Here is a 71,699-nt window from a genome sequence, read left to right on the forward strand (position 1 = left end):
ATTATTGTAGATCGATAAAGGGTAGTTCATCAGATTGGCTATCAGTAGTTATTATTTCCTTTATCATATGTATTTGCTTATTATCACCAGTTACCTAGTTATTTTATTATCATTAGTTTGTTAGAAGCCGTAGTATAAGACGAGGAGTCGAGTAGTTAGGGGATCATTGAGAATTGTAATCAGACACACTTGTCTTGTGGTTTGTCTCCAGCCCTAATTGAAGTTCACTATCAATATAATTTCCATCTATTTCCATTTATCAGTTGTGGGTTCCTATCAACGATGATCATTTCTTTCTCTCCAGGTACACCACATCAAGTAATGGGACTGTCTTTAAAGCTACAACCTTTTTAGAAGAACATTGCACAGCCATGCGAAGAGTTCCACTACCCTTTTAGGCATAACCCACTTTAATCCATAAAGGTCACAAATAAAACTCCATAAGGCATAAGCAGTCTCCCACTGGAGTAGAAGGTGATCTACAAATTCTCTACTCTTTTTGCACATGCAACACCAATTGATCACTATTAATTATGTTTCCTTAAATTGTCCATAATGAGGATTTTTCCTAAAGCAGCCAACCAAGCAAAAACACAACTCTTATTCCACCAAATACTCCTCTAAGGGAAAACGATTGCACATCAAACAACTCTCTCTTGGAAGGGGCCCAACACAACTTGTCTTCACCTTATCTTATTATGATGGAGTACAAAAGATCGAAGAACTGGTGAAGAAATCCACCTCCCAGCCTTGCGCTGTTATGATAAAACTAACGTTCCATTGATTCGAGTCACTAGCAAGCTGTAAATGATCTTACCACATAAGTATCTTTGAAATGAGTTATACTTAATAACTTCTAAAGCTAAGGGTTTTTCTCCCTGCGCCACACCATGTTAAAAACTAAACTTAGAGCCATTTTCCTCCTCGAATCTAGTGTATCTAAAGAACTTCCTGCATCCCTTTATGATAAACTTCTAAAGCCCAACCCCATATGATCAATTAACCTCACAAGAACTCCACCCACCCCATGAGTTGCCATATTCAATCCACTACCGTTCTCCACAAAGCATCTCTCTCATAAGTATGACATCTTAACCACTTTCTCAAGAGAGCTCGATTAAATAGAATTAGCTTTCTTCTCACTCTCAGACCCCCTTCCGAAATCGGAGAACAAACTTTGAACCAACTTACCAATGATGTTCGAACTCTTTGCCCTTCTCAGTCTTATAGATTTTAAATTGATTTATGTTGGGGGTAGAAAAAAGGTTAAGAAATAACCATATCATAATATGGTTAGTTGGGTGTTTAAGTTTTTCATCGAACCCAACTTCGTGCTTCTTACAACTGAAGTTATAAAAAGAGGCCCACTCTTCTTGCCGCAATGGACTTGTGAGGTTGCTGATTGTGAGGTAAGACATAAAACTTACAGTATGATGATTGATTATCATATTAGATAGGAAAAGTGAGCATTTGTTTTTACATAACATATAGTAAGACAATGTAATCTTATCTGCTCCATTGATGATCAGTTTTTTTGTGTCTCCTTTCACTTTTCATCTCTACCTACTTGCATCTTTTGAAACTCCTTTAGGGTCAGGAGCAGTTGTGCTAGTCTTGCAAGCGGAATAGCTTAATGTGAATATTGGTTAAGCTTCTGAGGTTCTTTTGAACAAAACATGGAGACACGTCTTTCCTTTTGAATATTTGCTGACTTATCAGTGTAGTTCCCTTATTGTCATCTCTGCTTCAATTACTTAGTTGAAATAGATGATTCTAAACTAACAAGGCCTTTTTGTGTTTATGTTTGTTACCTTCTTAGAGTTAGTTCAGGTTGTGATAATTGTTAGCCTATCACCTGAGAGGGACAAATGGGTTCGCTAATCTAATTAAAAATACAATTTATGATGAATGTATGAACTATCTGGGCATGCAACTTCAGCAATTTCAACTTGCAATATTTTTAGTATGTTACATGACTGCCTCCAAAATTTGAACATGCTTTTTTCTTTTTCTTTTGTTATTCGAAGTTTTCATATGATGGATAATTTGAAAAATCCTAGGGTCTCCAGTTTGTTGTAATCTTTGGTAATTTTCGTGTAAATTAGTTAGTACGCCAGTTGATAGTGTTCTTTTCTTTGGTTTATATGTTTAAATTTCAATGGGAGGCATCTCGTTACTACCACTATCATGTAGATAAAATGAAATATGTGCTGCTTGGAGCGGATGGATCTTTGAAAACAGCATCTTGTTTGGATTTGGGGTACTCCATAAATTCCTATGGCTTTTACTATATGTTTTGCATAATGTTTTCTTTTTTGTTTCTTTGTTTTATTTCTAATTGATTATTGACATGTGGGTAGAGAGAATCTTGATCCTCTATAGTTCTTAGGGAATTCTACTTTTATAAAATTATTTAAATTTTGTCCATTAAATATGAATTGAATGATCCGGATTTTACCACCCTAGTAATCACATTATATGTTGCAGTTTTAATTTTAAAATGTTCTTAATTTTTCTTTATTCATTGCATATCACAAATGTTGTGGTGGTAAAATTTGAATTATTTAATTTGAGAATGATGATTTCGATTTAAAGAACTCCGGGTAGAATTCTCTTAAGATGAGTGTCAGATGCTTTTCAGGCATGAGGAAAAAAAAAAAAAAAAGAATTGGAAATTCAAGAGGTGGAGCTAAAAAGTGAACAATACAGATATCCCATTCCTTTTATATATATATATATAATCCAGGTAATGGCTACTTATTGTGTCGGCTTGGATTTCTTAACAATTTGAAGATCTTGTGGTAACCATTCACATTTTGTAATATTTGCTCAGCTAAATATTCATATGATGTAGTAGGTAAAACCTTCGACTTGCATTTTGGTGTCTCTAATGATACTTTGATAATGATAAAGGATGTATACATAACTACATAAGCTTTGAAGTGAAGGTTTTTTTTCTTCTTTTTTTTTTTGAAAGATAGCTTTTTTTCCCAGTCCAGCTCATTACCGGTCATGGAAGTGGTAGAATAAGCATGTCTAATTATTTTGATTTGACTTGCTCGTCATTCTTTTGATTGAGAAATGATTTAAAGTCAAGACTCGTCGCTTGTATTTGTATAAATATGTGGAGAAATGCTATGGTTCCTCTGAGTGTTCTTCGTATTTTAGTTGGATATTATTTTACAAAAACAATATTCACAAAGATTGAAAAGAACACTAGGATGAACCGTAACATTTCTCAAATATGTAGGGGGTATAAAATCACAAAAATTGATGATTACTCAAGTTAAAATCTTATAGAGAAACTTCATTTAACTTTTATGAACTTTCATCACTTTTGCAACGTCTTCTTCAAAGTTCAAAACCTCTTAGTTAAGTGTATTGAACTTTCAATTTTTTGCAACGTAATCTCTCAGTTAGGGTTTAGGATTAAATCGGACGGTAAAAAGAGTGAAATAATTTTTATACCCTTGAAATTTTATAAAATTTTAAATTGACCTTTAATTAAAAATTAAATAAAATTATGAACACAAAGTGACCCAATGACCCACAACTAGACCCATGATGGTGAGTCTAGTGTAGGTTGACCCTTGTAACAACTTGACTCAAGACAGTGGGTCACGACTAGACCCACGAGGCAAAAGGTGGGTTTGATGACCTATCAGATCTTTCTTTTGTTTTTTATTTATTTTTTATTTTTAATAAAAAGAGAGAGGGTATTTTAAGAATTTAATACACCTCTGTTAGGATTTAACAGAATCTTAAAATATGGGTGGCATTATAAGAAATTAAAAGTTTAATACATTAAAATTGAGCTTTTCTAAACTGTAAGAAACATTGCATAAGTGATGGAAGTTCTGAAAGGGTTGAGTGAAATTTTTCCAATTTTATATTTTCAAGTGAAGTACATGCTAAAATAAAATGTTCGGTTTAGATTATCCATTCTCTTTGATTGCTGCAGGAAGAATTATTATCCAAAAAGTTTTATGGCAGTAAGTACTGATGGCGTGTTCCAATAAATTTTCAACTTATAAGATGAGCTGCATTTTATCTTAAAATATGGCCATAAAAATTCGAGGTAAAAACCTCAATGGACCTAGATGCGGTGGTGGAAGACTTGAAATTCAAGTATGAAGAAATGGCTTGGAAGGAGTGTGCAAAAACCTGCCTGCCCCTATCCACCCGGATTTAGTGTTTTTTTTGCAAAAAGGGTAGGATTTCTTTTAACCTGTGCGGGGCGAGGCAGGCCGAGTATAAAAAATTTTGGGTTACGGATACCCGCCCCGTTGGAGTATAAATAAATAAATAAAAAAAACCCTAACCCTAATAATTTCTTACCCTCTCTTTTTGCCACAGCTTCTCTCTCTCGTTTGCTCTCTCCCTCTCTCTCTCTCGTCTCCATACGGAATTGGAGCTCTCTCTAGTTTGTTGGGGTGACGCTGCGAAGGTACTCGTTTTTGTCTGTTGGATTTGCTCTCTCTCTCTCTCTCTCTCCCTCCATCTCTCGTTTTGAATCTATAAGAGAGCAAATGATGAAGTTGCTTCTTAACAAATAAAATCACCAAAAAAAGCCCAACTCCTGAATCCTGAGAAACACGAACAACCATGAACCCGCTTCCATAGCCACGACTCTAGGTTTTTCGAACTCATTCTCGACCTCTTTCATTCTCTCTCACAAAACCACCCAAACCTGCATAATTCGCCTCGCCTCGCAACACCTGAGAACCCGCGGGTATGGGTAACTGTAGTTGGCTTTCGGGTGGTTTTTTCAAACCTGCCTTAAGCGGGTCGGGTTGTAGAAATGGTCGATATCTGCCCCACCCCGACCCGTGCCCACCCCTAGGGCAAGAGGAGCGGTCAGTAGTTGATGATCTACTACATAATACAAACTTGTCATTTACCGATCAAGTGATAAGGTTTCCCTTGTCTGAGAAGTTCAATGTTCTGCATATTGAAAGGTATAGCGGAGATGGAGATCCAGCTGATCACATGGAGAACTACCAGGCTCATTTAGTCCTCCATGACACGCCCGATGATATAGTGTGTCGGGCTTTCCCTTTGACTCTAAAAGGAAGTGCCTGAGATTGGTTTAGGAAGCTTCCCCCAAAGTCTATAGATGGGTTTGAATCCTTAGGGCAACGATTTTTGACGTAGTTTTTGGCGGTTCGAAGGCATTAAAGGTCTCTTGCATATCTATTGTCCTTAACCCAAGGAAAGTTTGAATCCCTAAAGGACTATATTTGTTACGCCCCGGCTTTACCAGGCAAGCCGTAAGTGGATTATCTAAATTCTCACGTGACGCTACTACTTTTTCCTTAATAAATAACACAGCGGAAAATTTGTAATAAATTTTTCTTTTTATTTTTATAACCAACACTCACTAATAAATATATACCAGAACTCCTATTATACATCATTATGACATCACAAACATTATTCATAATACAATGAGTCACATGCGTCACAAATACAAGTAAACTAGCCATACTAACTTATGGAAAGATAGCTCTTCAAAAGTAAAAGTCTTCTGCAAGCCTCAAATGTAGAAGTCTAATCAGGCATATGGATCCTCAACGACAATCTTTGCAGTGAAATTTATATAATCATTATGGTTTAATAAGTAGAAGTGTGAGTCTACGACTCTGTAAGTTTAAGCAAATTGACCATTTGTAATGTGAGCCCATCTTTATTTGAAAATCAATCTTATCACCAGTGTTTATTAAAGAGCCATATATGTAAGGTTTTCACAAATGAGTTTTAATAAACGTATGGCTAAATGGTAAACCAGATGATAGGAAAGGTGAATCTACTCAAGGGTCAGTGAAGGATTCGGGAAAGAAAAAAAGGGATTCCCGAGAAGTAGAAGAAAGGAGCCCAAAGAAGGCAATGAAGAAATTTGGCGTCCTAATATATCAGCGGGATTTCAATTTTACCTCGTTGAACACTAGTGTAACTAAGATCTTGTGGAGATCAAGAGGGATCCAAATTTTCGTTGGCCAGCAAAGATGAGGACCACACCTCAGCTACTGGATAACCAAAAGTACTGCAAGTATCTTGTAGATCATGGGCATACGACCGATAAATGTGTATCCTTACGACTTGAAATTGAGAAGTTCATCAAGAGTGGAAGATTGGTAAGGTTCCTAGCCAAGGAAAGGCAGAGGGAGAAGATTCCTCAGGGTCGCGAGCCTCAGCGACTTGAGGCTCATAATGGTGGTCAAAGGAATATCGGAAGAAATGAGCAAAGAAGGGATTGGGATAATGAGGAATGGCAAAAATCCTTGGAACCAGGATATCATTGCAGAAATTCGTACCATCTTGGGAGGATTGGCAGGAGGTGGCGAATCAAATTCTGCCAAGAAAGCTCAGTGGGAGAAGTTCTAACCCTTGAAAGACCACCCAAAATTCGGAAGAAGGAGCCGTTAGTCCTTGCATTTTTAGAGGAGGATGAGTCAAGAATATCCATGCCACATGATGATGTGTTGATAGTAACGATGATTGTGGCAAATCATGCTATTCATTGGATTCTAGTTGATAGCATGAGTTCAACTGATATTCTTTATTGGCCGGCTTTTGAGTAGAGAAGATTGATCGGAACAGAATAAGGCCTTTTCGGTCTCCATTGGTCGGGTTTGCAGACGAGCAGGTGCTACAAATAGGAGTGATACCACTCCTCAATTGATCATGCAATTGATTTGAAGGAAACATTCGAAATGTTGAAACACTACGGCATAAAGCTCAATCCCGCAAAGTGTACATTCGGAGTTTCTTCGGCAAAGTTTCTCGGGTTCATGGCCTGCGACGTCCCACATCGCCTGGGTATAGAGATGGGGATGTGCTTAAATGTATATTACACTCTTAATGACAACAATACGTTTTAAAGCCGTGATGGTCATGATCCCATCAGAACTCCGCAGTTAAGCGTGCTTCTGCTGGAACAGTACCAGGATAGGTGACCTCTTGGGAAGTCTGGTTTGGAGGAGCCAAAAGTGGACAATATTGTGTGTCATTGGGATGGAGTGTTACAAATGATATCAGGGTCATTGCCCAGCCTGAGATGGGGGGAGTGCACACAAGCCGAAGAAGGTCGCTAGCGGGCACTAGCTAGGACGGACGCCAAGAATGGACTAATCCCATGAGGGTCGCTAGCGGGGACGCTGGGTCTTAAGAGGGGGTGATTGTGACGTCCCACATCGCCTGAGTATAGAGATGGGGATGTGCTTAAATGTATACTACACCCTTAATGACAACAACGCATTTTAAAACCGTGATGGTCATGATCTCATCATAACTCCGCAGTTAAGCGTACTTCTGCTAGAGTAGTACCAGGATGGGTGACCTCCTGGGAAGTCTGGTTTGGGGGAGCAAAAAACGGACAATATTGTGTGTCATTGGGGTGTGGTGTTACATGGTCTCTCGGAAAGGAATTGAGGCCAACCTTGAAAAGATAAAACCCGTGTTGGACATGTAGCCCCCAAGAAACATTAAACAGCTACAACAACTTACGAGAAGGATCGCAGTGCTTAATAGGTTCATCTCCCGGTCTACCATGCTCTCCTTTCTTCAAAATTTTGAGAAAGGCAATTGAATGGACCCAGGAATGTGAAGTAGCCTTTGTCCAATTGAATTAGTATTTGACAAGTCCCCCACTCCTCAGTAGGACAGTTAACAGAGAGCCCATGTTCTTGTACTTGGCCGTGTCTCCAACTGCAGTCTGGGAAGAATGAGGAGTTCAAAAAATGGTTTACTTCACTAGTAAGGCCCTAAGGGGTGCCGAGGAAAGGTTCAAATGGAGAACATAGTTGAGACATGATTTTTACTTGCTTAGATATGTCCATATGTATGTGTTCTCCAAAAATTATAGAATGCATGTATATGGCTGTAGCTGGGTTATATGTTATACACATGGATATGACTTAGATGAGTTTGTACGTGTATGCTTCGAAGCAGGAGATTGTGTTGTACATATACACTCACAGCTAAATAATATGTTTTAAATTGTTTACATAACTACAAGGTTTACTTTATCAACTGCGATATGTTTTAAAAGAAAATATATATATATATATCAAGATATGGAAATTGTTGTTGTAAACTCACATAGAAAGTGAAAAGTTGGCTCATTGTGAAAACTTAGTAATTTTTATACTTACCGAGATCATGGGCTCATTAATTTGTTTGAGGGAATGTGGCTAACTCTACAATCACATAGACAATGTTGATGTTGCAGGTGACAATAGTATTGGTGAAGATTCGGTAGCCTTATACCTAGGTTACTATGATTGAGACTGTAGGACACCACATGTTTGTGTCAGACTACAAACTAGTCCATTTTTATATTGTACATATTTTGTTGTGTGCTAGATCTTTATATATATGGCATTGTGTCGTATCTGACACCTTTTGTATAGCAACTTTTTTTGTTATGAAAATGACACGGTATAAGCTTTAACCGGATAGATGTTATGTTAGTTGCTCCCACTTCCACATGAATATATTGCCTATAGGTTGATCGGGTCGCCACACCTAATAACTTCACATCAAGCACTTGTGAAACACGAAGCAAATGTCTACATATGCAAGTTGTGATTTGCATTCTTCAGCTCCAAGAGTCTAGACCACCTCTGATCAGGAGAACTCACACTTTGTCCACTGGCATCTGCAAAGAGAGTAAATTCAGTGAAAGCCTTGCTTGCATTGTTGTCAAAAAGAAAGCAAGATTACATTGCAATGGAGGTTCTGATCTCTCGCATAACTCCGAGCAAGTATCCTACAATATAGATTTTAAGAATTTAGTCTCCAAGAACTTGTATATGCAAGTCATCACCACATAACTTGGTATCCAAGTCATACTTTTACCGAGATGGTGAGACGAATTGTCTCTTGTACTAGTGAATCAAGGTCAGCTTCATATCCGGGTTTAACATAGATCACCTGCTAAGGCAACCATGTTAGATCTCATTTTTAAGAGAGAGAGAGAGAGAGAGAGAGAGAGTTTAGAGACTTAATGATGGATCGTCTCCCCCAATTTCAGGTATTTGATTTGCACTATTCTCTTTGCTTGGTGGCAAAATCCATACATTGAAGTTTGTATCAATCTATCACATCAGGTACAACAAGAAGTTAGCCATGCATGTTTTGCATAATATTTCTTCGCTTATTGTTCCCCTTGGAAACAAGAATCGAGATTCTCTCTATTTCAAAGGAAATTGAGAGGAACGGGTTAGTACAATTTAAGAGGGCAAAATAGTTTTTTCAATTTTTTTTTTTAAAACCATTTTGCTCTCTTGTTTTGCCTAACCGGTTCCTCTCAATTTCAAAGGAAATGGAGAGGATCCATTTGGGGGAAATAGATTGTCCAAATAAATATCATAAAATATTTTTCTTAAAACAATAAATAATTACCTCTCTACAGTATGGTGAGGAGCAGATACTACATTTTCTAGTAAAGGATGTAAGAATCTTTCCATCTACAGAAAGACCAAAGCTGGCGTGCTGGTAAATTAAAAGAGACATTATTAGGTAGATTAATTGCTTCATAATATAGGACAGTGGGTTCTCATTAATGAGCAAACACGAAAACAAGGAAACAACAAAACTCAACAAGGAAATTCTCAATCAACCAACGGCTAGCACATTCATGGAAAGCACAATCAAATCAGCAAATAGCTAGCTACTCCAAGAAGGAATATAGCATTCAATTGATATCATATCTTCTTGTTCTTTCCATTTTTAATCTCAAAACGTTGTATATAAATTAGCTGGAGATCAATGAAAAAAATTGTGCAAACAAACTGTTTGATTGCGCAGTAAAAAATAAAAATTTTCAAGCCAAGGTTGAACTTTAAGAAAAACAGACAAAAAAACTTTGCTATATAAAATTAAACTGGAAAGCAAGAATTACTTACTTGAAGATCACAATCACTCATTGGCTTTTGGGCGAAACTTTTATTTCTTATTAGACCAAGCAGCACGTGTAATCTTAGAGATTATGAGACTTTTAGATCTTCTCACTAATGACTAACAATAACCAAGAGTGTGGGCTTTACTCTTACTCTTCAAAACTTAAACTTATTCTCGAGAATTAACTCAAGAATATTAGTTCTTAGTTGAAACTAAAGAACTATAATGACGGTGTAATTTGCAAGAGCTATAGACTTATCTACTTATGGGATTGGAATACTAGAAGAGATAAGATAACTATTCCAGGGAATTGCTCCCAGGCCCATGCGTCCAACACACTACACTTGGGCTTAGTTTTATCCCAAGCCTTTCTTGCATCTTCTGCACAGTTTCTCCCTAACTCACGTTTTAACAAGTAGCCTAATAAATAAAAACCCTAACTTGGTTAATTTACATTAGCTTGGTGAGGAACCCAAAAAGAAAAATAATAACTAACTTCAAATGGTCTCAATTATCCCAAGTCACTATTTAATTATAATTGATTCTACTAAATAATTGTAACTGCACTATATTTTATATTTTTGATTAAATCAATTAATCCCTTAGAGACACAATCCAATCTTCCACACGCCACCCACTTGACCAAGCTAGAGACACAATCCAATCTCCCACAAAGTCTCCTATCGCTTGGCCAACATAACCGCCTTTCTCAGCCCCTTCCCTAGCACATATTTCCTATTAACATAGTTTCTTCTCCTTGTTCACTGGTTGCACCCGTGTTCTTGGAGCATGACAACTTGGATTGTCCCACACCATAACATGGCATGCAAATCCGATCGAAGAATAACATCTTCAAGCCCAAGGTCCTCCTCAAGGGTCTTGTATGCTATACGTTGCCTAAGGCTCTTCTTATTGCCTTTTGCTCCAATGACATCGAACCTACCTCTTACTCGATAGCTACAAAGCACCTTGCTTGGCGTGATGCCACACTGAATATGATGCCTTACTTTGCAGACACTTGCACCCTTGTTCCCCCTCCAACATGAACATAGTTGGCTGCAAATGGGTTTTTCGCATTAAGCACAAAGTTGATGGCTCCATTGATCGTTACAAGGCTCGACTCATTTCCAAAAGCTTCCACAAACAACCTAGAGTCGATTTTGGCAACACATTCAACCCTGTAGTCAAGCCTACCACCATTCGCCTTGTTCTCTCCCTTCCTATCTCATTTGATTGGTCTATTCGTCATATTGATGTTCAAAATGCCTTATTGCATGGTTGGCTCTTAGAAGATGTATACAAGGATCAACCTTTGTACTTCATTCACCCTCAATTTCCTTATCACGTTTTCAAATTCCGCAAGGCACTCTATGGCATCAAGCAAGCCCCTCGTGCTTGGTATTCTCACTACAGTGACCATATATTTGATGCGAACCTCAATCGACACGCTTTTGAGACCCAACAAACAATATTGGAATACTGACCCAAGAAAGCTAAAATTCAGATTTTTTATAGAAAACCTTGACCCAAAGTTTATAAATGAAACGCGAACCAAAGGTATAAAGTAACAACCATCGACCCAATGATTATAATTGAATCACGAACCGAAGGTATAAAGTTTGAACGCCACAAGGAAGAATCCTTGATAAGTTCACAAGTTCTTTGAAGAATCAAAAGAAGACGCAAGCCTCACATTTTTTTCTAATTTTCATTCATGATGTCCAATACAATGAGTGCATGCTATTTATAAAGCATGACTGAAAATATGACTACTTGCTTGCTATGGAAAGGAAATTAAATTGGTTCCAACATTGGAAACTAAATAAAGTAAAAAAATGACTAACTAATAAAAGCCTAAAATTAAGGTTGATTTGTCTGAAATTAGTAGCTCCTCCATGCCAAAAATAGACTGAAATTGGCAATTAAATCACGCTTAAGAAAGGTCTTGAAATAGGTAAGTCAATCAACCAATTAATTGGCATGTAATTTGGCAAGTCAATCATCCAATTAATTGGTATGTAATTGGAAAGTCAATCAGCCATAATCAACCATTAATCCATGCCATTGCTAAGGAAATTATGCGCAATCAGTTCCATCAATAGCTTTGATCAAATTTATTACGTCTTCATCTCCCTTTGGGCCAAGCTTGGAATGCCCCATTTTAGAATCAGCCCAAATCTCTTGAATCAGCCCATTAAGTGCTTCTTTGATCTTCTTGGATCTTGCTCTAGTAATAGGCCCAACTGGAACATGCAATAGATCCTTTAATGGTGCTTGTTGACTCTCATTAATGTCATTGCTAAGGAAATTATGCTCAATTAAGCAAGATCAGCCCCATCAATAGCTTGGATTAAATTTATTACGCCTTCATCTTCCTTTGGGCTAAGCTTGTAATGCCCCATTTTAGAACCAGCCCAAATCTCTTGAATCAGCCCATTAAGTACTTCTTTGATCTTCTTGGATCTTGCTCTAGTAATAGGCCCAACTGGAACATGCAATGGATCCTTTAATGGTGCTTGTTGATTCTCATCAATATTGGAAGTTGGATTTGGTGGATCGCACTCTGACTCTTCCTTATTCATTCTTCAAACGACTCAGCACACCACCTATGTTCTTATCTATGTTGATGATATCCTCATTACAAGCTCTCATCCTTAAGGAATTACAGATTTTCTCCAATGTCTACTTGCTGATTTTGCCATCAAAGATTTGGGTCCCCTCCACTTCTTTTTGCGTATGGAAGCCATTACTATACGTGATGGCCTCATTCTTTCTCAACATGCTACATGCTCGATCTTCTTAACAAAAGCAACATGATAGAAGTCAAGCCTGTCAAATCCTCCATGTCCTCCACACTCGCTCTTTCCCTCCTCTCCAGAGATTTGCTCATTGATCCATCTTTCTATTGGATTCTTGTGAGCGCTCTCCATTAGTGATTTTGCTATAAAAAACATTATCATAAATTCATAATCTAGCCATTGGTGTAGCATAACATAGCTCTCCTTTGCCCGCTACTGCTGAGTGTTTAGGGAACATGCACGCCCCTCCACGCGCCGTTGAAACCACCTACAACCTTGCCTCACGCGCTGCTACCGGATCTCCTCAGTCGCTGCCGCCAGCCACTTTTGAGAGAAAACCACTGCCAGATACCAGATCGGAGGCTTCCAATCTACCTATCTGTGGATGACACTGGCCAAGAAGTTCTACAATGCACCGCCACACGCTGCCAATAGCTTCTGCGTTTGAGATACACGCACCACCTAGTTTTACTCACCATTCTGCTATTGCACGTTGCACTAGATTCCTACCCGTAGTTGCACCTAGGGATGCATCTCTGGATCGCAACCACAAGGTTCCATAGCTTTGCTCTTGCACACGTCACGCAAGATTACTCTCTATGCAAGTGTACACTGACCCTCCCATACACTCGCATACAACAAATCATGCCCTTTTAGCCAAGCTCATAGGCCTACAGTGAAGCTACCCACACCAAATCCAAATCCGTGAGAAAAAAAAAAGGTGGTCCAAGAGTGGCCACATCACGCGTGCCACACGCCAATCAACTTCGGTGAGCCAATCTGATAATCGCCCAAGTGGGCTCATATTCTTTTAGTTACATGCCCAAGTTGGCCCCCTTTTAAGTTTGGCTCATTTTCAGCCCTAGCCCATAGTCAGCTCTTTTTAATTTTGGCCCAAGTCGGCCCTGGCCCATTATCGGCCCTTTTGAAGTTTGGTTCATTGTCAGCCATGGCCCGTTGTCAGCCCCTTTTTGGATTTTGGCCCGTCATCGGCCATTTTTTAAGTTTGGCTCATTGTCAGCCCTAGCCTATTGTTGGCCTCGTTGTCAGACCATTTGAATCTGCATTCACCAACCGCCACTTGTTGCCATCGCTGGCCGCCCGCCAGCCTCTATCTCCTCCGGCAGTCGCCACCATCTATGGCCCATTTCTGGCCTATGCCACTGCCATTGTCATCGTTGTTTCTATTTTTAAAGTCAAGGTTCCAGAATTTTCCACCTTGAGTTTGAGGGAATGTTAGAATATACGGTATATATTTTTCGTATATTCCATAATTAGGTTAATATCAAATATTCTCTATTTATAAGTTGATTGTAATCAAATATTGGGATTGTAATCAAATTAAGGAGATTTGATTACTATACTTATATTTAAACACTGCCCTATAAATAGGAACCTTTGTATTGTAAACAAATCAAGTTAATAAGCAGAATGTAGCCCTTAAGGTATTCCTAGTGTTGGATGTAGGTGGTTAACACCGAACCACCCATAAGTTCTTTGTGTTCGACCATTCTCTCTCTTGCTTTCACTCAATTTTTCACATCATCATTATTTCAACAGGAAGCATTGCAACGACATATCAGAGCAGAGCAGGTATTAAGAGTGTTTCTGTGCCTTTTTTGTGAATAATGACAAGCCTACAATAATATACACATGAATGAGTTGTTCTCTAATCTGTACGCATTCAAGATTTGGTAGATTATTTTTCCAAGCACCAAAACACACGCACGAACGCACTTCAGTAGAAAATTACCTTGTGGATGCAGAGTTTGACGAAAACCCCTGCATTTTTATCTTCACCTTCCAACAAATCTTGCAAGCACAAGTCTCGGAGAGAGAGAAGGTAGTCGCAGGTCCACTTCCCTTGCCACTTTCCATCTGATGTTGATATTGTGATCAGACGGCGTGGAGGAGTCCTACCCACCGTTTTTCTTAATTTGTTGCGAATTGAAGAACAAAAATGCTATCAATATCATGCATGCATATTTTTTCTCTCTTGTATGGATTTGCAATTGCTTGCAACATCTTAATTAATATATATGTTGCAATTTGCAAGGAAGAAAAACTAAGATTTACTCTGAAATGAAAATACCGTGAGCATCCATTTCTTTTAGAAGAAGCTCTGATTCTTAAAGACTGAGACGGCAACTTGAGGAGTTTAGCCTTAGCTGGGAATGGACTGGGAATCGGGTTGAGGTTTCTTGCTGATAACACATGCCAAGCTTCTGCCATCTCTCTCTCTCTCTCTCTGTAAAATAAACAAACCCAAGCGTGTGATTCACTGGGCATTTGCATATAACCTTATCTTCCTATATAATTGGCACGTGTAATGGTTGCAATTTTTTTTTTATATATATATATATATATTTTGAGAAACAATTTTATATTAAAAGGGCTTGCAATTTTATGGACATGCAGCTCTTAGTACAAACCAATACCCTAATCGGCAATGATAAGCTCACCGAGTGTGCCGTTAATTTTTTCATAGCCTCTATCTAAGATCACCCCTAAACACACGTTTCTAAGCTTCGACTAAGCTTCGACTAATGCTAAATGATATTTTTGTCTTTCTTATGTTTTTTTTTCGTCCTTTAAAATTGATTTTTAAAATTATTATTTAATTTGTAATAAATTACTGTTGAATTTTAATACAATGGTAATGTTAAAAGTAATATCAATTGTAGGAGGACAATTGATTATGTAACTCTCCTAATTCTGATGGTTACATATTGATTATGTACTTATTGTATTCTTGGCCTCATTCACCTATAAATAGGCCATTTTATTGTACAATTTATATCAAGTGAAAGAAAGATGTAGTCAAGAAAAGGCTTTTACGTATGGACGTAGGCCATTGGCCGAACCACCTTAATCTGTATATTTCTTCCTTGTTTTTTCTCTTTATATTTTTATATACTTTAACATTGTATCAGAGCCAAAGGTCCTGAGATCGAACCTGACTCCATCAATTCTCACCCCCATTTAAATTAAGTATTTCATGTGTTAGGTCTCACTTATTAAAAGAAAGTTTGAGCACACATGTGAGAAGGAGTGTTAAAGTAATATAGTGATTAAATTTACCTCTTCCTATAAACTTAAGCTTAAAAAAAAAAAAAAAAAAAAAAAAAAAAACATATTACTCCTAAGCTTCTCTAATGTTTTCCTCCAAATTGAAAACCCTTAAACCCTCAATTCCTAATTGGGAAGCTAACTGCCCAACAAAAAGTCTAAGGATGACTGGGTTCATATGATGCTTGGTTTGATGATGAGCCAAAAAAAAAGAAAAAAGGAATATGTGGGCTCTGCCCATACAATAGACTGCGATTTCAGGTGTATGTTTTAGAGATTATATTTTGAGTTAAATCTAAAGTCAACTTCTTTAAGGATATTTGTGTTTTTTTCTAAAATCATTTTCTAATTAAGTCTTTCTATGCCGACTTTTTTTAAGGGCTGCACGTAGATCCTTTTTTGTTCTTGTTAAGTTCTTACTTATCCAAAGAATTTTTTTTTGAATCTTAGTGTCAACAATTGTTCTTGTATTTGTTTTGCTTGGATTTAGGTTTGTTTTCCTAAGGAGGTAGGAAGCTTGAATATTAGGAACAAAGGTAATTGGGTTAAATATACTTTAATCCCTTCAACTAGCAACCATTTTTTATAAAGTCTTACAAACTGACTATTATGACGCACAGGTCATTCAAATTATTAGCTTATTGCATTTAAGCCACTCCGTTAGAGGTTGTCATATGTTTGGATGGAAAAGTGATCACATGCTAAAGTACATGTCACTTTTAAAGATTGATTTATAAGAAATTTATGTCCACGCTAACTCAACTCAATTAATTAAACAAGTCAAACTTCTCAATCTTAACTCGCTAACTTCGTGTTAGGCTAACATCAGTTTTACGGATCATATCAAAAGTTGCCGACACTAAATTATATATATGGCTTCTTCTTTCTTCTTAATCTCTTAACTTTCTAAAATATTTTAACGAGCAATTTGGGAAGTTGGTAGTTGTGAGGGGATGCTATCCTTGAAGAGAAACGTAGTCAATTTAATTTCGCATTTAAAAAAGACATGAGAAGGAAGAAGAAGATACTGTAACGTGGGAAGCAATAAGACAAACAATTGTTGAACTCGTTCTCATGTACGCACGGAATAAGGAGACCATTAGTGGTGATGATTCAATGCCTTAAGGAAATTTAAAAAATAGTTGACATGCACTAGAATAAAAGTTTAACTAAATGAAAATTCCCAATCCTATTAATATTAGTCGTCTTAGCCCTACTAATTTCCTAAATAGGCTGGGTCAGATTATGACCCAATTAAACTTAGAAGAATATCTGCAATTCTCACTGTCTAAACCTATTTTATGCGACTCTCAACGAATATGTGCTATTATAGTCACACCTAAGTAAATAATTACAATTGATTTTTCCTACCTAAAACCAAAAAAGGCACCACATGAGGGATGAAGAGACTCAATTTTGTTGTTCGATACATGGGTTTTGTCCAATAACTGGGCTATATAATGGGAGGATCCTTCCCTTACTATATTCTCCTCTAATCCTGGTAGAAACAAATAGAATTCAATCTAAATTGCATGTTCAAACTCATTTGAAGTCCACAAAAGTATTCCTGATTTAATTGGATTCGGTGGATTCGGCTTGGATCACCATTAAAAACACAAGAGAATAAGCATTTAGTAGTGATTAATTAATTTTGATTATCTAAAATATCTTTGCACTGTCCAATTACTTTTAAAGAAAATATCATTTCATTATCTATCCAGTTCCTGGCAAATGTATTAGCTAAACCACCTGTGTACCAAAAAACTTATAATTACCCCAAGAAGACTACATAGTATAAAGAGAAATTCCAGACATGAAGCACAAAGTCCAACCAAAAACCCAGGGCTGATCTCACTGATTTCCCTTTTTTATTTTGTCGAAAGCTGTAAGTTACATACACTAGTATAGCATTACTCCACCGAAACCGATTCCATCGTCTGGACTGGTGGAGCTGTGACTACGGCCAACTTCAGATCAGGGTGTGTGATATCACCAGACCTTTCACGGATTTCCCGGTACTCTTGACAAATGGCACACAAATGGCAGCAAAAATGAGTAACAAAGTCCCCACATGGTGCTTCCTTCAGAAGACATGAAAAAGAAATGGTAAGCGAGAGCATGATTATAGTAACAATAATTCTATCACAAACTGCATTTACAGTTGCATGACAAAAGTGGCCTTTAAGAGCAATCTAACTTGTAAACACTATGCAATATTTATGCCACTTGACTGGGGGGTAGTGAATGCTGCCCAACATTACTAATAGCTCATCTGTCACTCGAAGTAACCAAGCAACACGCTTGATTGTTAGAAGGAATCACAACTCCAAAAGCCAGACAAATATTTTTTCAGAATCAAAGGATACTCTCTATCTCATTTCTCATTGATATATATAAGGATAACAAAGCTTGACTAGTCAAAGCCTTACAATAAGTGCTAGACCACTTCCATAACAAATACACTAGCTAGCTGTTCTAAAAACATTCTCAAGACAACTTACTAAGCAACGTTAATACTATACTCCATACATTCCACAACTCACTAACAGCTACCATTTCCAAGACAACTTAATGAGCAACACTAATACCAAAAAGAACAAATGACAATCAATTTCAAGATGCCGATCTTCAACTTAATTAAGTAGCCACACGTTTAGCATTCATTCTACTGCATCATTATCCAACATTCATTCTACCGCATCATTATCCAATTTTCAACTTATGCGTGTCCCAAAAGCAAGTTTATGTGCAAACACCCAAACAGAAAACCAATCCTCATAAGCATGACCAAAGAACTTGAGAGCAACCATCTCTTGATAGCTCCCGGCTTCAACAACAAAAAGACTCACACAATTGAAATGTTCTTATCATCTAAACATAATAAGTCTTGTTCCATGTCTTCTTCACATTTCAAGGTTACGGAAGACATGATATTCATTTTCAGGTACAGTAGACTGCCCAAACACTCTTCAACATTTTGGCAAAAAACTTTCTCTAGAAGAATCAAATTGCAAACTTCTTTGTCAGAAAATAGACAGACCAAGTTTCCAACTATAAATGACTTGCCCAATGAAACATCCTAAGCCCCCTCCCCCCCCCTCTTTTTCTGCCCCCAATAAAAAAACACCGTCTTTCCCTCTCTAAACAAAAATAATAGCTATAATTTGGCAGGCAGCTGTGTAACTACCAAGCAAGTATCACTGGATTCAAACAGCAGTACTCTGACCAAAGCATTGTACAGATCAAGGGATCAAATTTCCATTTTCAAATTCTACCCACATAATCAAAGAAATCTCTCTTCAGGAGAAAGGTGCCCGCGGGGGTTACCACTTTTTCATACAATTACTCAAAACCTTAAGTAGCTTAAATTCTAACCAGTAAAGAAAGAATTAGCTTGTAACAATGGAAATCAAAAGTCTAAATTCTTAATCAATGACAAGGCTATATCTGCTGCAAAGATGCTAAAGCTATACCTGTAAATTGTACTTTGATCGTAGGGCCCTACGGTAGCCACAAGCGTAACATGCAACAAAGCATCCGGGTAAAGGCAAGAAGACGCCATCAGTCAACAGGCAACAGAGAGAATTGAAAAGAGCCCACAAAACAAAATGGGTCATGCATGATCCTATGAGAGTTCCAGAACCAAGAAATTCTGCATTTTTTCCAAAAAGCAAGCAAGGACAAGAAAGGCCTACACAACCTGCACCATATAAAAAACTAGTCAGCTTATAATCTCAAATCATAGATTACAGACCTAAAGGACGAATAACATTTCCCATTTATATAATATTAAAATGATTATCCATTCACTGACTATTATTAAACACTTAAACTTGTACCTTTGCTTAACTTACTACCATAGTATTCACATGTCAATCAGAGAAGTCATGTCACAGACACTGCATCTGAATCCCCAAAACAAAGAGGTACGCTTTTCAGATCTCAAACATGAGAAGAACAAAGAAGAATTAACTGTTTTAATCATGTTATATACCGTTTTAGTACCATGTTCGAAGGGAGATTGGAAAAAGAACTAACTCTCTCGTATCATGGTATGTGTAACACCCAAGAAAGTAACTAAAAGAATTATTACAACTAAATTACATAAGTAAAACAACTAGAATCATTGAAGTGAAAGAACACTTTGAAAATTTTGGCAAAAAGTCAGTTTTTAAGCCATGGGTTCGAACTATGAAGTTCCAATTCGAACGGATCTTTGAAATGCACAATGAAGAGCTTTCCAAAGGTCCGTCCCAAGTTCGTCCTAAGTAGGTTCGAACGGGAGTATTCCAATAAGCTTCGTTCCATTCTCATTCCAAATCGGTTCCAACTAAGGTGTTCCAGAATGCCCCATTCCAAATTGGTTCGAACAGGATGAGTTTTTGGTAAAGCCGAGAGGTCAATTCCAAATTGGTTTGAACTGGGAGGCACCTGAGTGGTGCGTTCCAAGTTAGTTCGAATTGGGGCATAGCCGAGGGTCCAATTCAAACTAGACTTTTATCAGTTTGAACTAGTGTGTAACTGAGAGTCCAGTTTGAACGACATTTTACAAGTTCGAACTACGTGTATTTTCTGGAGAATTTATGGTAGTTTTATGCGACTGCTGTTCAAACTGGCATTTTTCAGTTCGAATGGGGAAGGCCAAAGGTTGACCATAAATAGCTAGGATGCGACCTTTTCAGCTCATTTCATCCATTATTTCTCTCTCACGCCACTCTATCTCTTTAGCTCTCCTAGTGTTTGAGCTAAGTTGGGGGATTGATCAAGAGAAAGTTTCCAAAGCCAAATCTAACATTGGAGGCATGATTCTCAGTGTTGCAACTCCATTTTGACCGATCGATTTGAGGTAAATTCATAATCCTAAATTTTGAGCAAGTTAAGCTACATTTCCAAATGTAGTGCGTAATCTTGATCATTTCTTTAGGGTTTTTGTTCATTTGGAGTTTTTAAGTTTGGGTTAAACTTCAGGTTGGAGTTTCGTGGACCAAAACTTCATTTCCTTCGTTTGAGTAAGGTAAGAGCTACACTTTAAGTGTTTCTAAGTTTTGTAGATAAGGGGATTTTAGTAGTAAACCCTAGAATATTATATGGGTTTTCAAGTAGGGTTTTGTTATGAAATGAGTGTTAATCATGACAATCAATGTGACATTGCAGTTGTACATAGCAAGGGTTTAAGTTAGGAGTCTTTCTGAAACGTCAAAGAGGATACTTGTCAGCATATTAATTACTAAGGAAAAAAAAAATAGTTTTTAATTGTTTTTAAAGCATGTTATATGAATTGATTCAAGCCAAATATTTTATATTGATAGAGGTTCATAAGTACTTTTGATGATTTCAATTGTGTAAAGATATGCTTTATGAATTATGTTGATGAAATGTTGTTAAATGTTGCATGAACATGAAAGTAAAGCAAAAATGGTTGTATTAGCATACATCACGAACATGTAGATGGGAATGGAAGTGAGAGAAAGGAAATAATGGAATAAGACAATAACGAAATGTAATGGAATGACAAGCAGGAAAAATGTGACCGGTTGGAGAAAGTGTCATCCATTCAACGAAAGGGTTGGAGGAGAACGTCTCCGGTGGGAGAAAGTTATCCATCAATCAAATGAATGGAAATGGAAATGTAATAAATGAAGCACATGAAAGCATGCATTGCATAGTTTATGATGATGTTTTTATGTTAAGTTTTTTCAGGGAATACTAGATGTATCAGTATGCACATGTTTTTGGATTGGGACATGGAGCGTGTGTATACCATTAATATTTAATATGTTATCTTTAAGGTGTTATCGTGTTATCAATTGTAGTCTATTTATAGACCATTTTATTAATGAAGAAATCAGAGAATGATTTAGTCAAATTGTGGTCTTCTCTTACCCTAAGTGAAGAATTGTGGTCTCTCCTACTCGAAAGGAGCTCTCAAATCCCATCTCACGTCACTACCCAACCTCGGGTACGTATCACCTTTCATTTGACTCCATTGATGAGGAGGCCACTTGGTTAGAGAGACCATTTGAGGAGAGTGAGATCTTCACGGTGATGAAAGGTATGAACGGGGATAAGGCATTGGGCACTAATGGTTCTACTATGGCATTCTTCCAAGCTTATTGGGCTGTGTTTAAAGAAGACATTATCGATAGTTTTCATGGGTTTCATGCTAGAAGAAAGTTTAATACCACCTTCATTGCTCTCATTCCAAAGAAATCTGAGGTTGTCGATGTTACGGATTTTCGCCCTATTAGTCTATTGAGTTGGTGTTTACAAGATTATTGTCAAAGTTTTAGACAACAGGTTGAGAATGGTTTTAGAGAAGATTATCTCAAAGCCTCATAAATGCGTTTCTCAAGGGTAGGCAGATCATAGACTTTGTTCTTATAGTTAATGATAGTAGGATTGGAATTGGTGCGCCAAGTTTGCTTGAAAATTGGATATTGAGAAAGCTTGCGATCATGTCAATTGGGGTTTCTTGTTATATTTTTGCTGAGAAAGTGCGGCTTTTGAGAGAAATTGTGTACTTGGATAGCGCATTGTATTTCTTTGGTGCGCTTTTCTGTTTTGATGAATGACTCTCTATCTGGTTTTTTTAGTAGCTCTCGTGGTCTGAATCAAGGAGATCCTTTGTCTCCTTTGTTGTTTGTCATGAAGGCTTGAAGTAAAAAACTCTCTGCGGGGGTTATCTTTTAGGATTTTCTGTGGGGTCTAGGAATGTTGGAGTGCTTAACATCTCCCACCAACTATTTGCATATGACAACCTGATTTTTTGTAGGGCAAACCCAAATCACCTTTGTCATCTGTGTGCCTTGTTCGTATGCTTTGAAGTTGTATCTAGTTTGAAAATTAATCTGGCTTAACTCAGAATTGGTTCTTGTGGGTAATGTCAATAATGTTGATGGTCTAGCTAGTATTCTGGGCTCTAGGGTTTCTTCTTTGCCTTTAAAATATCTTGTCCTTCTATTGGAAGCTCTTTTAGGGCCAAATCTCTTTGGTGTGTTGTTATTGAGAAGACCGAGCATAGTTTGGATGTCTGGAAAATGATGTACTTGTCTAAGGATGGTAGGATTACTTTGTTCCTCTCTCTATTGGTGATCGTATAAAGAAGTCCCAACGAGATATCTTATGGGACGGGCTCGATAAAGGGTTCAAATTTCACCTAGTAAGTTAATCTCAAGTTTGTTCTCCGATCTCTAAGGGAGGCTTGAGGGTCCAAAACTTGCTTTTATTCAACTATGCTCTTTTGGAGAAGTGGTTATGACACTATTTGCATGAGAGAGACATTGTGGAGAATTGTAGTGGATTATAAATATAGAGGCTCGTGGGGTGAGTGGCGTTCAAATGAGGTTTATGGGTCGTATGAGGTGGGGTTATGGAAAATGATCAAGAGGCGCCAATGTTTTCTAGTCATACCAGATTTGAGGTGGGTGATTGCTCCAAGATGAGATTCTAGCATGACGTGTGGAGATCAAACCCTTAAAAAGCTTTATAAGATTTGTAAAGTATTTTTTTTATGAGCCGGATTTTTACAGTATAGTTCATGTTAAGGATGCTTCCATGGCAGATCACTTGGAGTTGTCTAATTCTGTAACACCCCACCCTATTGACACACAATATTATCTGCTTTTGGCTCCCCCAAACCAGACTTCCCAGGAGGTCACCCATCCTAGTACTACTCTCGCATAAGCTTGCTTAACTGCAGACTGCAGAGTTCTGTTGGGATCATGACGATCACGGCTTTAAAACGTGTTGTTGTCATGAAGTGTGTGAGTATACATATTACATCCTCATCTCCATACCCAGGCGACGTGTCACAAATGCCTCTCATTAATAGAATGTAAGCTTTATTAAAGCAGCAAACAGTCGTAAAGTAGATGTGTTTGCTTTGTTTCTCAATTTGTTGTACTTTTTCAGATTGGGACAAGGATGTAAAGACAAGCTATGTTGGGCCACTTCCAAGAGAAAGTTTCTAACATTAGATCGTTCAACAATGTCCTTGTTTCACATGATAGTACTCTTTACCCTTGGATTTGGGGAATAAGGTCCTCATGAGGGTGTCTTTCACTTGCCCTAGGGAAGTTTCTCACCATGGGCAACCTAAGGAAGCAGCATGTCTTAGTGGTTAATTGATGATGTATGTGTAAGAGGAGTAAGAAGTCTGTAGATCATCTTTTACTTCATTGTGAGATTGATATGGCCTTATGGAACGCTTTCTTTAGCTGCATTGGGTTAGCTTGGGTTATGCAGAGACAAGTGGTAGACTTTTTTGCTTCTTGGAGAGGGTTGTGTGGTAGTCTCCAGAGTGCGGTAGTATGGAAGATGGTTCTATCTAGCCTAATGTGGTGTCATGGGAGGGAAAGAAATTATAGAAGTTTTGAAGACTGAGAGGAAGGTGGTGGAACTAAAATCTTTCTTCTTCAATACTCTTTGCCACTGGAGTTGCTTTAGACTATCTTAATTTTCCTAATTTTCTTGATTTTCTTGCTTTCTTTCTCATTTTGGCTAGATATATTTATTGTATAGTTCCTATGTACCTAGGTTGCACCTTTGTGCTTTGTTTAATAATATTTTGATTTCTTTTTTAAAAATGATCCACAACCATTGTATGATCAAACAGGAAAATGGCAATTTCTGATCACCACATGCCGGTAATAACTCGTGTGCCCTAGGATTGAATGAACATCATCAATTATGCATGATGTTCAAACAAATGTGATACTGGAGCTTAGGATATATCTCAAAAAATACCCTACTACAGTTTGACACATTTTGTGTTTATCATAGATTGTTCAGTTCAGGGTCATCACACAATCAGCCCAGTAAGAAATTACCACAGCAGAATCTATCCAGGTTTTTCAACAGCTTGAGAAAATTTCATCATCCTAATGAAGTTATAACATTAAACTCACCTTGCCTACTTCCAAACAGATCATACATGATGTCAATCTAAGCACACTCCTAGCCTGCTTGAACAACAGAAATGATTCAGCATCATACTGTATGATGTCAATCTAAGCACACCCCTAGCCCGACTTGAACAGTAGAAAAGATTTCTTTAGTATTATACCAGAAGGGTAATGTTTGTCACACCCGAACACTATGTCACCACTATGAAATTAATCTTTCTTACAACAACTACCGCATATAAGATGTTTCTCCAACTTTAAAAGAAAACAATTTCAATTTCATATAAATGAGTAACAGAACAACCAAGCAGGTTCTAAACATCCCAATCATATTACAAGTATATATCAATCACTCGCAAAAGATAGAAACATCTTTTAGTGACCTAAATCTACAATCTGACTAAGCACCTCATCTTCTGATTTTGACTCTAAAAAGTGCATTTGTTTGAGATTTTACATAGCTACTTACATGGTAGGAATTTGGATTCGTATCATATATTATTTAATACATTCATAGAAAAAGAATTCAGCCAAGTTCCATTTTAGAGGTGAACAACCACATAATTTTAATTGCATTCACATAACAAAAACCCCATACATTAATTGTCATATTCAAGAGGCACCTTCATAATTTTGCTTCTGATAAATCAAGGTCACAAGGCAGAAAGTAGCGTACAGCTCTGCATATCATCGAAACAGGCACAGATTCCAGAAGACCATTGTGTCGGTCCATCGCTGCCATGACCACGCATAGGTATGTCTTGAGTGCATGGAACAATCTCCGCAGCTGCATCTGACTGTTCCAAAGGAACATATGGGGGCGGTACATAAGTGCTGTGGCTTTTCATCCTTAACTAATACACACTCTGTCTCTATTCTGCGTAAAGAGTGTTTTGAAAGAAATTATTCAGAAAACACAAATGTTCCAACGCTCAAAAATACAAGTTTAACGTAACAATTCAAATCCCTAACATGCAAAAACAAAATCCCGAGAGTTGATGCCATCTCCAGATTTCTAATTTCTAATTTATTTTAAAAAAAAAAATAGAGAGAGTAGGGGCATAAACCATTTCCCACACTCACCCCAATTCCGGCCCTTCCAGTGCATTAGATAGGCGTTATTGACTTCCATTGTATTACACTATTCCTTACTCATCATGTGTAAACCTTAATAAAGCGTCTAGATTTAGAAAATTACCTCGAATTTTTATACGGATGCCAAGCCTAGAGCCCTAAAGGGGCCAGCTAGCAGCTCATAGCTCCGGTGAGCTCGCCGGAATTGTTCGCCAAAGGGAGTTGGCGCGACCGGTGGTGGCAGCTGATAGTGTGAGTGGTTGGAGGATATGGTGTGCCCCCGTCTATGTGTGGATGCGTCGAGAGGGAGGAAGCAGAGAGAGAAAGAAGAAAGGGCAGAGATAAATGAAACTCCCTTTCTTTTCTTTTTTTTTTTTCTTTTTTTTTTTTTTCTTTTAAGAAAAGTCAACTTATAATTTTCAATTTTCCTCTAAATTTTTAATTGCCATGATTCGAAGTAGTGACATATTCTTTATAAAACGTGGTCTCAGTTAATTGAGTTATTCATTAAAAATCTCTTTTTATTTTCATTGTCTACAACATAATAGATTGTACAAAAATTTTCTCCTTGAAAATCCTTTAGGGCTTATAACTTATGTGAGGCACTATTGGATTGAATGAAGTTTTGATTATGTTTGAATAATGTTTATTTATTCTCTGATTTTATTATTAAACAATGGGCATATACATTTATATCCTTACATATGGTATATATATGTAATTGTATATTTTACTTTAGGGGAAACTTCACTTTGGACCTCTGAATTACCACCCGTTTTAACATGCTCTCAAACTTTAAAACCTCTTAATTTAGACCCTTGAACTTTCAAATACAGTCAATTTGAACCACCCCCAAGCCCTCGGACCACCCCCAAAATCCCAAACCCATTCCCTGTTTGCAAAATTTTTTGGCCTTTTGGGAGTGACCGGACCGCCCCCTTGGCCATGGGGTTGGCTTTGGCCAAGGGTGTGGTTGGAGCCACCCCGATTTTCTTCTTTCTTTCTTTTTTTAATATTTTTCCTTTTCTTTTTCTTTTTCTTTTTTTCTTTTCTTTTTTTTTTAAAAAAATTAATGCCCAAAATGACGTTGTTTTGGGCTGGGTGGGTGTTATAGTTGTGGAGCCCAAAACGGTATAGTTAGTAAGGGTGAGGGAGTATGAGGGTATAATCGGTAGTTCAAGCGAAAAAAGTCATATGCAGGTCACGTTTTTCATTTTCTGTTTGAGGTTAACGATTGATTTAGATGAAGGGGTCCAAATTGAGAGCAATTGAAAGTTTAATGGACTAAATTGAGAGATTTTGAAGTTTAGGAGATGTATTTCAAAATGGGTGGAAATTTAGGAGTCTTCAGTGAAGTTTTCCCCTTTTCTTTTTTAATAATATATATTTTTTTAATTTTTAATTTGAAATTAAGGGTAAATTTGGAATTTTATAAAAAAGTCAAGGGTATAAACATCATTGTCTAACTTTTAACATTTCAAATCTGACAGAGTGGTTCAAATTGACTGCAATTGAAAGTTTAGAGGTCAAAATTAAGAGGTTGTGAAGTTTGGGGGGGTCATGTCGAAACGGGTGACAACTCAATGGTCCAATGTAAAGTTTCCCTTTTACTTTATATACATCTAAAGGCCCTTTGATGTATTGTATGTGACTTTGGTGTAAGTAACGAGGTTATCACACAGCGATCTTAGTCATAGGTCCTTGCAACTCATAAATCTTTGTTCGTGGTCGTAAATATTACTGGACATTCCATCTAAACCATAATATATCAACCTTAACAATCTATCTTAATTAGGACAAGTAATTAGGTTTCAGGTTGATATGTTGGTGTAATAGTAAGGTAGTGTCAAGCACCAAACGAACAAAGTGAGTCATCATTCTTTTATAAAACTGTCTTAAAGAATGATATACGTGTACGACGGCTTATAATAGTTGCCCTAAATGGTGAGAAATTGTAAACTCGGATGTAAGTTTATGTCACTTTGATGTATCTATGAGTAAGACCTTATGACGGTCAACATCTTCGTGCATTGAGTGATCACATGTAGTATTGTGGGAACACCTTATTCAAGAAGAAATCAAAGTCCTTTGTCAGGAACAAAGTGATAAGGAATATTCCCCATTATTTTAAATTTGATGAGAATAATTATTTTGAAACTTGGGCCTCAGTATTTCAGTGAAATTTACTGAAACTTATATATGTATAAGGCTATAATCATCTTATGTATTGATTATGAGGATAAATAAAATAAGGTAAGATCAACTCATGCTATTCACAAGGAAGTTGAAATAAAAGCAATTACTCAATGAAAGTCTTAAAGAAAATCAGTGGAAAAGTTAAGTAAAACCACCATATAAATAAATAAATACAAACATATTAGTTAATCCATTTTAATAAGTCATAAGCTTATTGGGCCTTTTAAAGACATAATTTGAAATAACGAACATACACAAAATTAAAGAGGACAACAAGAACTCAATGAGCTAATTTGTAAAAATTGCAATTTCGGACCCTGAAACACTAATCACGTTAGTACCCTCTCTTTCTCAGCTGGTGTCTCCCACTCTCACGGTTTTTGTTCTCTCTCTCTCTCTCTCTCTCTCTCTCTCTCTCTCGATTTCTTAACATTTTTTGTTGATGATCGTTTGGAAGGATTTCTTGTGTTATGGTGAGAATTCAATGGAGGACTAAGAGAAAATAATGAGAACTAATCATAGGAATAGTTAGATAGAACAATGTTCTCATTTGGACTCTATTTATGGAATCTTAATCACAACTCTTGGCCAAGAGTTGTGTACATTCTCTTATCAAATAACTTCCATGGAAGTTATTACATTCCATGGGAATAATTGGGTGTGGGGATGACCACACTTATTATAATGTGATCACCCCTACATCATCATCTCCCACTTGATCATACTATTATATATGGTAATGAACTCTAGTTGTGCATGATTTGTCTTGGTACCAAAGAAACATGTCAACTTATTATTTGTACGATCCTACAGACAGTCGTCAGATTATAACATTCTTGATATGTGCACACTTATGTTATTTTATCTGGCCGCACCTTTCTACTTTGTGTCTTATTTACGACATATTAAAGGTGACTTCACTTTTATGTTTTCAAGCAAAATGGCATCAATTATCCGTAGTTGGAAATATAGTCAACACCCATTCCACAATTGATGACTTTATCCATACACAAGACTATGTGTAAACATGTATTAAATCTTTTTTTGAATCGCTTTCCTCCAAAGTCACCCTATTTGAAGTTTTCATTGATACATCTTATCAATGTTTATTACACTATCATAGCATAGACATTATACCAAACTCACCATAATGTCTTTCTTGTGGACTTTTACATTTATGCTAGTTTATTATAATGTTTGTTCCTCATAACTTTCGTTTGCCAGTAACCAACCATATGTTATTTATTAGGAAAAAGTGCATACAATCATACATGTTCTCTAAATTTATCTAGAAATAACCCTTTGGTCATGGGATCGGCCAGTTGATAAGTGCTAAAATATACATATTTTAGCATCTTAATTTACATTTGTTAATCTTTTAGTCTTATTATTATGTGTTGTTTTACTTCCATTTTGTGTTTTCTGTCTTTTTATAGATTTTGGGAAAAATACCCTTTACCCCTATGAACTATTCTCTCATTTGTACTTTGACGTACAATGTTTAAAAAGTGACACTTGACCCCCTCAAAGTTTAGCACAGTGACAAAAAAACCCATCCATTTATTTTGGCCGTCACTTTGGACAGAAACCTAGTCACGTGTGTGGTTCGAAAATGCCATCGGGGGGTAAAGTGTAAACATTAAAAAAAAATAATAATAATAATTTTTAAAAAAGCTTATTTAAAAAATAAAAACAAAAACAAAAAAGTCAAGTTGATTACCTTTTTAGTACTAAGATTCACACTTTTTTTATTTTCTCACCTAGGTTACAAATCGTATCACAGATGGCACATGAGTTATGCGAAAAGACCAACTTGATACCTCCGTCACATTCTATTAGCCCAAACTAACGGACGGTTATGTGTTACCCCTAAAAAAATGTCACATGTCCCAAAAAAACTGGTTTAATAACTGGCTAAGCCACCCCTATGGACGATCTGGGAGTGGCCGAAACCACCCCCAAAGGACACAATGGGGTGGCCTAGCCACCCCATAATTTTTTCAATTTTTTAAAGGTTTTTATTTTTTATTTTTTTTTAAGACATGTGGGGCCAAATATTTTTCGAACATGTGGCATTTTTGGGGGGTGACTCGTGGCAATCCGTTAGTTTGGGCTAACAGAATATGACGGAAGTACCAAGTTGGTCTTTTCCCATAACTCAAGTACCATTTGTTATACGATTTGTAATATAGGTGAAAAAAAAAAAAGAAAAAAAAAGTGAGAACCTTAGTACTAAAAAGGTAATTAACCCAAGTTTTTTTTTTATTTATTTATTTTTATTTTTTATTTTATTTTATATTATTTTTATGTTTATGTTTATGTTTACACTTTACCCCCAATGGAATTTTCGAACTTTTTTGTTGAGAAGTGTCACATGCCACGCACGTGACTAGGTTTCCGTCCAAAGTGACACCAAAATAAACGGATGGGTTTTTTTTGTCACTATGTTAAACTTTGAGGGGGTCAAGTGTCACTTTTTAAATATTGGACGTCAAAGTGCAAATAGGTGGATAGTTCAGCGAGGTAAAGTGTATTTTTCCCATAGGTTTTTGAAGAAAATGAAGCATTTATGGAAAATTTCAAGCTTAAAGGGCAATTTGAGAAAATTCTGCAAGCTTTGGGATCGAGCACAAGCCATTAGGATCAAGTACATCCGCGCTTGATCGCACAACATCTAGGCTCGAGCGCATCAGCACTCGAGTGCCCAAGCTAGTGGAGCAAGCGTAGCAGCGATCACACGCACCAAAAGCAGGCTCGAGTGCATCAAAACTAGGATCGAGCGCACTTGGAGTACCCAGATGCGGGAAAAGCCCTTTTTCACTTCAGATTGAGTTTTTGGTTCCCTCGTTGAATTAAGAGACTGGCCTCCGAGTTTATTAGGTTTTCTACAGCCTCTAGGATTTTCCTAAGCCTATGAATAGACATCTAAGCCTCACAATTAGAAAGACAATTCCAGAGAGGAGAATTTGGAGCTACTTCCAAGAGTCGTTTCCGGTTTCTTCTTTTCCTTTTCTTTTTAGTTTATTTTATTATGTCTAGCTAAATACTTTTGTTAGGGGCTAGATTGAAGCCCTAATTATGTCTTTTTAGGATTTCAATTATGCCTTTGTTACAATCATGGTTTGGTTTATTTAAATTGATTAGTTCCTATTTATTTGAATTCCCCATATGAATGTGCTTAATCATCATGTACATGTGTGGATCTGTTAATTTAGTCAATTTGGATGACCGATTCCTGAACTTAATAAAGTAACAAAAGAATCTCATCACGGGTTCTTGGGTTAATCAATATGGGGAACTAGGAGTAGATACCATGCTCTAGGCTTCATATGTTTGTTGATTTCCATAGATTTATAATTCCTTAAAGAACAACTTAGTAGATACCATGCTAAATCCTTTGGGAAAGAAAAAAATTAGAGTAGATATCATACTTAATTCATTGTTTAAGAAAATCAATAGCTTAAGGAGTAGACACCATGCCCTTAAGTCGACAAACATTAAATATATCAAAATGATTGGAACATTGGCGTATTTGTATCTTAATTAGTCTGATTAGTGGTGGATGTCAAATCCCTAACCTTTTCATTATCTTTATCTCTTTCAACATTGCAAGTCTGTGACAATTTGGCAAAGTAAGTCGAAAAATCAGTTTTAAATAAAATCAACAATGCTCGTGGGAATGATCTCGTACTTGCACCCTAGAGTATCGTTTTGATCTCGTGCACTTATGAGTAAAATGTACCAAATATTGTCTATTAATTTAGGTAGTATTTGGCACAACACCAGTATCTCTATCAAGGGAATAAATTCAAGTTTTATTTCTCCTCTTTCCACTATATCTTAAATATAGTAATAACTTATGTCAATGTGTTTGCCTTTGGAACTTTTAGCTCCACTTTTTATTAGAGAGATGATGGACTTATTATCACAAAATACATTGACAGGTTTATCAGGCATGCCTAAGTTTAAACTGTTAATAAAACGCTTAATCCAAATGGCATTACTTACCGCTATGCTACATGATATGTACTCAGCTTTCATAGTTGATTTAGCGATACAATTTTGTTTCTTACTTAACCAAGAAACAGTTGTTCCCCAGAATAAGAACATATAACTACTGGTTGATTTTCTATCATCTACATCTCCTGCAAAGTCCGCATATGTGTATCCTATAATATTTTGATCTCCTAGTCCAAAACATAAACCCATATTTTTAGTTCCTTCCAGATATCTAAATATTCTCTTCATTGCTTGACAATATGTTATTCCGGGATTTGATTGATATCTACTCATCAATCCTACAACATGACAAATATCTGGTCTTGTGCTTGTCATGGCATACAAAAGACTGCCCACAACTTGGGCATAGGGGGCATATTCCATTTCAAAAATTTCTGTCTCATTTTGAGGACACATAGTCATACTCAAATGCTGACCCTTTGAAACAGATGTGCTTAAGGGTTTGCAATTATCCATTCTAAACCTCTTAAGTATGTTTTTTATATATTTCTTCTGATCTAAGTACAACAATTTCGAGGTTCTATCCCTAGAAATTTTTATTCGCAAGACATAGGTTGCAGCGCCCATGTCTTTCATTTCAAACTTAGATGCTAAGAAATTCTTTGTTTTATGGATCATTTCTGAGCAGTTTTTGGTTAACAGTATGTCGTCCACATACAATGATAAAATGGTTAACTTGTCATTATCATTGAATATGTAAATACAATGATCTAGTGGATTGCTTGAGTCCGTACATGGATATTATTTCTAATTTATAAACTTTCTCTTCTTGTCCATTCAGGTTGAATCATATAGATGTCTTCTTTTAATTCTCCATTTAGAAAATATTGTTTTCACATCTAATTGATGCAACTCCAAATCCGTCTTCGCTACAACGGACATGATTATTCTTACTGGGTAAATTTAGCTACAGGTGAATATGTATCAATGAAGTCACACCGGGTTAATGAGTAAACCCTGGCTACTAACCTAGCCTTGTACTTGTCAAGGCTTCCATCTACTTTAAATTTCTTCTTTAATACCCATTTGCATCCAATAGCTTTTCTTTTATTTAGCAGATCTGTAAGCTCCTAAACATCTTTTTTTTTTTTTTTTTTGATTGAGTCCAGCTCATCATTCATTACATCAATCCATCTGTCATCATCATTACTATTCATAGCTTCTTTGAAACTTGTTGGATCGTCTTGTAGGTTTATGTCATCTATACTTAATACATAATGATCTCTCAGTATGATTGATGGTTTTCTTTGTCTTTTAATCCTCCCACTGTTTTCATGATTAGGACTTTTCTGTGGTACGCCATCGGATTTTTCTTACTCCCATTGTTTTGAAGATCTTCAATATGTTCATCTTCTAATGGGGTTTCTTGGGGTACCGAATATATAAAATCTTCATTTTCTATGAGTCAAATGTCTTCTATAGAAGCGAATTGATTAGAATTCTCAAGGAAAACATCCCTACTTTCTATCAATCCCTTCTCAGAATAATAGAATCGATATCCACTGCCATTCTCAACATATCCTATAAACCTACATTCCCATGTTTTATCTTTTAATGTATCCCTTAAGGGTTTTGGTATAAGTATATGGGCTTTACATCCCCACACTTTGGGATTTTCTATGTTAGATTTTATACCTGTCCAAATTTCATAAGGTGTTAAAGGTTTGGATTTTGTTTTAACTCTATTGAGTATGTATGTTGCTCTGGATAAAGCTTCTCCCCAAAAATGGTTGGGCAAATCAACAAATGTCATCATTGATCTTGTCATATCTATTAAGATTATATTCCGCCTTTTGCAATATCATTTTGTTGAAGTTTATAAGGCATTGTATATAAATGCTTGATTCCATTCTCTTTGAATGAATTATCCATAGCTTCGTACTTTCTTCCCCTATCATTATTCAAGCTTTTAATGGACCTTCCTAACTAGTTTTCTACGTCTAATTTGTATTCTTTAAACTTGTCAATAGCTTCAAATTTGTTTTTAATAAAGTAGATGTGTCCATATCTTGAATAATCATTGGTGAAGGTAATAAAGTATTCAATTCCTCTATGTGTTTTAGTTTTCAATGGTCCACATATATCAGAGTGAATCACTTCCAACAAATCTAATGATTTCCATGTTTAAAAAAAAGACTTAGTAGTCATTTTTCCTTTAATATGATTCACATATATTAAAATCTTCAAAATTTAGTTCTGGTAGTAACCCACTGTCACTCATTCTCTCATCAACTTATTTTTATTTGTGACCTAGTCTTTAATGCCACAGATAAGAACTGTTGTCAAACACACATGAGTAATTAGAAATTGAAACTTCTTATCAACTTTATTTAGGTATATATTATCCACTTTAACACCCTTTACAAAAGTATTTCCTTTCCTAATGTAAACCTTCCCATATTTAAATTTAATTATGTATCCTTTGTTATCTAATATAGGAATTGATATTAGATTTCTCTGGATACTAGGTATATATAAAACATCATGTAAGACAATAATCGACCATTTGACAGAAATATTTTCCTTCTCCTAACACATCACTGTAAGTGTTGTTGCCCGTGTATACTTTATGTTCTTCGACTGCTTTCTCTTTGAAGTCCATAAAGAACTCTCGACCTCTAGTGATGTGCCTTGTTGCTACTGAGTCTATCCACCAAGAGCTTGAAGTCGGTTCTACCATCATCACTTCAGTAATTGTTATAGCTATTTCCTTCTATCTTTTGTTGACCTTTGGACAATTTGCTTTGAAATGTCTCATTTTTATTTGAAATGTCCTATTTTTCCACATTTGAAACATGCTCATTTGACTTTGTTTTTACCTTTTGGCTTGCCTTTCCATTTTTTTTTTTTTTTTTTTAACTTTTTGTGTTTGCTTTTGAATATTGGAGCACGTATAGTATGAGCTATATTTTAAGCCATCATCAAATTGCTAGATGTCTCTTATTGGTAGTGAAACCATGGAGACTCCTTTCCCACTATGTGTTAATGAAGTCACCACATGTTTCCATGTCAAAGGGAGTCCGTTGAGTATGATGGTCACTTGCATTTTATTTGATACAAGATGACCTGCATTTGCAATTAATTCCATTTGATTTACAAAGTCACCAACATAGTCGTCTTCACTCATACATGCACAATTATATTTATCTAATAACAATTGTATGTGTGTGTTAGGCCTGAGACTATACTTTGTCTCTAAAGCTTCCATCATTTCTTTAGCAGTCTTAAGACTTTTGAACAGAGGAATGCTATAATCTTTTATAGTGTGGAGAAGTGTGGCTCTAGCCATTAGGTCGTCTTCCATCCATTTGTCATGTTTCTTTATGACTTCTTCCTCCTTTTGTTCTTCTAGGTTTGGCGTCTGAGTTATTAGGGTGTACTGTGTTTTCTCATGTGTTAGTACATAAGAAATATGTCACTTCCACATTCTAAAATTTATCCCATTGAGGCTTTCGATTCAAAAGGAATCAATGTTGCCTTTGATAGCCATTTTAAAAAGTAGATATGACAAATAATATTTTTTTTTAAGTACAATATAAAATTGTCTTAATTACAATACAACAATACCAATGAAATATGTGGGTCTAATTATTACAAACCAACAATAAAAATAACAATAGCTGTGAAATCAATTGTCACCGGGATTAGTCAGCCTAGCCTAATAGTTGTTTAGGTAAGCCCTATAGTACGCCAAATTTGGATCTGGTGGACTAACTCGTTCATCCGTCCTCGGAAGAGTGTATCAGTGTATGCCAACAGGCCATGAGTCCCTAGGGTTTTGCACAACTGTCCTTACAATCCTTAAAGGATGTGGACCCCTCCGACATCTATCATATGAGATCTCTGATTATGCCAAGTCTGGGATAGTGAACTCAACCTCCTTGTGTTGCCTTGGAGACAACCAACAAGGTTGAATAATCCTCTGGTTCAAGCTTCTATGGCTTTTGTTAGAAGATTCTCTCTTTCTTTTTTTTCTAGTACTTTTTTTGATTTTTTTGCTGAAAATTATTGTGGTGTTCTTCCCCTTTAAATATGCTTTCCAACGGTTTTTGAACCATCCAAATCAGAGTTGGAACAGGTCGGAATGATCAAAATCACCAAACTCGCCTTGAATCGGTTGGGTCAAGTGAACCAGGCGGTCCGAGCAAACCGAATCGGTACTGTATGAACCCGCACCTGGAGTTGGCGACTTGACACACCACATGGCATGGCTTCTCAGCTAGGCTATGTGGCATGGGTTGGATTCCGGATCGGGTCGTGAGTTCGGGCGAGTAAGCAGGTCAAACGCTGGGTTTGGGCAATCCCATGGGTTGGGCTGAAATTCTCCAGTGCCTTGGGCCTAGGCTTTGATCTTCTAGGCTTGGGCTCTCAGGCTTGACTTTCGAGCTGTCTCCACTTTAGAATGGATCGAAAGGGTTGTCAAGTCAAGCTACAGTTGTGCTCTGGAACGACGTCATGTCATTTCTTACGGGCTTTCTCCAAGACCCATGAAGTAGCACCATTTCACCTAGAAATGATGTCATTTGATGCGGGCTTGGAGTTGACCCGCCCCAGTAGCGAAACGGCGTAATCCTATTTTGTTGGGACGACATTGTTTTCAAAAGAGGCGCTGCAAGGCACCTTTACAGTAGCGCCTTTACAGTAGTGCTTGAAATGGTGTCGTCCCACTTATACGTCGTTTCGAACTGGGCTGTAAGGGACGCAGCCTTTGGTCCTCTAGCTGGTCAAAACAGCACCGTTTTGACTAGTTTGGGGATTTACTTGATTTTTTTGTAGATCTTCTTTCTTCTCCGAATCGTCTTCTTCCTCTGGATCTTTTTCTTTCTTTGGATCTTCTTTCTCCCAGAGTGCAAGGTCTGAATCAAAATCCTTAGTTGAAGAAACCTTTGAGTTTTTGTCTTCCTCACACATTTGAGAAGCAAGATTTTTGTTTGGAGATACAATTTCAGTCTTGTCGATAAGGGGTTTTTCTAGGAAAATTTTCTCTCATCTTCTAGTGGAAGACTGAGAAGTTTCCTCCAATATTTTTATTTCAGCAAGTACGTTCTCCTTAATGCATCAATGTTGCCTATGTATTTCAAACCACCCATAGCAATCACAAGAGGTTTTTCTTCTGGCTTTTTTGAAGTTAGATATAGATTATAGAAGCTACCATTGAAGCCAAACCAATTACTTGTATGTTTATGGTTTGATGAATATCAGACAAAAATATTTAAGAATCTTCAATTTTCTCTCGATCTTCCATATCCTGCGCTCTTATACCACTGAACATTTTTGGTTGATGATCATATGAAAGAATTTTTCCTATTAGGATGGAAATCCAATGGAGGACTAAGAAAATAATGAGAACTGGTCGTAAGAATAGTTAGACATAAAAATGTTCTCATTTGGACTCTATTTATAGAGTCATAATCACAACTTTTGGCCAAGAGTTGTGTACGTTCTTTTATCAAATAACCTCCAAGGAAGTCATTACCTTTCATGGGGATAATTGGGTGTGCGGATGACCACACTTATTATAGTGTGATCACCCCTACATCATCAATTTCTTTCTCTTGTGCTCTTTGTTAGGAAAAGAAAGAAACGAGAAGAAGAAAAAGTAAAAGAATAAAAAAGAAGAAATCGGGAAAGAAAAGAGATAAAATAGAAAAAGAAAAGAAGAAGAAGAAAGAAAAGAAGGAAGTGGTGTGCATGAGTTTCTCTAAGGGTATGTTTATTTTATAGACAAATCATAGACTTTTTTTTTATATCCATACAAGAGAAGGAGATTTGAACTAATAACCTCCGTTTCATAAGACATAAAGCATGGTTCCAATTGATTAACTTATCCCTTGGAACCTCAAGTTTGTAAACTTAACCAACAAGTTTTGCAAGGTCATTAGATGACTCACTCACTTTTTAAATTCATGCTTATCCCTTTTTGGTACACCCTCCTAAGTTTTCTTCTACCTCATTTAACGTTTCATTTTAATACTTATAATATAATAATAAGCTAATTGAATGGGTTGTAATTTCAACTCACCCGATTACCTTTTATATACACACACACACACACACTAATTACTATATATCTACTTTTCAAAAAAAAAAAAAAATACTATATATCTATATACGCATATTACTACTTCTATTTAATTATTATTTTCTCTTAAACTCTAATATATTCCTTATTTACCAAATTTTAACTCACTCTTCTTAATTTATTACATTAAACTATTCATTTAATTCCATAGTTAATGTTATCATACTAATAACATTATTATTAAATTTGTCTAATTAAACTCTTTTATCACTTAAATCATCTAATAATATCATTAGAATATAATATCTCATAAAATCGATACTTTTTTTTTTTTTTTGAAGAGAACAAATATTTCATTCATTCAAAAACTATCAAGAAAAGATTAAGAGCCAAAACTCTAAACAACAAGAGTAGATTGCTCTAAAATAACAATGTCATGAATACAATGGGGAAATCTTCTCCATCCAAATACTAGCTAATCCCATGTTTCTCGCTATCTTTGCCAATCCATGGGCCACTTCGTTCAAATCTCTTTTGATATGTTCCACTTACCAACTCCTAAAAATTGGCAGGAAAACATAGATATCCTCAATAACTTGTCCAAAACGACTCCACGATGCTCTATTTGTGGTAATGGCTTGTACAACTTGTTTGGAACCCCCTTCCAAAATAAATTCCTGCAAGCCCAAATCACGACTGAATTCCATCGCAAACAGAGCTCCCATAGCTTCAGATATAACTAGTTCGGGACATCCCTCCATAACATGACAAGAAGCTGTGCAAACCTGTCCCTTATAATCTCTTACCATAATCTGAACCCCTATCCTTTTTTGTTCTAGCTTTACAGCCACCTCCTAATTCGTTTTGTACATACTTCTTGGGGGGGCCTTCCATTTTCCTTATATGACTGCCGCAAGAGTCGCAGAGGTTGTCTGATCGTTCGTCATCTCTGCAGCCTATCTCCATTGAGTCAATTGAGTAGCTGCTTCATGAGCCAAATTGCATGGGTGCAAAAACTTTCCTTCGTGAACAACATCATGCCTTCTAACCAATATCCCGCGTGCAGTTACCACAACATTTTCCAACTCCTCATTGTATCAAAAATGTTGAAAAAAAAAAAAAACTTTATAGCATGTCCATACCAATTTATGACCCTATGTCTAATTGATGAGATTTTATTATACACTTAATCTGAATGTTATTGTGACCAATGCAGCCATGTATGGGGTGAGGGCACCATGATATAGGTATCACTAGTTGAGTCGATCACTATGGGTCGAATCTAGTCGATCATCTAGGTGGTAACTCGCAATGTGCAACACCCATAACATCGAGATTGTACCAAAGATTCTGTAGGATGTGCAAACCTTATCATAAGAAGGTTAATGGTACAAATAGGTAGTATGGAAGAGTATTATGACATAAATCATGGTATATATATATATATATATTATGTTTCATCTTTCATCTATAAAATAAAAAAATTTATAGAGAAAACACCTTTAGGAGATGGCCAGGAAGTACTAGAACAGATGCCACTACCTAGGGATTTTATCTTTATTTTTACTTATTTTAAAGAGCATTATTGGGAATTGGACTACATTGCACTGATGTTTCTTTTGTTATGTATTAGACTCCTTTCATAGTTCCTTGTGGTATTAAAGTATGGCATACTTACTCTACATTTAGATGGCTGTAGTATTTAAACTATGAATTAGTTTAATTATGATCCAAGATCTGTACTTATGATTAACCTACTATGAGACTTGTGATTTGGTGGATATTCTAGATGCTATGATTTATGATTGATATATACCCAAGTTTGTTGGAGGTGTTACACCATGCGATTGGTAGAAGTTCATGTCAGTCATCGCTGAATCACCATAAGTTTATGATAATTATTTATTGAAGAGCATTTTGAGTTTCAATTTTGGGTAAAGTCCACTTAACCCTCTTAAACTACCACCCCAATGACAATCTACCTCTCAAACTATCAATTGCGATAATTTACCATCTAAACTACCAAAACAATGACAATGTACCTCCACTTTTGACAAAATGACAAAATTACCCTTACTAAAAATGAAAACAAAAAATACTAAAATTTAGTTTCTTTCAAAATTTTAAGGGTGTTTTTGTCTTACTGAAAATTATATAGGGGTAATTTCGTCACTTTGCTAGCATTGGGAGGTACATTGTCATTGTTTTGGTAGTTTGTGGGGTAAATTGTCGCAACTGATAGTTTGGGGGGTAGATTGTCATTGGGGCAATAGTTTGAGGGGTTAAGTGGACTTTACCCTTAATTTTTGGAGAAATATATTGTGTTTTGAAGTGAAATTTGTGTTTTGTTTTGAAATGTGTATTAGTAGTGGAATTACTTAAATATGTTTGGATAATTAATATTTGAAAGAAAAATAATTAGTGTCAATAATTTGCTCATATTTCTTCCATACTCTCTTACAAATTCAATAGATCAACCATTAGATTTGTTGGGTCCATCATTGACTTATGTGAGGTCCACATAAGTCCACAAATCTAATGGTTGATTTGTAAGTTGAGATAGAAAAATATTAACATAAATAATTTCTTTATTTGAAAAAGAGTTTTTAGTAAGTGAGCCCTTAGATTACGCAGACCAAACGATACTTAGGTTGTTTGTCTTTGATTTTGCATTTCATTCTTCTTGGGTGATGCAGCGTGGCTTAGTGGGCTGCAGCGAATAACAACATTAACCAGCGGATAGGTGTTTCTAGATCTTGAGTCTATCAAAGGATCTAAGAAATCTTCTTGAAAAGCTAGATGCTATCTAGGTTTAGAAGGAAAACAAAGAAGAAGTTCAACTCTGAGTAATTCTTATTAAATAAACTCAATAATAATCCAAAACTCCGTTTATTGAGGCTATAAACATGTATTTATAGGCCCCCAAACCCTAAACCTAATAAAAATACGAATTAAAGTCAGAATTATAAATCTATGAAGGGTGTCCGAACAGAACATACCCCGTGTCCGAACACGTAAACAAAACGTGCATAAAAATTAACATATAAAAATCATTCTACCATCCATGTTCGGACACCCCAAGGGCCCTATCCGGACACTTACTCTAGTAAATCCAAGATCGTAGCCATGTTTGGACAGCCCCCACGCCTTGTCAGGACCTTTCTTCCAGAGACTCCCAATTACTCTCCGTGTCTGGATACGGATGTCGTATCCAAACCTTGCGATTGTGTTTTGACTCTGTGGGGTCCCTTCACCCTCACATCTGCCCCAGTCTTCCTCATGTAATCCCAAACACTCCGATCTACATCATCCTCCCCACGTTGGAGAGAATTCGCCCTCAAATTCGTATCCTCATCTGAAGATTCACCTGTGAATGGGACAAGGTGTTTGATATTAAAGACATTAGGAGTCTTAATATGGCTAGGCAGCTTCAACCGGTAGGCATTCGGATTGATCTGCTCTACGAGCTCCATCGGACTAATCTTGTGGGCTACCAACTTATTGTACTCCCCAACAGGAAATCTATCTTTTACCAACACAACCCATACGAAATCCCCCTCCTTGAACTCTAGGGTGTGTCGCTTCTTGTCCGCATCCACCTTATACTTTGCAATGGACTCCTGTAAATTCTTAATGGACAGTTTTTGGCCCTCCTATATCTGGGCCATTAAGTCTTCAACTTTCGCATGTGTTTGTCTCAAGTCCGAAATAGGCACCAGATCCAATGGGGAACGAGGATTACCCCCACAAATGATGGTAAATGGGCTAAGGCCGGTGCTCCAGTTGGTTGAAAGGTTGTAGGCAAACTCGGCTTGGAACAATTTCTGATCCCATGACTTGAGGTGCTCCCCCACCAAGCTTCAAAGTAAATCTCCCAACAATTCGTTCACGACCTCCGTCTGTCCGTCAGTTTGTGGATGGTAGGCGCTGCTGAAATCGAGCTTTGTGCACGACAATTGCCACAAACATCGCCAAAAGTGGCTAAGGAACCTTGTGTCGCGTCGGAGACTATGGACAATGGTAGCCCATGGAGGCGGTAGACCTCTTAGAAATACAACTGTGCCACATTCACCGCATTAGCGCTCTTCTTGCAAGCAACGAAATGTACCATCTTGGAGAATCTATCAACAAATACAAAGATGAAATTGGTACCTTTTTGGGTCTTTGGTAAGCCAAACACAAAGTCCATACTCACAATGGTCCATGGTCCCTCCAGAATAGGGATAAACATATACAACCCGGCATTAGTAGCCAACACCTTGGACACTTGACATACCGGCAGCTCTTCACAAGTCTATCCACCTTTTTCCGCATGCTCGGTCAATAGAACTGGCCGAGCATGTGAAAATCCCTAAACCCTAAACCCTAAACCCCATGTGACCTTTGTTGTGGCACTCATGGATAAACTTCAACCGTAAGCTACCTTCGAGAATGCATTGCTGAGCCCCTTTGAATAGGAACCCATTATATAGCCCGAAGTCTCCCCACACTCCCGATTACACCTCCTCAACAATAGGACCAAAAAACGAATCAATAGACAAAGAATCTTTTAATAATTCAAAACGTAGTACCTCCGAATTCATGGTGGTCAAAAGTGATATCTTCTAACTAGGGGCGTCTGCCACTTTGTTCAATGCTCCCGACTTGTGCTTTATTGTGAAGTTGAATTGTTGGATAAAGGCAGCCCATTTAGCATACTGAGATGACAACTTATCTTGACTGTTAAGGTGTTTTAGTGCTTTATGGTCCGAGTACAAGATGAAGTCATTGTAGGCGAGGTATAAGCTCCAACGTTTCAGTGATTGCACCAACACATATAACTCAATATCATAAGTGTTATAGTTGAGTTGTGCGATCTTCAATTTCTCACTGAAATAGGCCACGGGTTTACCCCTTTAGCTAAGTACTGCTCCAATGCCTATCTTTGATGCATCGCAATGCAACTCAAAAGGTAGGTCAAAATCTGGAAGGACTAGTAATGGAGCTGTAGTCAATTTTACATTGATGAACTCGAAGGCGGTAGTCATGGCGTCACTCCACAAGAATTTTCCCACCTTCATACACTCCATAATCGGTGCCAATATGGTGCAAAAGTTTTGAATAAAACGTCGATAAAAAGTTACTAACCCATGGAAGCTGTGTACCTCATGTAGTGTAGTTCGGATAGGCCAATCCCGGACCGCTACAACCTTCAACTCGTCCACCGCCAAACCATCTTTGGACACCACATATCCAAGAAAAATGATCGAGTCGGTCATGAAGGAACACGTTGCAGATACCATATAAAATTCCTCCCTGCGCAAAACATTGAGTATCTCCCGTACAAGTTGAATGTGTTCCTCCAAGATGGAGCTATATATGAGGATGTCATCAAAGTAGACGACTACAAACTCCCTGATGAATGGGCAAAATGCTGGATTCATCACCCTCATGAAGGTGCTAGGAGCATTAGACAACCTAAACATCATCACCAACCATTCGTAGAGCCCTTTTCGCGTTTTGAACGCGGTCTTCCATTTGTCACCCACCCGCACCTGAATCTTGTGGTACCCACTCTTCAAGTTCAGCTTTGTGAAAATTGTTTCCTAGCTTAATTGGTCCAATAAGTCATCCAAATGAGGAATAGGAAATCAGTACCTTACTGTGATCTTATTGATGGTGCGGCTATCTACACACATCCTCCATGTTCCGTCCTTCTTAGGTATAAGCAAGGCTGGTACTGCACATGGGCTTAAGCTCTCTCAGATATGCCCCTTGACTAGTAGCTCCTCCACTTGTCATCTCAACTCTTCATGCTCCTTGGGGATAATGCAGTAGTGTGGTTGATTGGGAAGACTAGACCCAGGCACCAAGTCGATTTGGTGTTGAATATCACAAAGAGGTGGTAGATCGTCAGGTAACTCTATCGAGAACATGTCGGAAAACTCTTCTAACAAACTCTTCACTATTTTCGGCACTACCTTTGTGGAATTGCACTCCTTGCCATATAGTAAATACACACAATCAGAATCTATCATCTCTTTAATGAACTCGTGCTTGGCCAACAACATTTGACCCGCCCCTTTAAAAGGTTTGGGTTCTTCTCTCGGATTAGGTAGGAGATTAAGCTTCACATTGTCCACCAAAAAGCTATAGGTGCTCTTCCTTCCATCATGATGAGCATTCCTATCATATTGCCACGGTCTCCCGAGTAATAAGTGGCATACATCCATGGCCACCACGTCGCACCATGTCTCATCTTGATCATGTTGATGTGATCAAGTATACATATAGATACAAGAATATAAAGATGGTCGTAACTCTCATCCATATGGCATATATGTACCATTAACCCGTTTATAGTGAGATTTGCGCATCTCGTATGACATCTGGTACAACCCCGATACACTAGACCTTGCACATGGCACGATATCCCCTAGTTGATCAATGAAAGTCCTACCATGGGTGACATCACTCAACCTTGTGATACCCGCAACTGGTGACCTCACCCTATAATTTGGTTACATCGGTCACAAATAGCACTTGGTGTAATTGTAATGCCCTGCTCAGCTAACCAACCTATACTTAACTCAGGGCGCCTCCTAAAACTCATTCACGAAGTAAATACGTCCCATGAGATCAAATGAACAATCATAGCGGAAGAATTCTGAACTTAAATTACGATAGCGAATCTAAATAAATTCATTATTCAATAATTATTGAGGGCCAAAACTAAATCTTCTAAAATAATTAAACTTAAGTCAAAACCTTACAATCTTAAATATCCTCAAAACATCTCAAAAGAAACTTTAAAGTAGATAAAGTCTCAAAATATCATAATCAATATCGAGTCTTAATCATATAAATTGAGTCTTAGTCATATAAATTAAATATAGAACGTTGATCATCTCATGCCAAGCGTCCTCATCACTATGCTCATACATATCCTGCAGCCACTCGATATCTAAAACCTCAAAGATGATCCTGATTATGTTCTCTACAAATACAAATCGTCTCCATGAGACAAATACAAATCGTCTCCATGGCGTCGTCATCTAACTGTTGATTAATCATACCGTCATAGCTCAACTCTATATAGTTTATATGGCCCCTTACTCCTTCCCAATAGCGTTTGCGCATTCTCGAAAGAACCTCTAGTACACACCGGTGCTCCAGTGTGCACAAACTAGTGGTGTAGTGCCCCCAAATTTTCAAAGCTATTTAAATAGATTATTTCGATAATGATGTTATTTTAATATCCATTGTAGCTAAGGATTTTAATTCTTGGAAAATTTATGGTGTTACAGAGAGTGGTAATTAAAGAATGGTAATTGGTGAAATAATAGGATAGTAAATGGTAGGAAGAATTGTATGGGTAGGTAGAATAGTCAATAGTAGGTATAAGGATGGTAGAATTTTGAATAAGAATGTAGAATAGTCAATGGTAGGTATAAAGAGAGTAGAATTTTAAATAAGAATGTAGAATAGTCAATTGTAAGTATACTAAGTGGGTAGGTGGAATAGTAAAATGAGGGTATAATTGTAAATTGAAGGTAGAATAGTATTTGATTTTCTCCTATAAATAGAGCTCTTTTCCTTCACAATTTCACTACTCCTATCCCATCTCTTGCACATATTCTTCCTTCTTCCGCTTTTTACTCGGTCTTTCTTCTTTCTAAGAGTGTTTACTCAAAACAGAGAGAGAAATGGCGAGACAAAGCGCTACAAGAAAGAAAGAACATAAGAGATAGCGGACTTTAGAAATAGTTTCAAAAGATATAGTAGTGGTGTTAGTCAGATTGGAGCAACTAAATTCCTTCAGACCACTTTTAGCTTCAGTCTAGAGGTAAGTAAATTCACCAACTCTTTTAAAATTACTTCATGTCATGCTATTTATTCATTCTTTAGTAAACTGTAAATGATTATTTTATTTACGTATTATGATGTTATGTTGCATTCATGAAGGATTTTTAAAAGAATTATCTAGAAAGTTTCTATTTATTTAAACGCTTTCTAAGTACAGCAAGTTTATATTTGAAAAGGTTTCCAATTTGAGAAAAGAAAGTTGAGAAATGATGATGATTATAAGAAAGAAAAATGATGATAAACCCTTCTACATGTTGCCCTAAGATGCATCAAAAGAAGTACAAAGAAAAGTACAAGAGATGAGATAAATGTTTATGAAATGAGGGCACATGTATGGAGGAGAGTATTTTTTTGCTCCAAGATAAGTGAGAATGAGAAGAGTTCGGTACCGATACTCGGATGGAGGCGAAACCACTGAAGGAGGCTATGCCAGAAGGTGGTATTCCATCAACCAGACCGTTGAGTGCACCAAGAAAGAGTTAATTGACGGTCGGGCATGGCTGTGGCCACAGTTCAGTGCCATGGTCACAAGAACCCACAACCCTCGTGCACAGGGGTAACAGTGTACATGGGCCCTATTATGAGAAAATGATACTATAATTTCAACGATGATATAGTTCAAGGCAACGTTTAGATACGATTACCTTGTTTCCTTTCTTGAGCCACTCCAAACAATATGGTGCAGGGTGTTTCTCCATCCCAAAGCCCAATTTTCAGACCGCTTCTTCCCCCACTATGTTCTCACAACTGCCCCCATCAATGACAAGCTTGCACCCTTTGCTCCAAATCGTACATGTCGTCTGGAAAAGGTTGTGGTACTGTCCATCGTCACCCTCTGCCTTACGGGGTGTAAAACACACCCTTTTAACCATCAATAGAAGACTGTCATGCCCGGTAACAAATTCTTCCTCAACCCCCTCGTAATTGTCAAAATTTGCTTCTTGGTCCTCGTCATGCCCTTGTTCCTCAATGCCCTCTCTCGAGTCAAAAAATATACCCTTACTGTATTTTTCTCCTTTGCAGCAATCAGCCATCTGGTGGCCTGGTTTGCCACATCGAAAGCACTTCGGTTCATTAGTTGCTCCCACTCGGCTAGGTGTTCCCGGTGTAGTTGGAACCCTACTTTGGATTGGGGATTGTGTGCTGCTTCGCGCAGTGAATGGCCCGCTTGATCGGTTCGTACTTCCCCTAGTTCCACGACCAAATACTCCGAAAAACCCTCGTGATGCCATTCTTTCAAGCAATAGAGCCCTTTGATGGGCCTCTAACACATTATGGGGATCAAAGAAGTTTAAAGAATCTTGAATTTGTTGACGCAAACCTCCAATGTATCGAGACACTAGTTGATCGTCAAACTCGGCTAGATTAACACGTGTTAGGTACTTGTAGAATTCTTCCGTGTATTCATCCACAGATTTCGAACCTTGGCTGAAATTCTGCAGCCGTTGGTACATGGTTTGGGTATAGTTGTAAGGTAGAAAGGCCGGCCACATGTGTTTCAATAATTTCTCCCAACTGATGCAGTGTAGGATTCTGATGGACAAGAAAACAACAATTAGAAGGGATAGATATTCCTAAGATTGTGAGACTATCAACAAAAATTAAAGAAATCTTCTCAAAACAATAGATGCTATCTACGATTTAAGGGAAAATAATGAAGAAACTCACCTTTGAGTACTCTTATTGACGAAAACCAAATACTAAACATAAAACTGCGTTCTTAGGGCTATAAAACATGTATTTTTCCTCATCCGTATAAAACTCATTATAATCATTGTCATGAGAATCCGACAAAATTTCGTCTACACTAAGGAAATCAACATAACCTAATTCTTCATCACTAAAATTAGGCACTTCACCTGGAGGATCTTCCTCATCCGTATAAAACTCATTATAGTCATTATAGTCATTGTCATGAGAATCCGATAAGATTTCGTCTACACTAAGGAAATCAACATAACCTAATTCGTCATCACTAAAATTAGGCACTTCACCTGGAGGGTCTTCCTCAACCTCTTCATAATCAGCGATGTCACCTATGGGTTCTTCCTCTTCCAGTGGGCCATTGTTGTACAAATTTATTTAACTCGCAAGTGCACGAATCGATTGTAGTTAATGAATTGCAAGTGCGAGGTCGATCCTACAGAGAATTGTATTCTTGAAATAGTAATTTATATCTAAACTAATTAAATCCTAACCTAGTTCCAAAAGGCTTTTGAATTTTGGTTTTAAAAATTAAAAGATGAAACATAAACTAATTAAAATAAACTAAAAGATAAATTACTAAGGTTTGGGAATTCACACTCACCGAATCATAACAACATACTTAATGTTCATCAATATTAATCCGAAGTTCTCAAAAATTAAATCTTATGTATGTTTTACTATGCTTCAAAAGATTAATTAAAACTATCCCATGTATTCATTCATTGCATAAATCATAAAAAGAATCCAAATTTAATTAAAACACCAGATGTATCCGAATAACAAATTACAAGGTATATCCAATTTTTAAGCAAATAAAACCAAGCAATCAATTATGTGAAGTTATCTTAAATCATCAAGTGTATCCTTGAATCACAACAAGATATCCAAGAATTATTCCGCATATTGAAAAGAAGTAAAACAATTGAAATTGAGTTCAATAAAATCAGAATAATAAAAACTTACATAAAAGTGACGTTCTTCTTCATTGGTGAGGCTTCATCCCCAACCTTAGTTGTGAATTTAACTCCACATAAGTAAAACTAAAACCTAAACCTAAAGAAAAACTAAACTAAAAGAAAAGCTGTAGATTACATTTTGTCTCCAAAATTGTATCCCAAAACTAGTCTCTAGAATTCTATATATTTTCTTCAATGCAAAGAGGTCTATTTATAGCCTTAGGAAAGTCCTAGAAGCCCTAGTAAACCTAGATAATTCGGAGTTCTATCTCCCAGTCCAAATAGAAGTCTAAAATCGGAATAGGATTCGTCCAGATTTGTATCCTTTTATTGTGGGACAATTTTTTCATAGTAAACGTCCAAATTAGAAAAATCCTATTTCCCAATGAACTATAGTATTTTGAGTTAGCTTTCTAGTACCACTTGAATCACCTTAATCTGATACCTGAGCAGAAAGTTATGATTAAAATAGTGAGACATGTGCAAAATCTAAATTTGAATCAAATCCGAAATTTTATCCAATCTGAAATTTAATCCAATCTAAACTAAAATCCGATTTATTCTTTTCTTGGATTTGGTTAAACTTAACCACATCATATAGGTCTTCTCAAAGTTTGATTTCTTCCAAACTTTGCATTTTTCTCTTTAAAGCTGTAGTTTTTCTTCAACAACCTATAAAACACTAAAAACACAAAATTAAAACAAAACATTAGATAACGACACAGCTAAATGATTAAATGTAAATTAAGAGGCCCAAATATACTATATTTGGCACTCATCAGCCATCTTCTTCGAGGTAGAGGCCGTCAAACTTGGGAAGAAGCTCATCCTCGTCGTGCTCCTCTGTGGATCCTTCTTCTTCCCATAGGTCATCGTCTTCGGGGTAGAGGCTGCTAAACATTGGAGAAGACCCATCTTCTTCCTAATCTTCCTCTAGGTCGGATGACAAGGGTTGTCCTTCCGGATCGTCTTTGTGCTCCTCATCATAGGTTGGTTGGAAATTCCAGTCCACGAATCCTTGCGAAGGATCTTCAACTTCTTCCTGTCCGACCTCCTCATTAATGAAATCGGATTCTTGACACTCTTCATCCACAGATTCCCTTACCTCCACCACAGAATATGGACTTGATTGATGGTTTTGAGGCTCACGAATGACGATTAAGTTGGGCTATCGCGGCATCTCCGCCTCAATCCGTGCCTTCCGTCGTTGAGACTGCGCCCTACGAATGACAACCACGTTATCTTCATCCACAAAGCGTGGATATGGTTGGCAGGGATTGCCCAATTGAGTTGTGAAGGTCTGTAGCTTTTCCCATAAGATCTCTATCTGATCGTCCATGTGTTGCACCAACGGATCTCCATTTGATTCCTCTTTGCTGCCACCTCTCTAGGCACCTTCTTTTTGTCATAATTTTTTACCTTTTCTTTTTGGGTGTCGAGCTTAACGCTTGCGTCCCGTGATATAGCATGGGCTTGTGCCATTGGAAATTCCTTCCGCACTCTGTGCCCTGCATAAGGATTGACAGGTTCACTCTCAATGACAAATTTGTCTTTCTCCCCCGCGTCCTGCAGTTTTGGTTGATGACGACGAACGCTCGGACCATCCATGTCAGCTAAGTGATCAGTAGGGACCCCGTGTTGGGTGCACGCACGCCCCTTCTTCCGCACAATTACTATACCAAACCTCTCCTCCATGTGCTGCAAATGAATCGCCGGTTGCTCCTTACATGCTGCCTCCGTGCGCACGCACTTCGTTCAAGTCTGCCAAACGGTTGCCCCTCCCTATTCATGAAAAGTAACATGGCTCTGATACCAACTGATGCTGCGTGACTTAAAGGGTTGCAGCAAATAACAACATTAAGTAGCGGATAGGTATTTCTAGATCTTGATTCTATCAAAGGATCTAAGAAATCTTCTTGAAAAGCTAGATGCTATCTAGGTTTTGAAGGAAAACAAAGAAGAAACTCAACTCTAAGTAATTCTTATTAAACAAACTCAATAATAATCCAAAACTCCGTCTCTGGAGGTTATAAGCAATTTATGTATAGGCCCCCAAACCCTAAACCTAATAAAAATACGAATTAAAGTCGAAATTATAAATCTACGAAGGGTGTTCGAACAGGACATACCCCATGTCCGGACACATAAACAAAACGTGCATAAATATTAACATATAAAAGTCATTCTACCATCCCTGTCCGGACACCCCAAGGGCCCTGTCCGGACACTAACTCCAATAACTCCAAGATTGTAGCCGTGGTTGGACAGCCCCCAGGCCCTGTCCGGACCTCTCTTCCAGAAACTCCCAATTACTCTATGTGTCCGGACCTTGCAATCATGTTTTGACTCTGTGGGGTCCCTTCACACTCACATCTGCCCCAGTCTTCCTCATGTAATCCCAAATGCTCCAATCTACATCATTGGGCCAATCAATTGCTGAGTTGGAGCGACCAAAATTGAGGGAACTGGATCCTCTCTAGTTCAAATGAATCGGAGAGTATCTAGTTAGTTATATTTGAAAGATATTTTTAATTTTTTTAAAAAAAATTTTTAAGGGGACAAAAATACTCTTCAAATATAAGTAACTGAATATTCTCTAGTTCATTTTAATCGGAATGGAGGTTAATTCAAAATTGATTAAGATGCATCATCCATTCTGTTAGAGAATATTATGGGATTTGATTTCATTGTAATTGATTGTAATCTCTTATAGTTAGATTTGATAATCAAATCTGATTCTAATTCTCCTATAAATAGGATTATCATGTATTATAAAAGATATCAAGGAATAAGAGTATAATGTAATCCTTTGACTTTATCTTATGTAAGTAGGGGTGGGCTAAACTCGCCCATACCAGAACAACCCGCCCGCCCCCGATCTGCCCCGCCTTAAAATGCCTGGATCCCTTTTAGTTTACTACAATCACGGGTTGCAATTTTGGTAACCCACGCATCCCGAATCGGAATTTAGAAATCAGATTTTGCCCCACCCCACCCCCGGCCAATAGTATAAATTCATACTTTTCCTAATCGGCGATTCAGCGGCGTACCCAAACTTTTTGATCTTTCCTAACAAGGATTCCAAACTCCACACGGTACAGTGCAAGACCTATAATTTATATGGTACCTCTAATTCTATGAAATGGGTTCTTCATTCGTCAAGATTTCAGTCGGCCCTCTCAAATCTTCAAGCTTCAAGATTTCTATAGGTTTAACTCTCTTTGTTTGTAGACTATAGTTACTATTTTAACTCTCTCTCTCTCTCTCTCTTTCTCTCTCTGAATGTCTCTCTGGCTAGCTCTTTGACTCTTAGCTAAGTTTCTAACAATATTTCTTTGAACAATTTCAGTTGATTTCGCCACAATTCCATCTCTATCTCAGTCTTTCAATCTTAGGATTTCAGGTAACGGAATCTGATCCCAATTTGTTATGTTGTTGTTAAATCTTATTTTTATTGTCAATAGAATTAATAAGATTTGAACTGTAAATTATTCTATGACATCATTATATAATTTTCACTACTATGGTTTTCTATCATATATAATTAGGCTATCATTAGAGGGATATATATATCACACTAATATTCTATTGGATGGGTTATGGATTGACTGTTGATACTTGATGTTTTTATTTTTATTTTTTATTAAAAAATTGTAATAATTTTATAAATTGTTGATTATGTTTTTTTTTTAAAAAAAAAAACAAATTATTTGTAGATTCATGGATGGTATTTCAAATAGTAGTGCTAAGAATATTGGTTTTATAGCTGGTGCTTCGGCTTCATCTACTCAGACTACTCCTAGTCTTTTAGATAGCACTATGCTTCCCATTAATAATGCAAATGTTGAATGTGTTGGTAGTGGGCATACCACAACTATTGCTACTTAGGATCCTAGTTTTGTCTTCCACCAAAACCTAAAAAATCTGAGCAAAAATACTTGCATGGAAACATTTTACCAAGGTAGAGGGGGGTGATCCAGAGGATCCTAAATCAAAATGCAACTATTATAGCAAATTGTTTAGTTGTCATTCCAAAAGGCTTGGTACTTCACCCATGCTATCACACTAGAGGGTTAGTTGTAAGAAATATCCTGATAGGTTTGGTAAATTGGGTAAGTCACAATCAAGGTTGAGTTTTGATGCTAAGAAGGAAGGAGAATTGGGAGAAGGATTTGTTGGTAATTTTGTGATTGCAAAATTCAATTCTAAAAAAATAAGGATAGCAATTGCTAAGATGATAACTGTTGATGAGTTGCCATTTAAGTTTGTGGAGGGTGAAGGGTTTCATGATTTCATGAAGATAGCTGAGCCTAGGTTTCAAATTCCTTCTCGTTACACTATGATGAAAGATTGTTTTAAGCTCTTCACATCTGAAAAGGAGAAGTTGAGGGCAATGTTCTTGACAACCAATGTTCGAGTTTGTCTTATCACTGATACATGGACTTCAGTGTAAAATCTTAATTATATGTGTATCACTACCCATTTTATTGATAGTGATTAGAACTTACACAAAAAAATTATATACTTTTCTTTAATTCCTAATCACAAAGGAGAAACAATAGGGAAGAAGATTGAGTCGTGTATGATTGAGTGGGGTATTAGTAGCATATTTACAATCACAGTTGACAATGCTAGTTTCAATGACACTGCTATTGAGTACTTGAAGAGGGAAACTAGAGATAAGATGAACACCATATTGGATAATGAGTTTATGCACATGAGGTGTTGTGCACACATACTAAATCTTATTGTGACAAAGGGTTTGAAAGAGGTTAGTGACTCCATTGTGAAAGTTTGAAATGCAGTGAAATATGTGAAGTCTTCACCTTCAAGATTCGATAAGTTTAAGGGTTGATTAGAAAGAGAACAAGTTTCGTTCAAGGGTTTGTTATGTCTTGATGTTGCAACTAGATGGAACTCTACATATAAGATGTTGGAAGGTGCTGAAAAATGTCAAAGTGCTTTCCAACTTATGGCAGAAGAAGATGGACACTTTGTTTCTACGTTGTTTGAGTGAGGGCTAGGGAGAAGGGGTTTGAAACCTCCTACTTCAGATGATTAGGAGAATGTAGAGTTTTTCTCAAGTTTCTCAAACTTTTCTATGATGTAACAAAGCGACTTTTGGGCTCTTTGTATGTAACATCTAATATGTACTTTCAAGAAATTTGTGGCATTCAATCACATTTACAAGCATTTAGTGAAAAGTAGTGATTATGTATTGAGTGCCATGGCGGAGAAAATGAAGACAAAGTACAATAAGTATTGGGGAGATCTTGATAATGTTAACATGATGTTGTTTGTTGCAGTTGTGCTTGATCCACACACCAAATTAGATTCATTAGACTTTTGGTTCAAAGAATCTCTCAATGATAATCAAGCAACTCATATGATTACTAAATTGAAGAACCACATTAACGACTTATATGATAGTTACAACACCATTGGTGGGAGTTTATCCCAAGTCCAACATGGTAGTTAATAGACAAAATGTTCCTCAATGACAATAGATGAAAGTGAGAATGGCAACCTTTCACTTCACTTCATGAACAAGTTTCATAAGTATGTATCTTCTAAATATGATGTAGAAAACAAATTGGAGTTAGATCGATATTTGATGGAGGCTGTTGAAAAAGCGAGTACTACTTTTGATATTTTAAATTGGTGGAAGTTAACTCAATTAGATTCCCAATACTTGCCCAAATAGCAAGAGATGTTTTGGCCGTACCCATTATTATGGTTGCTTCAGAGTCAGTTTTTAGCACCAGAGGGAGTGTGTTGGATCCTTTTCAGAGTTCATTGTCTTTAAGAACCGTTGAAGCATTGATATGTTCACAAAACTGGTTAAGGTCAAAACCAATAGTTAGTGGCAATGGCAATGGTTATCATTTAGAGATAACTGATGATGCTGACAGTTATAGGCTCGAATCAGGTAAGCTTTTTATCATTAACTTATTAATTTCTTAAGCTATTTACTTATTCCATTTATCCATTTTAAATTATGATTGCAATTCTTTTTTGTTTCATTACCTTGAGTAGAAATCAATTTCAAGAACATGAGCATTTTACTTGAGTAAGATTAGTTGAAGACTAAGGCCTTAAAGGTGTTGCTGTTCTGGGTGTTCTGCTTCATGGCTACTACTTGCAGCTTCTATGTTACTGTTTTTGATTGTTGGTTTAAATTTTATGTAATCTTTTATGTTTTGTGTGTGCTGGACGGCTGGACCATCAAGTTGTGTTTTGGACTGACAAACTTCTTAGGTTTATGTGTGCTGGATATTAAAGTTTTAATGTCTTCTATGTTGGGTTTGTTTTACTGCTGAAATTTTTAAGTACATGAGATTAAATTTAAGCTTTATGTTTGATTTGATATAACTTAAGTTTTATGTTAGATTTTTTGTTCACTTTTGAATTTGTAACTATAGGTTTTAGCATATTTTTTTCTATTCATTCGTATGAAATGGAAAATTTAGATAACTATATAATGTCTTTTGAATATGATTTAGCATGAAAAAGCCCAAATATTGAACTTGGTTGACATAAAAAATGCCCATTTTAATTTTTAGCATGTTATATTTTATACATTAAAAATTGGAAACAAAGTTACAAAGCCCTGAAAAATAGGTCCAGATAGTTTTGGGCCCAACCAAATATGTTGAAAATATATTACAAAAAGCCATTTAGTAATACCCGAACCGTACCCAAAACCGCCCCAGCCCCGAAGACCTGATACTTGGTGGACCACTTTTTCATAAATCGGGTTTCAAACTTCATAACCCATACGCGACCTGTACGGATCGGATTTCGAAAATTGGTAAAACCTGGGTCTATCCAACCCGTGCCCACCCCTATGTGTAAGCCATAGACCGAAGCACGCAAAATATCTCGTGTTATTTATTTTATTATTTCTACATTTGATTTTCATAGTTTTATGAATTTATTCATGCTATCAGAGCAATAGGCTAACGCCAATGTACAATCCAATGGTCCTCCGTATTTATTTTTCTTCAATTTATTGTTTTGTTCCTTGAAAAAAAAAAAAAAAAGTATTGGACAATTTCAACCTTCCTATTCTAGCTTAGGAATATGATATCCTGGTCTAGATTTTGAAATTTAAATCTACTTGGTTACGGGATTAAGTTACTCTTTATCCTAGCTGAATGTAGACCGTGAACAGGATATTATTGAAAAAAAAAAAAAAAAAAAAGGAGAAAAGAATCTTGGATGACAAAAAAAAACATCTAAAAAAGCCAAGTTGCCCATCCTTGGCCTATTTCTGCTCAGCCTTTGTGGTATTGTTGAAAATCAAGGTCATTTCAGCACACAGTTGGCTCTCACTTCAGTCCAAAGTTGGCTATCTTTTTGGCACATAGTTGGCTCATTTTTTATTTGGCCTTTGTAATATTGTTTAAAACCCAGGCCCACATCATCTCACAGTTGGCTCTCATTTCAGCCCAAAGTTGGCTTTCATTTTTTGCCCATAAATGACCCTCTTTTGTATTGTTATTTAAAGCGCATCTCTCATTACTGTCGCCGACCGCCCCGAGAAAAAAAATTAAACTCAAGGTTTCAAGGTCTTTCACCTTTGAGTGAGTTTGAGGGAGATGCTAGAAAATATTATGGGATTTGATTTCATTGTAATTGATTGTAATCTCCTATAATCAAATTTTATAATCAAATTTGATTGTAATTAGATTTACCAAACTTATCTACCACAATTCTATTGTAAAAGATATTTAGGAATAAGAGTATAGTATAGTCATTTGGACTTTATTTATGGATGTAAATTATAAACCGAATCACATAAAATATTTGTGTCATCTATTTTATTCTTTCGCATTTAATTTAATTTTGGGTAAAGCCCATATATCCCACTCAAACTATCACTCAATTGACAATGTACTCCCCAAACTATCAAAACATTGTCAATGTACTCCCCAAACTACCAAAACATTGTCAATGTCCCCCCTAAGGCTAGCAAAAAGATAAAAATGCCCCTATGTATTTCTCAATAAGACAAAAATAACCCTGTAAATTCAATAAATAAATAAAATAAATAAATTTTTAATTTTAAAAAAAAAATTTAATTTTTTTTTAAAAAAAGATTTTTTTAAACGAAAATTTTTAATTCTTTTTTTTTTCAAAACAAATTTTTTTTAAAAAAAAAAAAAAAAAATTTAAACGAATTTTTCTTTAAACAGAAATTTTTATTTTTAAAAAAGGGAAATTTTTATTTTCTTAAACAAAAATTGTTAATTTTTTTTAAAACAGAATTTTTTTTAAAAAAAAAAGTTATAAAAAAATATTTTTCATAACCAAAAAAAAAAAAAAGAAGAAATTTTTGTTAAATTTTAAATTTGCCACCCTTTGGATTTATTTATTTATTTTAGTTTTAGTTTTTTTTAGAAGTTTGAGTATTTTTTATTTTTATTTTACTAAGAGTATTTGTGGTTGGGAAAAATTGATAATTTTTAGTAGTTTGAAAGAAATTATCACAATTTTTAGTAGATATATGGACCTTTCCCTTTAATTTTTCTATAGCATTATGAATTTCTTCGAAATCTAGTGAATGTGCACCTTCTAGTTGGGCCAAATGGAGCAAGTAAACCAAATGAGAGAAAGAAAGCGGCTGTAGCAGCGCCACGACTCACGAGGTCCACAACTCTCTGAAATCAAAAAGGAAATATGATTTCAATCAAATTCATATACGGAAGATGGACGATCATTACAAGGTTCTGGGTTTGAACAGGAACGCCACCAAAGACGAAATCAAGGAAGCATTCAGAAAATTGGCTATCCAGCTTCACCCAGACAAGCACTCTCAATCGCCTCAAGCCGTTCGAGAAAATGCCACTCTCAGATTCAAGCAGGTTTCCGAGGCCTACGAGGTCCTCAGCGATGACCGTAAGCGTGCCCATTTCAATTTCCGCTCTCCTTCTGGGTCTGGTCGCTATGCTTCTTATGGTTATGGTTATGGTTATGGCTATAACAATAACAATTATGATCATTCTCATCGTGCTTGGAATGCCAAAGTTTATGAATCATCCACATTCGAGTCTGCGTTTCGCTTTCTCACGACCCGTGCCTTTCTTCGCAACCTTAGCTTTGCAGGGTATTCCCATTCTTATTATTATTGTCTATTCATTTGTGATGTCGCTTCTTTCTTTGAAAACATTCGTGTTTGTTTTCCTCTCGAGTTTGAACTGTTTGTTCTTTTGTATGATCTTTTGCGCCATGTTCTTTCTTAGAACTGAAACCTCTTTTATCTGTATATAGTCCTGGTGAAGTGTGTTTATTTTCTTGAGAATCGGTCTTTTACTCATATAATTCTGCTTAAGGACTATGTAGATTGGTTCGTGTGTCCTCCTTTATGATATGTTAAATTCATCCGTGAAACCATTTGGCAAGTACCCTAGTCGGAGAGCTGCCAAGGTAACCCCCTAAAAGGAAGTAGAGAGAAACATGCACCCAATTATACTTTGTTGTGGAAGATAAGGTCCATGGATTTACTGAGACATAAAAAAGAGAAAAAAAAGTGAGGGGATAGTGGACAAAGCTTATTGTAATGTACCCGCATATGGAGAGAGAGAGAAGGAAAGAGAGTTTAGTGCTGCGGAATTTTAGTAATTGTAACCAGCTGAGGATAATCACCTTGGTTTTTAAGTTCTTTCTCTCCAAATGCTCTGGCTCCTTGAGCCAATGCTGGATTAGAGTGCACAGAAATTTATAGCGTAATCTGCGACATGCTTGGGCTCTCTTGAACTGGAGGCAAACAATCAAGCAAACAGGTAAACCTATTTTGAGTGCCTTCTAGTTCTCGTGAGCAATGCACTGACAAGGTGGGAGAGGGAAGCTTTGTGGAGGTTGGTGGTGGAAACTAAGTATGATTATCATTTGTGGGTAGGTTGGTGTTCTGAGGAGGTTGCGAGGCCCTTCAAAGTGATTGTGTGGAAATATATAAGGAGGGGTGAGGAAGTTTTCTCTAAATTTGTTAGAGATGAGGTGGGAGATGGGTTACAAGGTGAGGTTTTGGCATGGTTTATAGTGTGGGGATCAACCCATGAAGATTTCTTAGCCGGGCTTTAGTATTGCACATTGTAAGGATGCGTAGGTGGCAGATCATATGCGTTCCAGAATGGAAATCTACAGTGGCATATATTCTTTACCAGACTAGTGCATGGTTAGGAGATGAAAGTGGTCTCTTCTTTCTTTCAGCTGTTGTATTCTCAGAGTGTTGGGCAAGAAGGTGAGGATAGAATTTGTTGGTCCCTTCCAAAAAGAGAAAGTTTGAAATTAGGTCCTACTATCATGTGTTATTCACTTCTCTTAATTCCCCTTTTCCTTGGAAAAGTATTTGGAGAGTTAAGGCTCCTTCAAAAGATGGTGGCATTAGGGAAAACCTTGACTTTGGATAATTTGAGGAAGATAAATATGTCATAGTTGTGGATTGGTGTTTCATGTGTAAGAGGATTGAGGAATCTATTGATCACCTTCTTCTCCGTTTTGAAATAGCAAGAGAATCATGGAGTTTGCTTTACCATTTGTTTGGTGTTGATTGGGTTATGCCTAGTAGGGTGAGAGAGGTGTTAGTGAGTTGGAGAGGACAGATGGGAAGTCGTAATATTTTGGAAGTTTGGAGGTTGGCTCTTTCGTGTTTAATGTGGCTACATATTTGGAAAGAGAGGAATGTAAGGAGCTTTGAAGATCAAGAGACTTTAGTGTTAGAGCTGAAAAATATTTTGGGTCAAATCCCTCTACATATGGATAGCAGCATTTTAATAGTCTGCCATTTCTAGTTGTCCTGAGTTTTTGGATTTTTGTTCGTCTTTTTCTACATATTAGGGAGTTTCTTTGTATACTTCATGTGTAGTAGGGCCAAGTCCCTTTGCACTATTAATGAGATTGAATTATATATCAAATTAAAATACACTGATGATGTTTCAGTATGCTATATTTTAGCCAAGTGTTTCGAGAGATAATCAATGTATTTTACCTTCTTGTAATGCACACCTGTGACTTTGCTTCCAGAGAATTGTAGTGTCTTGTCTTTTTATATCTTTATATTAATATTGACTTCTTCAATAAGGAACATTTGTTCAATATGAAATTATACGTGTAATGATGTGTTTTGTTTCTATATCAGTTCTTGCTTATCTTGTCCATGGCCTAATTTTGGGCAAAGATTTAAACAACATTTAGTATCAGAGTTTCAGTAATCAGAACATGCTAATATCAAAGACTCATAAAGCTGATTAAAGTTGAAGCTAGAGATGGGTACAATACAACACTGAGGGTGGTTTTCCCCTGTTTATACCAAAAAGAAAAACGTTGAGTTTATATCCCTGCGAATTGTTTCAAAATTCATGGTGTATTAGTAGAGATGGCTTTCACAACATGGCTAACTTTAAGGCAACTAATGCAGATCCGATTGAAGCTAAAGATGGAGAAAATGGAGTGTAGAGGGTGACGTTTCCCTGCTTCCTGAATACTCCAACCAATATAAAGTGAAAAGAAAAAAAAAAATCACATTTAGAAATCACTAAATAGGCTTTAGATGCAGTTTTGAATTTTTACCTTTTCTAAATATTTACTGGCTGTTGTTGGATACCTGAGTTGGCATCATTTTCTCTGTGCATGGCCTTGATGTCAGAGCTGACCATGCTCTTACAATAGTGCAATTCTTATGCATCTAGCATTTTTATCGGTTATTAGAGTCAAAACTTCAATGTGAAACATGTGAAGTGTGAATTGAAACGTCTAAAGCCATATTCTAATAATAATAAATACATTTTCCAAATGTGTCCTTTGTAAGCAATGGACAACTTGGGAAATTGTGTCATATTTTAGCTAAAATTTACTGTTGATGGTATAGGTTTTTGTTTTATTTCTTTAAGAAAATAAGGTCGTATGTTATATTGTTATCAAGGGCTGGGGTAAGTAATGTCATTCCCATTACACGAGTGAAATAAAATTCTTACTATTTTTTGGTTATTTTTCTTTTTTGCTCGTTTTCTCCTTTCAGTGAGCTCTTCCTCTCTCCTCATGTTACCTCCCCACCGACACTTCTCTCAATCAGAACTCGTCAGGTCTACTTTTCACATCTCTCAATCAAATTCATCAGATCTATTCCTGCATGAGACCTTTTTTTATTTTATTTTATCTCTTTTGGTTTCCATTCTACTCCCATTCCTTGAACAAGAAACATGGGACGGAAAAATCTTGTGGCTTTTTCCATTCCTTAACATGAGTGCACCAAGAATTGTGATGGGAAAAACTTTAAAATTGGAATGGAAACCTCATTTGCAACAATCAATTTTCCCTCAAAGTAAAATGTGTTTTTTAATTTCACTTCGGTTTGAATTTATTAAAGGACTTTTTTTTTTTTTTTTTTTTTCTGCATGGTATGTTATTCTTTTTCTATAAAAGGTCTACAACTGCTGTGAAGGAGTGAGTTGACTCAAGCCGGTGAAGCAATAAGGATTAAATGGAGACCAAAATGATGAGGGCATAGATAGTAAAAGAGGATATTTTATTCAAGGACAATAATATAGTTTTAAATAGGATCGATCACGGAAAACTCTCTGTTTAATTGATCCCAATAACTGTGGGGAAAGGATTCACTTAGTTGATCTGCATCAATTGGGATTAAGATTTGATTGAGTTGACTTAAGTTGATAGATCATTTAATTTTATGCATGAGATGGGGAGGGTAAAAATAGTTCCAAATGTGATTGGTGTAGTTTTATCACTCCGTGGAATTATTGATGTTTGGAAATTTTTTTCCTTGTATTGCTGAGAAGTCCAATTGGGACCCTTGAATTGTCCATGCTCTAATTCCCACAAATTTTGTAGAAAATATTCAATAAGATTAGAATAAAAATGTAAACCAAGGATTTTGGTACCCCAAAAAAGTGGTAGAGCCTTCTTCTAAAAATTTAGACCCCTTTCTTTTTTAACTTGAAATTTACACTCAACTATTCATTTTGGAAGTTTTTTAGTGTGAAAGCTAGGTTTGAGTATCATCATTTGGGCCCAAATATTTGTTTTTAAAGATGAAATATTGGTAGATGGCCAGGGTTTTTGTATCTTATTGAATTTCTGTTATTTTACTTGTAATGTTGAATTCCTTACAATTTATCTAGCAATTTGAAGATGATATTACTTTTAAACTACTCCTAGTTCTGTGGCTATTAAATAAGGTGTATGTTAAGCAGCTTTTCCATTCGAAATTGCTGATACAGGATTTTTTTGCAGTGCTTTGTTAGGTGGAATGTTTATAATCGATATGAGCATGGAGACCCTATGGAAGACACACAACTCTGGGGTAGGTAACCGATTTTTATTCCCGGCCCTTCCATCTCCAGTTCTTCAGAGATTTTCTCTTTTTCTATCTTTCTTTCCAAGTAATGGCTGTTAATATAATAGTGTGATATATAACAAATATAACCCAAAACCTGCTTCACTCCAGAAATGTTTTTAACTGCAGTGCTATGACACCTTCAGGATAACCGATGATACAATAGACAGCTCCATGTATATTCTGTTTTGATACGGTTAGAGATGTTCTTTTTTTGTTGCTCTTTTCTTTTATTCAACTTATATAATTTTTCACTCGCAAGGAAGATTTTTCAACTTTCCTAGATATTTGATAGTGGCACAAGCCTGCATTGTTTTTTGTGTCAGTTAATTGATATTTCTCTCAGGTTTGTTGGCAGATGTTTTATAGAATACCTTGGTTCAATAGTAGCAATTATGTCAAAAACATCAAAAGTACCATATAGTTCACCTTTCTTTATGTGGAATCCGCATGATAGTGTGATGCAGAATGGAAGGGCTAACTTCGAGACCAAAGAAACATACAACAATAGTATAAGTACTATGCAGGCTCCAGAATTGCATTGGTTCCATTATAGGTTTCATCTGATAATAGGCTACTGTTTGTTGGGTTTCCTTTTAGCTTTTTATTTCTTTCTGGTTGACTAGTTTTATATAACTATTTCTATTGGGCCTTCTTGTTTCTGCGTTTTTCTTTTTACCTTTTTTTTTATTTATTTTTTATTGAAGTTCTTTAGCTGCAGTTAGGAACTTTCTTTTTCATTGTCTTTGATCATGTTTAAAATTTGCACCTAGGATTTAAGTAGTTAAACTACTTTTCAAAATTCTTATGGGAAAAGTTGATTTTGCATTCAGAAATCATTCGAAGAAGCCATAAATTCAATTAAGAAAGTTGAAGCCGTGGATTCAATGAAGGAATCTGAAAAAGAAGCCGTGGAGTCTGCTAACTAAGAGGGCTAAAACCATTCAAAGATCACTCGAAGAAGCCTTGAAGTCTGTGGAGGAAGCTAAAGCACATATTGATAAGATGCCTTCATCTGAAAGTAAGATATCAGAGGGCTATGGTTGATGTCCCTCTTTGCCATGGACCAATCTGACTAGAAATTTCCCTCTCCTTTACTGTGTAGTCTGGATGTATATAATGATATAAAGCAAGGGTTTTAGAATTGTTGGAGAATGAAGTACATTGCTCTCCAAGTGTTCCTTTTTGTTTGTTTTATGTATTCTTCATATTATGTTTTTTACCTTTGTTCCTGGTTTCTGTCATAGCTGCATATTCAGATGTAGATATGCTCAGTATAACACATTTGAGATAAATGTATCATTACCTTCTCAGCATCAACAAGTGGTTCAACTCATTGGGCTGTTTTACTATTGCATTATTTTATTTACTTTTTCCATTGGGAGAAGATGTATAAATGAACATTGTTAGCATTTGTTTGTGCAAATGTGGATGAAAATTGTTAGCATTAGTCAGCCTTTCTGCCAAGAATTTCCAGAAGTTGTAGTGCATTTTAAAATTGGAAATTAATTTGCCTGTAGGGTTACGATGAAATGGTAGTGGCAGTGCTAGAGAAAAGCAACTGAGAATTTGCTCGGCAAATTGTCTACCCATTTTTATAGATGGCCAATTTACCCCACAAATTCACTGTTTTTTTTTTTTTTTTTTAACTTTTGCCTCCCAAACTATAAATGCTAATTTTGCCCCTGCCCCCTTCTCCTGCGTTGTCTACTTGAATAAAACCAATAGTTTTTTTTTTTTTTTTAATTGCCATTATTGTGTAGAATGAGTATATTTATTTTCAAAAGATTAGGAATGGTAGATGAACGGTCAAGGAAGCCACCCTTTCTTCCCTTGGGGGTGGCCATGCAACCACCCCTGTCTTCTCTTGGGACGGCAGCACGACCGCCCATTTTTTTGTCTTATGCGGTGGTTGCATACCGCCACTCTCTTGTTTTGTCATAAAGACTAGAGTGGTTGTATGATCATCCCAAGATGTCTTCTTCTACATTGATCGGAGGCACTCCCACCCCAACCACTAGAAGGGAAATAGTTTTATCATTTTATCTTCCCAACCCGAGTATTTTTAACATAATAAACAATTTTATGTGCATGTGATTGGCACATGTTAAAATTTCCATCCAATCCAATAGAAAAATCTAACTTAGGTATAACTCAATAATTTTGTAGTTTTTAGATCCGAGTTGTAATTTAGAGGTGGAGTTAAAGTTTATATTATATTATTAAAAAAGACTGAAACTTTAATATTATTTTTTTGAAAAATATTATCCACCTGGAAAAAAATTTGGAGAGGAGAAAAATAAAAATAAACCGGAAGCCATTTTTGACTCCACCCACCCACCCACACTTGACAAAAAATCAACTTGTTATATAAACAAGTTGGTAGGTGGTGGGAAAGAGAAGTTGGTGGGTGAGGTTGGAGTTGGAATTCCAAGCGATGGCGATGGCGGTGTATACGACGGTGATGGAGGAGATAACAGGGTACACCGGGCTATCACCGGCGGCCTTTTTCACAATTCTGGCTCTCATGGTTATGGTCTACACAACGGTGTGCGGCATGTTCGTCGCTCCCGAAGATTTCAATAAGCCCCCCGTTGTGATGGCCAACAACTTGAGCTCCAACATTTTAAACATGAACAATTCTACTGCTAAGCCGCTCCAGCTGGGAGAAGTTACTGAGCATCAACTCAAGGCTTACGACGGTTCTGACCCCAATAAGCCCATCTTGATCGCCATCAAAGGCCAGATCTACGACGTCTCTGCCTCCAGGTGCCTCTCATGTTTCTTGCAATTTATGTATTCCTCCTATCAACTCATTATTTATTTATTTACACTCACTCACAAGTCACAACATTGCTGGTTCTGAGATGATCTTTATCTTCTTCTTATCTATAAGCTAAGAGTAAGATAAATATGGGTTTGAATAGGGTTTATTTGGGTTTCCAATGGCGTTTAAACGGGGTTTATTTAGGGTTTATTTGTGGGTTTGAACGGGGTTTCAATGGGGGTTTAAAGGGGGTTGCAATTTACCCTGTTCCCAATTTAAGTTAATATATAGATTTCTTTGTTTTATAGAATTAGGTGAAGTAATGAAAGTAGGATGTATGAGTAAGATTTTGGAGAAATGAGAGAATTCATTGAATTTCAATTTATGTGCAGGATGTTTTATGGTCCGGGTGGGGCGTATGCAATGTTTGCTGGAAGGGAGGCCAGCAGAGCCCTTGCGCTTCTGTCTTTCAAGCCCCAGGACATCAATGGTAACCTTGAAGGTCTGGATGCATCGGAGCTTGATATTTTACAGGACTGGGAAGATAAATTCATGGACAAATATGTGAAAGTAGGCCACCTAGCTAGCTAGCTAGTCCCACAACCAACCAGGGCCACCCCAGTGACTCACAGCTAAATTTAATCTGTTGGTGAACTGATCATGTACAAAAAAAAAATGCTGAAATTTTCATCATGTTCTTTTTTTCCCCTGACCCCTCCCTCCATCAGCCTTCTGCTCTTTTGTGTTTTATTATTACTGCTGTATAGCTGTAAACTGAGCTCAATATGTGAGACCCCTAAAATAAATCTCTTTAAGCTAAGCTACCATTTCCTTCCCTAGCTGTTGTTTGCTATTTTTCTTATCAACCCTACTTGTACACCAAATATCTTATATTGGACTTGGAGAATGATGTTAGAACGAACAAATACCATATGGGAATGAAAAAGTTTAGGTGAAAAGAAATAGGAAAAGAAAGATACCCTAGCCGACCTTATAAGAAACAAGCATTTTGGACCCCAATGTCGGTTGGAATATACGGAAAATATTATAACGCTTCTAAAAAAGCTTTTTGGATTTGAGTCTTATACTTAGTATCGCCCTATCCAGGAGAGATAAGACAAAATATAACGTAAAGTTAGAAAGTTTATGCAACCATTTGTATTAAACTCTGGATAATTAAGATATATATGCAATTATTTTAGTTAAAACTAACTAGATTCATCCAATCGACATTTTAGGAAAAGACAATGCTATTTTAGTATGAGAACTAAAATTATTCTGTTATTATTTGTTATATAACTGCTTTTACAGTTACTGACCAAGTTTTGTTTCTCACCGTTTAGAAAGAGGATGAAGCCTTGTTATTTTGAGTAATAACTGTAAATGACATATATCACATTTTTATTTTTTCACAACAATATATTTCCTGCTGGATCGGATCCAAAAGGTTGCATAAAAGTTCAAAAAATAAATAAATAAATAAATTATTAATTAAAGATAAAGATAAAGGTAAGCGCCAGCATAAGCATAAACATGGGAAGAAAGCAAAAGAATAAACGAGGAAGTCATGATTATCCCCACGCTCCCCAATTACTCTTAATTAATTAATTTTTAAACAAAGCAAAAACAAATGGCCAATGGCCAATGGCTAATGAGTAATGGCCGTAGCGATTGCATGCAACCAAGCGCCATTGCAATCTCCTTCCAACCATTCTCAGATCAACCGCTAAAGCAGAATCGAAATGGGTATAATATGAATTATTGAGTGTGAAGAGACTTTTTCCTTTTTCCCTTTTTCGCCATTTCTCTCATCTTTTCTCGTCTCTCATAACATATACACGATACGCCTCCGGATACAGCTCTACAAAGCAATTCTTGGTGTTGTCAAAGAGAAAAAGTTGAAAAGATCAACAAACAAAAAAAAAGCAGAGGGATTCCCATTGCCCTTCTCCTTTGCTTTCCTCAAATCTCAATCCAAGCTGCTCACTCTTTCCCTTTCCTCTCTACATTTCCTTTTACTTCATATTTTTTTTTTCTCCCAGAGAGATTTCATACTCAAAACTGGCGCATCGCTTTCTCAGGTATTCAACTTTATCTTCATCTTATGGCTCTGAATTTCTTGTGCTCCCATCGTTGACGTGGGTTTATGCTCTAGACTGTTTCCCGATTCTTCTGTTTTGTGTTTTATATGTGTACATGTTTCATTGTATTTACTTTCGGGACTTGGTTTTTCATGGATCTAATGCGTAACATTAATTTGCTTCTGTCCGAAACAGATTGGAATTGCAAAGAACATCGGGTGGTGAGGGAGAAATGGGATCAAAATTGGAAATTGCCGTTCAAATGAGAAAAATTCTGATCATATCAGTCAGAACGTGCTACAGATCAGTTTCCGGTCATCCATTCCTTGTGGGTATGCTCTGTTTCTTGTTATTTCTGTACAAATCTTTTCCTTTCGCATTTTCCCTTTTGGTCTCTGCGTCCCCTGTTTTGTTCTGCACTGCTCTTCTCCTTGGGACTCTTTTGAGTTATGGGCAACCCATCATGATACCCGAAATTGAAAAAGATGATCAGTTTGGCCATTCCCTTAAGGCTGGGGTTTCGGGGAATGCCACTGTTGTTGTTGATGAGAGAGATGAGAGCTTTGTTGTAGAAAGACACGCGGGAAAGGGAAGGGATATAGTAGAGGAGGAGGCTGTTGAGGGTTCTACTTCTGCAGAAGATAAAGTCGGCAAGGTCGAGGCTGATGATGGGTTGGCTGATTATGTGCCACCGATTGATCATGGTTCCCGGGAAATTCAGTTAGAGAAGCGAGCAATAGAGGAATCTGAGGAAGAGTTTCACGGTTTGGAATTGGAAAAGAAGAAGGAAATTTATCAGGAGAACTTGGGGATTGAAGGTATGTCAGATGATGGGGAACATCTTGAGAACCAATATGGTGTGCTTCACAAAGTGGGAGATGAGAGTCTTGAAGTGGAAGGCATTGTTAAGCCGCTGGGAGAGTTGGTTGATGCTGATAAGGGGGATCACTTGGATTTATCTGCTTATGCTGATAATGATGATGATGATGATGGTGATGATGGGTCTTTGGATTCAGGGTCTGATCTAGCGGAGAGTTCCTCGCCAGATGCTTCAATGGCTGACATCATTCCATTGCTTGATGAGCTCCACCCACTTTTGGATTTGGAAGCTCCGCAGCCTGCACTTATGTCCCATGATGAGTCAGATGTCGCTTCGGCACAGTCTTCTAAAAGTGATGATGGCAGTGTTGACTCGGACGAAGAATCAGAAATTCAAGGAGAAGAAGTAGAAGATGGTGCTGATGAAAACGAAGATGATGAGGAGGAAGAAGAAGCACAGGGAGGCAAAGAGGATGAAAGTAAATCGGCAATCAAGTGGACAGAGGATGACCAAAAGAACCTCATGGATCTGGGGACTTCGGAGCTGGAGAGGAACCAACGCCTGGAGAATCTCATTGCAAGGAGGAGAGCACGGAAAAACATGAGATTGATGACTGAAAAGAATTTAATAGATTTAGATGGCGCTGACCTTACCTTTAACGTTCCACCCATTTCGACAGCAAGACACAATCCATTTGATCTCCCCTGTGATTCCTATGAACCACCTGGTTCTGCACCATCTATACTGCTGCCTAGACGAAACCCTTTTGATATTCCTTATGACCCAAATGAGGAAAAACCTGATCTCAAGGGAGACAGTTTTCAGCAAGAGTATACGACATTCCACCAGAAAGATACATTTTTCCGTAGGCATGAAAGTTTCAGTTTGGGACCGACAGGCCTAGGGGGTCACAGGAAAGAGATGCATGATATTAAATTCAGACCCTTTTTTGTGCCAGAGCGGTTTGCTTCAGAGGGAACAAGCTATTCCTCATTCGAGAGGCAGTCAAGTGAAGTTAGTGAATCGAAGTTGAGTTCTGTTCCTGATACTGAATCGGTGAGTTCTGCTGCTGATCAAGATGACAAGAAGCTCAATGAACAAGATTTTTGTCAAGAAACAGGATTCATCTCCAGCATAGACCATGCTTCTGATCGTGTTCAACATGGAAGCCGATTTTCTGAAGATATTGATTCTTTGCAGATGGAACCAGTTGAGAAGAGAGATGTTCACCATGATGAGTTTGAGATAACATTGGGGCAAGTTGGAAATCATTCTGGAATGGATTCCAACTTGTCTGAAACAGGAGGGGCAGATACTCCTCTGGAAATTAATACTAGCGAAATTCATATTGAAACACAACCAGTTGAAGAGTACAGCAGTAGATCAAGTTTGTCATCGTTGTCAGAAATAGATGAGAAAATATCTTGTGCAAAAAAAGAAGAATCAATGAGTTTGGATATCGAAGAATCTGGCAGCTCAATGCAACGTTCTCTTGAGGAGCCAGATTTCCACTTTCCGAGTGGAGAGGTGGATGAACTTCCACATGAGCCTGTTTATGATTCAAGCCCCTCTGCAAGTGAAAAGATCCTCCGTTTTTCCTCCATTTCTTCTGATTTGCAAGCAGAGATATCTGAAATGGGTTCACCTCCAGTTTCAATTGAAACTGTTCACGTTGCTGATAAGGAGTCTGAATTGCACAGTCAGAGCATAGGGAAAGATTCTTCTAACGATGAAGAAATGCACGCAGCATCCTCACTAGCACATCCAGAAGATGAAATGGAACCAAGGTCGAGGGAAGCACAAGAGTCGGGTGAGGATGAAGTTACTCAGGTAGAGTCTTCTGGAGTTAACCACGGTGATCAAAATGAATGTGTGATGCCTGAATCTTTGGTTGAGCATATTTCAGTTGATTCAAGGTCATCTTCTCCTGACATTGGATCATTAGGATCAGTAGAGGAGAAGGGTATGGCATATAAGATAGAAAGTTTGTCTCATGAACACGATCAAGTCAGCTCCTCGAGTATTGATCCTGGGATTCTTTTTGATAAGGATGTGCATGAGAAGTTAGATTCCATTGCTTCTAGTTATCAGATGGCTTATGAAAATTTAAATTTGTCTAGAAAAGAAGAACACCCTCAGCCTTCAATGGTGGTTGAGCATGCGTCAGTGATATCTTCAGAAACTGAACCTGTTGAGCTGCATGCCATTGTTAGGGAAGAAAATTTTCAGCTTGAGCAGGATCAAGTTTATTCATCAAGTTCATCAGATTCTGGATCTGTAGGTGAAGGCTTGATGCATAAGCATGTAATTCAGCCTGAACAGGACCAAGTCCAGTCATCAAGTTCTTATGATGCAGAGATCCATGAGGGGGGCCACCAAGATGCAGTTGAGAAGTTGGATTTGGTGGCTTCTTCTCCCCAACATATTCCTTCCAGTGATTTATCTGTGTCTGCCTCAGAGGAACAACAGCCTCCTTTGGTGACTGAGCAAGTTATACGGGTTCTTCCCAGTCAGTCTACTTCAGAAACTGAACATGTGGAGGTCCATTTGTTGAATAAGGAGGAAATTGTTCAGTTCAAACAGGATGAAAGCACTGATGCAAAAATCAACCCTGGTCTCCACCAAGATTTGGATGTGAAGGTGGTTTCTTTCAATGACCATGATGAGTGCAGGGTAAGTCTTGCAATTACTCTGCTTCTAGTTATTTTCTCATTCCAATATATTCCTTACATTTCTTGTTCTAGTTCTTTTTGAAAGATTGATCTCGTTTAGTAATGAAGTGATATTATATAAGTAGTGTACATTACTTAGCAACTTCCTTTTGTTTGGAATGGTTAGATTCGGACCCTTCTTCCTCAGGTAACTTATACACACCCAGACTGATGGAAATAAAATTGCAATCCTTATTATTCAGGCCTTCGTGCCTTTTTATGTTTCCTACTTATGTGATGGGTGGGCAGAAGGGGATATTTGTACCAGATAAACTACCACAAGGGTGATGCCAAGCTGAAAAGAAAGGTGCTCATTTTTAGTACCAGAAAAAAGTCATGTTTAATTGGTCAAATGAACGTGCAGTTGCATGATGCTGACATATCTATGCTAAACTTTTAGTATGTGATTATTTACCCGTATGTTTGTGGTTCTTGTATCTATACTCTCACTGTCAACTTGGATCTTTTTCCTTTTTTAAAGTTTTTCTCATTTTCTGAATTCTTTGGATTCTATTAGCATTTTTTGCTTTATGATACTTGCATGTTTGTTTAAACTATACATGTGCATGATACCTGACACTGATTCCCTCCATTTTATCTGTCCTCTTTATCTTAGTCAGACGGCTCATGTTGTTTTGAGCAATTGATCTTTATGGTATAACAATGGCTAGAGCATAATTATACATAGTAGTAGCTGACGTAGGAAACTAACCACGGCTGGTCCAACATTTGGCAGGAATCGTGTAGCAACCTGGCAGAGCCTTCAGAGGTTGTGAGAATCACCAAACATGGAGATGTGCCAGAAGTCCTTGATCCCAAGCGTAAAATTCTGCCAAATCCGACTTCCTTGGCTTCTGATTCCACTCAAATTGATATCCCAGCTGAGATTCCTGAATGTAATTCACCTACCGGTGGAGTGGATTTGCAAGCTGATATCCCTCGTGGAATTGTAAATGAGGACTATGTTAAGGTCTTAGAATATGTAAGCTATTCTGCAGAAGCTTATGGTTCTCTCGATGCCAAACAAAATATCAATGAAGAGGCAGAGGAAATAAAAGAGATTGATGAAGGATTGTTGTCAGAATTGGATGCAGTTGGGGACTTTAGTGTCAAAGAAGTTGTTGGTGAGCCAGAGGAATTTAACGTTGGGAGTACTGAATTTGATTTGCTGCATAAAGATTCAGAACCAACAAAGAATGAGCCAGACCTCCCAGTTCTTGAAGCAAGATCACTTGAAGATATTGACTTGGCTTTTAAGCAGCTTCATGAAGGAGTAGATGTTGAGGAAGTCATCCTCCCCAGTATGGTTGATGATTGGCTAGTTGTGGGAGAGTCCGATGAACATGTGGAATCCAATTCAAACATGAAAGCAGTTGATGCAAAATCTCTGGAAGATATTGATATTGCTCTCAAGCAAGTCTCAGAAGTTAATCTTCATGAGCTGCCAGAACCTTTGGATTCAAACAATCAATC

At 37.0% G+C, this 71,699-nt stretch overlaps 6 protein-coding genes across 9 annotated transcripts in view; 4 read left to right on the forward strand and 2 right to left on the reverse strand.

Annotated features, from left to right (window-relative positions):
• LOC132191460 (UBP1-associated protein 2A-like) overlaps positions 1–259 on the forward strand; it is a 5,211-nt gene extending 4,952 nt beyond the window's left edge. The window contains exon 2 of the mRNA XM_059606478.1: positions 1–259. This exon is cut by the window's left edge and continues 422 nt beyond it. The gene's annotated coding sequence lies outside the window, so the exon portion shown is untranslated.
• Positions 260–8,206: 7,947 nt separating this feature from the next.
• Positions 8,207–14,964, reverse strand: LOC132192122 (large ribosomal RNA subunit accumulation protein YCED homolog 2, chloroplastic). Of its 2 annotated transcripts, none has more exons than XM_059607349.1 (7): positions 14,794–14,964; positions 14,455–14,632; positions 9,406–9,495; positions 9,009–9,098; positions 8,860–8,934; positions 8,725–8,770; positions 8,207–8,659 (listed from the first exon to the last, which is right to left on the reverse strand). In XM_059607349.1, the coding sequence occupies exons 1-7, from the start codon at positions 14,931–14,933 to the stop codon at positions 8,571–8,573; spliced, it is 708 nt and encodes a 235-aa protein (XP_059463332.1). In that variant the 5' UTR covers positions 14,934–14,964; the 3' UTR covers positions 8,207–8,570. The 2 variants fall into 2 exon arrangements, with proteins under 2 accessions (XP_059463332.1, XP_059463331.1); XM_059607348.1 differs by having other exon boundaries at positions 8,854–8,934.
• Positions 14,965–17,522: 2,558 nt separating this feature from the next.
• Positions 17,523–26,087, reverse strand: LOC132162574 (protein PLANT CADMIUM RESISTANCE 10). Of its 3 annotated transcripts, none has more exons than XM_059572830.1 (4): positions 25,872–26,087; positions 25,350–25,470; positions 19,244–19,470; positions 17,523–17,851 (listed from the first exon to the last, which is right to left on the reverse strand). In XM_059572830.1, the coding sequence occupies exons 2-4, from the start codon at positions 25,423–25,425 to the stop codon at positions 17,681–17,683; spliced, it is 474 nt and encodes a 157-aa protein (XP_059428813.1). In that variant the 5' UTR covers positions 25,426–25,470; positions 25,872–26,087; the 3' UTR covers positions 17,523–17,680. The 3 variants fall into 3 exon arrangements, with proteins under 3 accessions (XP_059428813.1, XP_059428811.1, XP_059428810.1); XM_059572828.1 differs by having other exon boundaries at positions 25,350–25,545; XM_059572827.1 differs by having other exon boundaries at positions 25,350–25,550.
• Positions 26,088–57,058: 30,971 nt separating this feature from the next.
• On the forward strand, positions 57,059–63,183 carry LOC132191268 (chaperone protein dnaJ 72). Its single transcript, XM_059606213.1, has 3 exons — positions 57,059–57,602; positions 61,745–61,814; positions 62,681–63,183. The coding sequence occupies exons 1-3, from the start codon at positions 57,205–57,207 to the stop codon at positions 62,774–62,776; spliced, it is 564 nt and encodes a 187-aa protein (XP_059462196.1). The 5' UTR covers positions 57,059–57,204; the 3' UTR covers positions 62,777–63,183.
• Positions 63,184–64,213: 1,030 nt separating this feature from the next.
• On the forward strand, positions 64,214–65,449 carry LOC132192334 (membrane steroid-binding protein 2-like). Its single transcript, XM_059607635.1, has 2 exons — positions 64,214–64,616; positions 65,007–65,449. Exons 1-2 carry the CDS (start codon positions 64,285–64,287, stop codon positions 65,203–65,205), a joined length of 531 nt encoding a protein of 176 aa, XP_059463618.1. The 5' UTR covers positions 64,214–64,284; the 3' UTR covers positions 65,206–65,449.
• Positions 65,450–66,358: 909 nt separating this feature from the next.
• The window catches only part of LOC132191652 (uncharacterized), a 5,937-nt gene continuing 596 nt past the window's right edge, over positions 66,359–71,699 (forward strand). The window contains exons 1-3 of the mRNA XM_059606740.1: positions 66,359–66,695; positions 66,891–70,188; positions 70,963–71,699. The exon at positions 70,963–71,699 is cut by the window's right edge and continues 596 nt beyond it. Coding sequence (XP_059462723.1) covers positions 66,928–70,188; positions 70,963–71,699 — 3,998 coding nt within the window. The 5' untranslated portion in view covers positions 66,359–66,695; positions 66,891–66,927. The remainder of the gene's footprint in view (positions 66,696–66,890; positions 70,189–70,962) is intronic.

Source organism: Corylus avellana, chromosome ca9 (genome assembly GCF_901000735.1).
Source record: "Corylus avellana chromosome ca9, CavTom2PMs-1.0".
Taxonomy (NCBI): domain Eukaryota; kingdom Viridiplantae; phylum Streptophyta; class Magnoliopsida; order Fagales; family Betulaceae; genus Corylus; species Corylus avellana.

Coding starts and splice junctions, on each gene's coding strand:
- LOC132192122 (XM_059607348.1), bottom strand. CDS start 14,933: ATGGCAGAAGCTTGGCATGTGTTATCAGCAAGAAACCTCAACCCGATT. Junction 9,099..9,405: donor CCTCACCATACTGTAGAGAG/GTAATTATTTAT, acceptor CTGATGTGATAG/ATTGATACAAACTTCAATGT. Junction 8,771..8,853: donor GTCTCACCATCTCGGTAAAA/GTATGACTTGGA, acceptor TCTATATTGTAG/GATACTTGCTCGGAGTTATG.
- LOC132191268 (XM_059606213.1), top strand. CDS start 57,205: ATGGACGATCATTACAAGGTTCTGGGTTTGAACAGGAACGCCACCAAA. Junction 57,603..61,744: donor CGCAACCTTAGCTTTGCAGG/GTATTCCCATTC, acceptor ATTTTTTTGCAG/TGCTTTGTTAGGTGGAATGT. Junction 61,815..62,680: donor GGAAGACACACAACTCTGGG/GTAGGTAACCGA, acceptor TTTTGCATTCAG/AAATCATTCGAAGAAGCCAT.
- LOC132162574 (XM_059572828.1), bottom strand. CDS start 25,521: ATGAAAAGCCACAGCACTTATGTACCGCCCCCATATGTTCCTTTGGAA. Junction 19,471..25,349: donor TTTCGATGATATGCAGAGCT/GTACGCTACTTT, acceptor TATATGGTGCAG/GTTGTGTAGGCCTTTCTTGT. Junction 17,852..19,243: donor GATCAAAGTACAATTTACAG/GTATAGCTTTAG, acceptor TGTCTTCTGAAG/GAAGCACCATGTGGGGACTT.
- LOC132192334 (XM_059607635.1), top strand. CDS start 64,285: ATGGCGATGGCGGTGTATACGACGGTGATGGAGGAGATAACAGGGTAC. Junction 64,617..65,006: donor TACGACGTCTCTGCCTCCAG/GTGCCTCTCATG, acceptor ATTTATGTGCAG/GATGTTTTATGGTCCGGGTG.